The 72089-nt window shown below is 39.2% G+C and overlaps 1 protein-coding gene across 1 annotated transcript; it reads left to right on the forward strand.

The window, feature by feature from the left end:
• Window positions 1–2365: 2365 nt before the first annotated feature.
• LOC126251789 (paired amphipathic helix protein Sin3a-like) lies at window positions 2366–36402 on the forward strand. Its single transcript, XM_049952415.1, has 4 exons — window positions 2366–2750; window positions 3520–3590; window positions 13152–13256; window positions 29025–36402. Exon 4 carries the CDS (start codon window positions 29038–29040, stop codon window positions 32845–32847), a length of 3810 nt encoding a protein of 1269 aa, XP_049808372.1. The 5' UTR covers window positions 2366–2750; window positions 3520–3590; window positions 13152–13256; window positions 29025–29037; the 3' UTR covers window positions 32848–36402.
• Window positions 36403–72089: the final 35687 nt, after the last annotated feature.

A 72089-nucleotide genomic window follows, 5' to 3' on the forward strand; every position in this document is an offset into this window, starting at 1 on the left:
GAAAACGTAAACAAACTAAAATATATGCTTTATTCCTACATTTTTATATTTATATACAATTACATAACTTATTATTTGTTTTTCGCCGTTTGCTCCTAGTTAACGGTAGTTCAGGAATATTTTTCTATGGAGCTCATCTTCCTTAATAATCGTTTGTCATTCATTAGACACATGCGGAATTCCTTGCAACCAACGTTTCTTATAACTATATTGTACTTGCAATAGACCTCGAAGAGAGTTCACAGACATATTATTCCTTTAAAGTATTTCTCACTTTGCATTTTGGGATAGAATGGAAAAAAAAAAACTGATCAATTTTTAGCAGTTCCAAATGACGGGAAGAATGTCTAAATTTCTCAAAATATGATCCACTTTTTGTGGGGCTGAAGATTAATGAAAATTCATGTTCCTCATTCACAGACTTCTTGGGGCAGAAGAATTCATGGAAACATTTCACATCCCTTACAGATGCAGTTATACACAAAAGACATTTAATGACTGATTCCACATTCTTCCGCTCAGGCGAGTCTTGATGAGACATTCCACGTTAAATTTTCCATGGGGCCAATCACTTTTGCAGATATTCTGTACGTCTTTCATGGAATCGAATTACTGCTGTAGTGAATTTGTCACATTCAGCACTCAGTCCATTTTTACCTTTCTCCAATGGAGCTTTCACTTTTACGCATATGAATTTATTTGCCTCACGATCAGTGAGCGTGTTATTAACGGTCAGTTGGAGTCTAAGGACTTCAATCAACTAATTAGTTTCTTTCTCATGCTCTGTTGTGCGTGAATGAAATATGCCTGTTTGTAGATGATATAACTTGTATCTAGGAACAGCAAATCTGGGTGCCGATCGATTGCGCTCGGATGACCTTGGGTCAGCTGCTCGTAGCGCTTCCTGGTGGCAGACGGTGAAAGCTTATATTCGCCTTTTTGGGGCGGCCAAGGGGACGGCTTGATTCATTCCGCGCGAAATTCAAAATTGTATGATATTTACTGAAGTTTTTAATCTCATGTACGTTGCCTCAGTATTGATACCGCAATGTACCGAACTGCCCAGGCCGCTTATGCAATTTATAGGGCCTACAGTTAACGGTAATGAAGGACATTACAAAAAATTTCTCGAAAATAAGTAGCTGAACTTACGTAGTTCTGTAAAGAATTTCGTATCCAAGTGCAGCAGTTGACGAGTAGCTTTCTGCTTTTATGTAACATTTCTCTTCGGCGGATTGAATCTGCCAATAACACAAAGATTTGTAATTATATTTCACAACCGTGGAGATGCAAAAGTATTTATTAATATATTTCACTGGAGTGGAGAATAAGCTGAGAGGCTTTGTGATGTAAGATAATTAGTTTAATGAGTAAATTATTAGAGGACGATCTGAGCAATATCAAAGTTTATTTGCTTTTTGTCTGTGTATGAAACATTTTGAAAATCGGGCGAACTGTTATATATTGCATAGCCTTATTAATAGTGACTTAGGAAATTTTCTTACTAAAGATTCTCAGATGAAAGAATTGCCAGTAACATGAAAACTATGTTGCAGGAATTCATAATTACAGATTATGAAGACTACGTTAATACTGAACAACAGTGTTTGTTATGATAAAAACTGGCTTTACTGTCTGATTTTCATTTGTGTTACCTGATAAAGAAAAGCAAAGAGAACTGTCACTCGTAATGACAATGAGTTAAAAAAAGTAAAGCAAACTGTCAAAGGGTATTTTTACTGTGAGAACTATGACAAAGTAGGGTACAGTACGTTTCTTTGATACAATTTGTAAAATTATAAATATCTCAGAAATGAGATTTTAAACTAAACATACAACAAATGAGATATTATTTACCAGATTGTTCAAATAAATGTATTTTTATGTCACCAGTTTCGATTTTGATGAAATTTGGTAAAATTTGCGTTTATGAGGAGCCTAACTTTTGGTGTGAGAGTAGAAGAGAGTTGTGGCAACATCGTTCTTTCATAATTTCCTGGGTTTAGACATTCAAGATCAAAGGTCAGGGAGAATGTTCTTGAAATGTAAGCTTCACGTGACACTGACTTTTCCTTGGGAAAAACATCACTTTTCAACATCTTGAAAGTCGCGTAGGTAGCGTTTCCAACTTTTGCGTTTGGAACGCCAACTTACGTGTAAGGTTAGCGACGGGGGAATGCGTATTAATGCCTACTGAAAATATGGATTGAAACCGAGCTGTTGAAGCTCCATTTACCAGAGAGATAGCTGCTACTCTTTAAACTTTGGTGAGGTTTGGCAACACAGTCGATATAGATTTGGCATCCTCGGCTCGTCTCGTCTGGCTGTTTGGGTTTGCATCTACAAGTCGATTATTGTTGTGAATGGTGGCTTGTGTAGTTTTGTGAGGTGTGTTAGCTCATATGGGCTAATTTGTGTGCTTTCATATGTCTTTAGTTCTGCTGTTCAGTGTACGCCAATAGCCGATGACTAGAATGTGAGCGAAACGAAAAGTACGGCAATTTTCGTATAAATAAAGGCAAGAAGTTAAAAGCGTATATGATCTCGATGCAGTGAATATTATACGTATTCTGAACTGTCGCAGGCCCGTAAAAGACATTTTAGACGTCAGTCTACTTGAGTATGATGCATTAGCGAAGTAATTGTGCTTCCTACCGAAAAGTGTACAGTGCACTTTAAATTCCAGATTGTAAGCTTGCTGGACAATTTGTGTTTATTATTTTTTCCTGTGTGCTAGTCAGGTATTCAAGGTAAGTACGAAGATCATTCCACTAGCCTCATGATACTGACATATTCATACAGGGGTCATTGTTTTGTGTGTAGCGGGAATATTTGGCTGTATTTTGTAAACTGCTGACGAAATTTTATGATTTGGAATTTTGGTATGAAATTCTGTAGTGTTTGCAGCATAGCTTTTTTTCGACACCTAACGAAGGAAATGAAGTCCACTGCTGCCCAGGGGTTTAAATCATCCACAAGGATTTTCTTTTCTTTATTATTATTATTATTATTTTTTTTGCCATACTTTTGCATGATTGCATCGTAACTGAGAACAACGTAGTAGTATTCATAATATTATCATTTGAAACTTAGCGGTAGGCCTAATCGTAATTGAATAAACTTGTAGTACCTTAGTATCTGGTATATGTGAAGATATCGTCCTTTGAAATGTCAGTTTGAAAAAGGTGTATGTATTATGGCGACTCGTAGACATTCTACGAGATTCAAGTCTCGTGTTTTTTTCTTAGTGTACCTACCATTATTTTTTTTTTTTTTACGAATTTTAAAACACGAACGATGTCATCTTGTTTTACAGTAACGTAAAATACAGAAATCTCCTAAAATTAGTGCGCGCGTATCATAAATGCCATAGGGTAACTCAATTGATGATGCAGCTGTATGGATGATAGAATATTTCTTCTTGTTAACTGATAAGCTCCTTGGTAAGGTTTCATTATTGATTATAATTGCAAAGTTGTTTTACTTGAATGGAAAATCATAATTCTGTTTTTTTTACAGAGTGATTTGCCTCAGTGAACTTTCCAGTTTGAAATAAATTTTCATTTTGTGACATTGGATGTAATTGCCAAGTAAGTTTGAAAGTTGCACTTACTATACTGCATGAATTAAATGAATTAGTGTTTTTGTTGCCTTCTCCTTAAATTATCTTTAAACTGATCGGTAGGGCTATAGAGTGTGTGTTATAAGTGTTCTGCTTGGCTATTGGGTTATTATTTGTCGTTTCTGAGTTTCAGATCAGGTTTATGATTTCTGAAAGCTAGCATGAATTGTTACTGGAAATGTGTTTTGTGTGGTAGTGCTTGGTAATACCAAAGCCAGTTTGTTTCTTGAGTCATTCATTGTCATTGTCACTTGTTTGCTGCCCATTTCACCTTTTCTCAACCTTTAAGAGAATGTTTCATGGGCAGTGGAGGAAGAAAGTTTTGCCAAGCCATGGTCTGCCTATTAAGTGAACAGGCTGCGCATGAAATTTTCTTCGTAGTGGTGTGGACAGCCCTCTTTAAACTGTTTAGAGAGAGAGAGATAGTGCGAGTGCAGGAAGTCAGAATGAAGAAAAACTGTCGTATCTACAAATCCTGAGTTAGAAAATTTTTTTCTTTCTTTCAGTGTGTGAGTGCAAAATACTGTATCTTGGATGGAACTTAATTTTTCAGTTTCCACTACCAAATAATTCTGTTGAAATTGTGACTTTTTGGCGTCAAGGGACCATTACTTTAACCTTCCAGCCAAAGGGCCACCTGGGACCATATGGCATCGTATGAATATTCTTTTTTGGCACATTGAATATGTCATGCTGTTTACATGGAATTTGTTATGTTCATTGCTGCTGCTCGCATTTGTGTTCCATGTTGTTGTCAAGTTGTAAATGTACCACATTTCAAAATAATTTCCTGTCCATTTTTGTCATTTTAAATTAACATAGTAATTGGTTGGCCATTAGCATGAACAGCAGAACCAATTCAGATCAAGGTGAGAATAAAATGAGAAAAAAAAAAAATTAAAAAAGCTTTTGAAATTCATGAATATTTTATAAGTTAAGAAAGTGCTCTAGTTAATTATTTGAAAAAGAAACAATAATGGGGTCGACAGAAGCGTGCGATCCCACGCGTGGCTTTGACCCGTGACGTAAGGGTGTTGTCGTGTGTGACGTCATGACGGCGCGGAGTTTGGTTTGAGTGTGGCTGTCTCCAGTTCTGTTTTATCTTATTTTATTTACTTTTCTGATCTGTTCGTTCTATCTTGTGAGATTTTTTTTTTTAAATTTAAAAACACTTATTACTTATTTTAATTATCTGTTTCCTCCAATTTCTGTTTTAGTTTATTATATTTATCTTTCTGATCTGTTCGTTCTATCCCGTGAGATTTGTTTTTTTAAAAAAAGACAAAAAACAGTTATAAGCTACTGAAGCATCTTTATCTTCTATGGGTTGCAGGGGTTACGACTCCTGGGGAGGTGTGTGGGTATTCATGCATGGCTGTCTTCACTTACACGTTGTAGCTACGCAAGGCGTCTAAATTTGTTTATATTTAGTTTGCCCCCCACCCAAAACACCCCATTTCCCGCGCTTGTCCCGTTAGTGTCATTAGGCTTCTTGTGGAAAGTGTGTGTGTTTGTTTTTGTTTCCGCCATATTTGTGACGTCATGGGTCAAAGTAGACGGGCGGGGTCGGACGCTTCCCACCCAAAACACCCCATTTCCCGCGCTTGTCCCGTTAGTGTCATTAGGCTTCTTGTGGAAAGTGTGTGTGTTTGTTTTTGTTTCCGCCATATTTGTGACGTCATGGGTCAAAGTAGACGGGCGGGGTCGGACGCTTCCGTATTTCCCAATAATGGGACTGCTATGTAGGAACAACCAATCAGAGCATGTATTTGGCTACACCTCCTGTTCTGTGCACAGTGTCATGTCGCTCCGCTACTGGTTATCTGTCAGCTACAGGTGACCAAATTCCAGTCTTTGACATAATTGTTGTGATTTGTTTTGATGTACTTTGTTTTCATTGCGGCATGTTTGTATTTCATTGTGATACATTTTTTTTATGGAATTTGTGAAGGTAACTGTGATATTGCTTTGGAATTTGGTATGACTGTTCGAATCGTACAAAGCGAAGTCAGTATTGCATGTAAACCAGATCATTCAAAGCAAACCCATTACTGCATGTTAAATGGGGAATATAGGAATGTACTTTGCAGGGAGTGGTACGGCTGCTGCTACTTGAGCCAGATTGTGCTTGTGTGTAATGGTGAACTGACATCATATCTCCCTGTCACTCTGATCCAAGCAAGTATATGTTGGACAGATCACCCATAACGGAATTTCTACTAGTTTACGTCTAAGTCAGTGGAAGGAAAATGTTCAAGAAGTGGAAAGTTTGTTGGTATTGTTGCTTAAGCTTGCCATTCAAATTGATAAACCCAAAAAGTTTACTATAAATAAGTGGGGAGGGGGAGGGAAGTGACATGAAGGAACACATTAAAAATCATCTCAAGGCACTTGCATTGTAGTGATAATGGATATTGAAAATGCCAGCTGTAAAGATTTGATAAGCTGACTCCATTAATAGAAGTTTTAGGTGTGTATAAAATTGCTGTTGTCTCAAGTGAGATAATTTGTGTGAAACACCATATTGGAAAAATGATGGTTCAAAATACTCTTTTGAAGGAAACTTCATCTAATTAGTTTCTTTCTGATTCTTAAGTAGACTCTGACTTAAAAAAAGCACCAAAACATAAAATTCTCTGTTAAACAGTAAACGAAGTAGCCTTAATTGAAATTTGTGAGCTCAATGAATTGCAAAGCCCTACAGGCCATTTGGTACCACATTGCACCTCAGTTCGACTGCCTAAACAGTGTTCCATGGTGTGCATGCAGTGATGGCATTTGTTTATCAATTTCTAATGCTTTTAAGTTAAAAATTGTTGTTTTTCTAAGATTTTGAGGTAACTTTAGATACTTAATAAAATGTATTGTAGACAGAGTAATACAAAATAATGATGGTAACTCAAGTGTGGCAAATTGAATACAAAAATTATTATATTTGTAAATTTGCACTTGTGTAATAATCAGTAGGTCACAAAACACTGTCCAGAAAGTTTGCAGACACAAGAACAAATTATTTCTTTAGAGGGAATGATCAGTAGAACAGCCTTAAGGTTTTATGCAGAAAGAGTTTGAATTATTGTGAATTTCAAAGATTGAGCAATATTTTTGTTAGTGAACCTTAATTATAGTGAATCTTATTGATAAGGATCTTCTGATAAAATACAGCACTAACTGTAATTTTTATTTATATGTAATCAGTTTGTTTAAAATTGTTACCATACTTAACACAAGTGCTGCATTGATTATGATAACAATCAGAAATGTGTATGTTCAAACAAGATACTGTGTACATAAGAACTAACAGTTTGGACTTTAGTAATAACCCACTCAATTACCGACAATTACTGTATGTTCCACAGTGCCGTCTTGTCTTGACTACTGAATAGGATATATTTTTTTTTAGGGAAGTGGGGTAGATAATTTCATGAACTGCTTGAAAACTCCTAAAATAGGTATTATATTGCAGAAATTGAATGAGACTGTTCTGAAAATTTACAACGAGAAGTACAATTGTAAAATCTGAATCATTGTGTTAGAATGGAATGTTTCGAACAAATAATTAACATTGAATTATAAATTAATTGAAGTACATATGGAAGAGTTCCAGCAGCTTTGTTGGTGAATGAAGTTAACTGTAGGTTGAGTTTATGAAGCTAGAGATCTTTAGAAAGATGCATTGTAAAAGATGAAAAAGAAGCTTAGAAATGGATATTAAATAATAAGATATGTGCATGCAGTTCACTAAGAACTTACTTTCTTTCTTTCTTTCTTTCTTTCTCTCTCTCTCTCTCTCTTTTTTTTAAAGGGTGATGCTTAGGTCTTGCAGTGCACTGTTAATCTGTGATCACTGCATGTTCAATCCAAACCACTAGCCTTTAGAATAGGTAAACTACAATGTTGGTGCATTTGTGATAGTGTTTTGAAGATTGTCAGATAAGCATAACAAGATTCGTTACATACCATCAAGGGGCACGCCTTATCTTTCTCTTTTTATTAACAGCAAAGTGCTATACTCTCAAGGGAAAGCACATGACCATGTAGCAATGGTACACAGCTCGTTTTAGTATCACCTTGCTCTTTGATCCTATGTGGCTTTACAGTGTAGGTGATGCTGGAGTTAATTTATTTTCGTGTGTAGTTCAAACTGTAGTTTGTGTATAATAGGGGAAAGGGGCCTCATTTCACCTAGGTTCACCTTTCAGCAGTTTGAATTTCTCATCACTGGAAGCACTGTTGAATTACCAGCAGGTAAACAGTAAAATTTCCACGACAGGGTCTTTCCAATATTATCCATAAGAGGATTGCCATTTAGTAAATACTTTCTTTGGTGTGAATAAAGGAAAAGCTAAGTTCTGTTTTCAATAGTGCATTTTTGTTACTTAATGTTAATTAATTTAAATGATATTTACTCATCCATTTAATTAAAATATCGCATATTTAAATATACTTTTCTAAATGAACTAGTCTTAATGTATGCATTCAGGATGGACCTCAGCCCATATGTATGATTTATTTTGTCAGTAATACATTACTGTATGAAATACTAGTTGCAGATTAGTTTAAATTGCTTTCTTGTAGACTGGAGTAATACGGTGCAAACTTGCAAAAATAAAAAGTGTGTTAGACTAGAAGTGAGTAAGGCAAAAAATTGCAAACGCCATGAAAGCACTAGTGCATGGTAGGTCTCATAGAACTGCAGCAGATTTCTATGCTGTGTGCTTTGCTTGACATATTAATAAACAACGTCCTGAAATTGAACGATAGTCTAGCAGTGTTACAGGTCGGAAACAAGTCAGTTTCGCTTAGACAGCGGTAGGCTATTTTCGTGTAACCAATAAGAGGCTAGAAAAGAGGCAATGAATTTCTAGTGCCGAAATACAAAAAAATTCTATTCTTTGCTATTATAACAAATAGTTTGACTGTTTTTACCAAAAATTGTGATTATGAAGTTCTGGTTAGGTTAGCTTCAATTGCAGCAGCTGGATATTTGTGACATCAAGATTATAAATTTCATTGATGTGTGTCATGATTTCTATGGGTGTGGTAGGCTGGAACCCAAGAACATAGTTTAAAACTTGGTTGTCACAAATATTTGACTTTTCTTTTCCAGACATGTCACGAATTATGATGTGGTTTGGACTGTGACAGTTTGGTTGTGAGTTAACAAAGCTAATGAATGTGAAACCTAAAAAACTGCTGACAAACTGAGCTGTAGCTTAACCCAAGGTTTAGATTAGGTCAGAATACAACAGTTTTATTCGCAAAAACTAAATTATTAACCTTTGTTGTCTCATTATTGTTTCTTTTTCACATAATTAACTAGAGCGCTTTCTTAACTTATAAAATATTCAAGAATTTCAAAAGCTTTCTTAAATTTTTTTATCCATTTATCTTCATTTTGATCTGAATTGCTTCTGCTGTTTATGCTAATGACCCAACTTCACCACAACCTTGTAATTCATGACATGTTTGGAAGAGACAACAAGGTTGTGGTTAGTTTGGGACTTAATAGCACAATTAAATTGGTAATGTTGATTACCAAAATATTTGCCTGTTTCTGTTAATCAAATGAATTTATCCATTGGTTACAGTAGGCATCCATAGTGATCGAATATATTTAAAGCATTATCAAATTTTAAAAATGTGTGACTTCATGGATATGAAATATAGCTTGTCTAATGAGTTACTAAAAATTTCTTTCATTGTGCGACCTGGTACTAAGTTATTTCCAGCAAAGGTTCCATACCCTGTTGCTGCCAATTTGTCTGTCATAATCTTCATCCTGCTTTTTTTCTGAGTGTCTTATGCAAAATGCCCATGCAAATGTTGAGATGCATTATATTGCCATGTGTTTAAGTGTCTCAGCACCTGCAATTTTAAATGTATTTGTTCGTTTCTGTGATATGTGCTTTCACCTGAGCCCTTACCAGCTCGTTTTGCTTGTAATGATAATGCTATGAATGTAATCTAACAATACAGTGTCCGTGCTGCTTTGTAATTTCGTGTATCTCATAAATCCTGTGCACAGGCTTGTGGGCATCAACAAGAATCAGCAGTTCTACTCTGGTACGTAGTGAATACGTAAAGATACTCAGTTTGATTACAACCAAGCAATAGTGCCTGACTTCTTGGAAATCATTGTTGGAACCTGCACTGGGGATTCTGACAATAAGCTTAACCAATAACAATACACATGGGGATATAGGTGAAAATTGTTCTTTAAACCACCATTTGAAGACACTGTACATCATTTCTGAATGGTAATCTTCAGAATTCTTGGCCCTTGACACCTTAAAAATCAGCTTCTGCTGATCTTACATGAAGCACTATAAACCTGTTACCCTTACCCATTGCTCATTGTTCAGGACTAATCTCATGTGTGTTTATGATTGATGAAAGTTTCTTCTACTTAATAAATTTGAGACATGCCAACTTGTCTGATTCCCTGGATTGTTCTCAAAACACTGTTCTTGGAGCTAATCACTTCATTCCATTAACAATTTCCTTCCGTCATTGGTTTCTGATATGTTAACCCCCATGCCTTTCAGTATCCTGAACATTGTCCATTTGGAATTTGCATGTAGCAAACATGCTGAACACAGTAAAAGACTAGGATAGGGCGAGTGGTATACCTCGATATTTGTACAGGAATATTATAAGCACTTGATGTGAAGTTTGATGGTAATAAAATAAGTTGTGTCGGCTGTTACTTGTATGCAGACAACGCAACAGCAGCAGGCAGATGTGTATTAAAGTAATACATGCAGATGAAAGGGTGAAACATTGCTGTAAACAAGGATTGTAAATTTAATTGCTACTTGTCCAAGTCACAGCTATTTAAACTGTGCCAGTACCTGTAAACGAAGGGCGGTGTCACAATCCATGATCTATTTATAAAAAACAGTGAAATATTTCTCTGCTCTTTTTGCTATGCATTTGGTCTGTGCTAGCACACTGACTGAGGGAATCATTGTTTTTTAATTAAGTCATGGGAGATGGTAGTTTGATCATTTTTTATTAATATATTGAATGTGCGACTCTATTGTTAATAAACATTGATCCACCTGCCTTCTCTCGTAATTTAATAATAATAATAATAATAATAATAATAATAATAATAAACAACAACAAAAACAACATTCACCCACTCAGTCAGTTTGCTTGTGCAGATCCATTGCATAGTTATTTCACCACACCATTATATACGTTTTCATCTCTTTGCGATTAACGTATGAAACGATGGAAACTTCTGGTAGGAATACCTCCAATGTAAGAAAAGACAGATTGCTACTTACCGTAAAGAAGAAATGTGCAGTTGCAGACGGGCACAATTAAGATACTTCCGAAAACTATATGTAAGTGTCCTTTAATTTTCCTGTCTGCAACTTGATGTGTCCTCTTTACGGTAAGTAGCAATCTGTCCTTTCCTACATTGTAATTTAAGCTATGAGACATGGGCTCAAAAAACAGCAAACAGGGCAGTGGTTTCAGTTTAGGTACTAAAAATACATTGCCTCTATTCTTGCTTCCTATTAGTTATGTCTAAAAATCACCCTGTTGGCTTCATGAACTGACGCATAGTGACCCTATGAGCAGTAGATAAGCATACCTGCAACTGCCACTGGCCCTGATCTGTATTGTAGCCACTGAATACTGTGTGCCACAAAACATTTTTTGCAAAATCACTTAGCTTACCCACCTTTTTTTAAAAGGTTGTGTTGCTTGCCTTTTGACTTGGAAATATCTGTGCTGCAGGCTTGCATAAACGCCTTCGCTTTGCTGGATATTCTCTGAACAGTTCTCAAACCAATACCACAAGCTCCAGTTGTCTGTTCATGGCATTTGGCAGTGGTGTGATATCTGGCTTGTTCTGTAGTGGATTCAGTGGAAGACTGTCTTTTTCAAGTTTTGATACACGTGGAACGCATTTCTCTTATTTATTTGTGCAACACATGGCATGATTGCTTGCCGCCAATCATTCGGCACAGAATACTATGATGGAAATAAACAATAAGCTTCACAAACATAGCACAACCCCCAGAGAAGACGACTGATTTGCCGATTGGCTGTGAGTCACGTAGTACAGCTCCACCAGGTTCTGTGCATCAGACCTTAACCCGCCTTCACAGCTGCTCTCAACTCAAGGATGTAAATAAAATAGCTAGAATTGACCGGATCAAGGGTTTCTTGATAGTGTCAACTACTCACTGTCTGAAAGCACTAGTTTATAATGAGCAAAAGAAACAAATGTTGCAGAATTATTTGAGTATTATGAAGAAGCTATTCATTCTGACGATTTCATAGAAGACTGGATATATAACCTGATGTTGATTCTTTGTATGCTGAAGTGAAAAGTACAGGTGAATGTGAATCTTGCACAAGGGGAATAAATGTACCTCTTTTTAGTTGCAGATCTCCAAGCCTGCAACAGAATTACTGTAAGCAAGCACAAGGGGAAGACAGCTGAGTAAGGAGGTATTTGGCCTCATTCGAAGGGAGGGGGTAGGGGGAGAATCATTAATACTAGCTATAAAAAAAGCTGAAATGAATTGCAGACATTAGTAAAAAAAAGTGAAAAGAGAGTTTAAAGAAAATTAAATATGAGAAATAAAAAAAAATAAATGCAAGGCGGCAACAAAACTGTAGTAATTGAATCTTCTGATTATCTGGTTGTGAAAGTATGGACTTAAAGTGATATAAGGACTAAAAATAAAGTATTTTGCAACAGTAGAGTTTGCAGGTATGAACAACAAAGTTCTATTTGTAGAGCAGGAGGAAGAAAGACAAATATTTTAAAGGAAGACTCATACAGTTAGTTCAGTTACTTCATCGTGTGATTTTCCTGCATTTATTTCTTTAGAAATATGTTATGGTTCCAATACTTTAAATAAACTTTAATTTAAAACTAAAAAGAGCTTCATTATTTGAGTGATCAGAGGTTCCTCATACCCTGTTTAAATATGCATGGTAGGAGTACAATTCAACAGAAATAGGCTTCAACAGAAATGTGAAATTTAACCTTTCATTCATTTCTAGGAAAAAATTCGCAAGACATCCCATGTACTATAGGAACTAAGAAAAAAATGTAGTGTAACATATGTTGAAATGTTACCCCTTCTTCCCTGTACATTACCTTTAAAATCACATTTTAATTTGAAGTGTCACATTTTTGCAAAAGTGTACAGAAGTGTTGTATACGTAAAATGCAAATGATAATAGGTATACAGATCATTGCAATTGTTGTACAAATTACCTGTGTATATTCTGTCCTGGGTTCTCCATTATTGCAACAAAATGTATTTATTGTTTTTCCTGTGTTCGGCTAATTCGTGTAATGATACATTTACATGAAAAGAGTTATCATTTGTTTTCCCACAATGTTTGTTTCTAGTTAATAAATAGTCGCCTTTTGTATGTAACTGTGAGGCTTGCTTGTGTGTAAAAATAAGTATGTAGTGTGTACAAACAATTCACGAAAAGTGATTTGCTGGGCCGAATAAAAATAAACAAATTAAATATGTTGTTTCAGGTTACAGTAATGCTGTTGTGAAAGATAGCTGTGCAGCATCTATTATGTTTAACACTGCCACAAATTTTTATTGAGAAACCAAAGGCAGATCAACAAATCCGTCAAGTAAGTCACATAATGTTGCATAATGAACATTCTTTAAATTAATAATTTGTTTCTAAAACAAGTTCCCATGTATGAAATTTGAAAAATTCAGAGTAAATGTTGTAGGTCTGATACTGTATTTCAGTATGTGTAGAGTTCAAACCACAAAAAAGTGTGTAGTAGGATGTATGAAGTAAACCTCTTGTTGTCTTTCTAATTACCAGATGACAGTGGATGAACTTTACATTTATCTTCATACTAACAGAGTTGTGTGTAAACAAGTACAGAACACTCCTGGATTCCACCTTGCAAAACTGGCCTACATAATCATGTATATTGGTTTTTATGATATATCAAGTATCTGCCTTTGAGTATCTGCCAGTGGAGATTTTTAACTGTTTCTGTGTCACATTTTCACGACTGAAAGAAGTCTGCAACCATTTGAGAGGTTTTCATTGAATATGGTTAAATTCTCTTGTTTATCAATCCATTATGAATCCCTGGTCCTGAGCAACATTGCAGTATAGACTACCAGCAGGTATACCATTGAATCAGTCTGCCAATTGCTTTGCTTACTGTTCGACCTATGAAATCCTTATCTCAGTGGAATATTATTTATAGGTATTTGTATGAAATGACTTAACTGCAAGACTTGATAGTCTTGGTACTTGTTTTATAATTTCCTTAGATGTGGCTGAGTATTATGTGCAACATTTCTTTGTAGACGACTACATCTTCTACTAAATGTCCGATATTGCAACTGCCTATATGTTGGTGTGGGTAATACAAAGACTAGTGCTCTCATTCTGTAAGTCACTCATGGTTTATCAGTGACTCTCCAGCCAAAATAACTTGTTGTCTTCTGCCTGTCAGGAAGTCCTCAACTCCGTTGTAAATCTTTCTAGAGAACATAATATAAAGCAGACCTCATCGAGCACTGAATCAAAAACTACTGGAACAAGAGGATCTTTATTATACAATTAAGAAGAGGAAGGTGCTCTGGCTCTTAAAGTTATGGTGTATGTGCCCTTATGTACCTAACCAACTACTGCTACTCACTTTTTTCCATGTACAAGCAATTTCAGTTAAGTTGTGGGTGTCATTCCCCATCTAGTCTCCACACATGACTTTGTAACTGCTAATACTGGTGCTGCACAAGGTAATGTAGCTTGTCCGTGAGGATGTGGAACTGTCAGTCATAAAACAATGAGTTGGTTTTCCTTCTTTTTATCCTTATGTCCCCATTATAATTTAAATTATGCACCGTTTTTCCGTCTTGCAAACTGTTAATATAGCTAATCTGCTAACCATTCATTTCTGTTTTTGTTTGCCTCTACATTTGTTCATATTTTAATTGTAACTTTGTTTGGGGTCCTATTTGCTTTTCACTGATAGTTTTTTTGTCGGAATAGCTTAGGATAGGTAAGATTTTGAGTGTATTTCTTATCTCAAGGCACTTAACTACAACAAAGCTGGTGTGCCTTGCTTTCTCCACAGGTGTACATCAGGGCACGTTCCCTCCATCTTAAAATGAGGTCATATGTTTTAAAGTTGGTTTTGCCAAGAATGCTTAAATTATGATCCACTATACTCTTTCTTAAAGTACAAGCAACACGTTGGAGAGTTGGGCAGCCAACTCGTGAAATGAAAATTGCGAGCTTCTTACACTGAATTTGCATGAAATGCTTGGGTGACAGTGCTGCATGGAGTAGCAAATGTCTAGTGTCGATGATGATGATGATGATGATGATGATAGCTGAAGGTGACAAAGCAGATTACTTATGCTATAAACATCACAGATATATAAATATTTGCCATCATTTGTCTCAGTTGCCAAAATGGCAATTACAAAAGTTAATGTCATTATTTGAGACAGACCAAGCCAGCATGTGTGTGTGTGTGTGTAATTGGACAAAGACCTACAAATGCCAAATGAAACAAGAAAGATTTGGAGAACACCACTCATTAAGTCACCACAGAAGACAGCAGATGCTATTTAAAAACACAGACTTCTCTGCCATTGGAGAAATATTGAGTGAAAGATCATATAAGATAGCTCCAAAGCTATGCAATTGAAAGCATTTGTCAGTAAAACAAACACACACACACACACACACACACACACTGGAATTGGCAGTCGTGTGTGTGTGTGTGTGTGTGTGTGTGTGGTGTGTGTGTGTGGGAGGGGGGGGGGTTGCACGTGGGCTTGTGGTTCTCTTATGGATGAAGGCTATGGCCGAAAGCTATATGTTAGTGTCTTTTAATTCTGCCTGCCTGCAACTTGATATGTCATCTTTATGGTAAGTAGCAATCTGTTGTAATACTAAAATAAAGGGACAAAAAGTTGGCAGTGGGGGGAGGGGGAGAAATTTCATTGTTCAAATGACTTTTGTACGAGGTGTGTCCCTGTGTATATGTGTGGAAGAGGCCCATTTTAAAGGCTCACAACAGCCCTGTGCTGATGATTCAGATAACCGTAGGAAAGGTGACTTCTGTGGGGAGATAGCCAAGGAGAGAGAGGATATGTTTATCAGTGACAGGCATAGTTCCAGTCGTCTCTCCCATAACACCACCTTAGTGGCAGTTTCAGCAGTAGTGCAAGTGGTGCCAAATAAGAAAATACTATATTCCTAGCCCACTGTTAACACAATGAGGCACTTGACTGTCTGTCAGCTCTCCTGACTATTTTTTCTTTGTTGATACTTCAACTCACACAATATACCATGGTGCTTAATTGTCACCTGTTTCAGGCGTTAGTTGAGTGCATCGTGGTTAGAATTGAGTTATACCTGTTTGCAGAGCACTCACTGAAGCACTGCTAGGCAGTCAGCATCTCCCATTGTTCTTGTGATATGTGTACCTGCCCTCCCAGATACAGCTCACTATGAAGTGGTTAATGATCTGCACTCAAGTGATCACATCCTGATGCATCACTGTGACCTTAGCCTCCTGTCTAGATACTACTTGATATGTCTGAACTTCATTAGGTTCACCTCAGCTTTGCTTGAAACAACTCAGTACAGCATTACATTTCATTCAGCAGGGCAATGTGTTTCTTCCAGCATGTGGTGTGATAGTTTTCTTGTGGTGTAAAGGAAGTTCAAAGGTCCTCTGGCTATTGCAATGTACACTGAAAAGGACACAGACAGGTGATTTGTTGTCACAGACCTTTAAAACTGAATGTAATTGATTCTTTCTCCAGGAGAAAGTTGAGAATTCTCAGTGTTTGTTATGAAACGGTGTTACTATGCTATGCACAGAGAATGTAAAGTTTCAGTTGGCGGTGAAAGAGCAAACAGTTACAATGATTAATAGAATGATTTGTAAGGGATTAATTGAATTGTATATCAAATTTGCAGACATGATGAATGTGATGTAATTGGTGGTACAAATAGCACATTTTCTGAAGCCACATTGATTTCCTTCAGTGTATTATGGGATTGAATCAAAAATATGGAGAAATAATGTATTACTGTGAACACATTAGTTAATTTAGGAGGCAATGCATCCATGGAATGATTTTTGATTCAAGACTCACTGTGATGGCTTTCTAACAAAAAATGGAAATCTGGAATCAATATTAGAAGATCCTGAATGGATTGTGCAGACCTTGCATTTTTAATGGACTTGACTGCATACTTGAGCACCTGTGGTAAAACTTTGAAAAGTGAGAAGCAACTTATTTATGATTTGATGGCAACAGTGCTTGCATTTAAAAAGAAAATCACACCGTGGAAGGGACTACTACCGACAAGAGCACCATCCATTTCCCTAAACACTCTGGTGAATTTTGAAAAAAAATTGTTGCAATTTTGAAAGAATTACAGAACAGTTTCCTAAATGTTTTGAGGACATTGCCAAACTCACAACTGTATTTGAGCAGTGTTCAAAACCATTTGCTGTTTTGGTTGCAAGTCCCTTGTGTATGTGCAGATAGAACCAATTAATCTGCAGTGTGAGTCCCATTTAAAATATAAATTCCACTGCATTAAAACATTTCAGTAGTGCTATAAATTCTTCTGTCACTGTAATGAGCTGCAAAAGTGGTATCAATGTTTCGATGAACAAATGTGTGTGAAAGGTTTTTTTTTGTGATAATGAAACTAAATAAATCATGATTTTTGTGGCAACTTGAATGGTGAGACTGTATACTTCTGTCCATGTGCTAACAGTTTGTGCCAGATATAGATTTTATTATGTCTTCAGTGAACCAAAAATAAATAATTGTGAATGTTTGTCTTGTTTGTAACTTTTTTTGTTAAAAAAATGGAGCCATTGCAATGTCAGTACAGTAGTTCTAGATAACTGTATTTGATTCCAGCTACATGTGAAGCAAACATTTATTCCTCCTAACCATTTACTATAGATACTGTTCATTTTTGCCTTCCTTTTCTATATCTGAGTTTAAATGTTGTAAGAATTTTACAGGGAAGAGTATTGTTGATGTAATGGAACTACAAATCCTGCTTTATTATTTTTATTTTTGTTGGTTTATTTTCTTGTGCCAGAAGTTAGTAACAATATAATATTGGAAATATTTTATGGAGGTGGGCTGTACAGCTTTAATAAATGTGAAGTACTGCATTAAGCAATACACTGCTGTAATGGTATATTTTTTTGCAGACAATTCCGGTCTAGGATCAGATCATCACCGGGCCCAAAAAACCATTTCAGCTATGCATTAATGTAATGGGAATAACACTTATTACAGTTACATAAATGCATAGCTAAGATGCTATTCTGACTCAGTGATGGTCTGATCTTGGACCGAAATCAATTGTCTGTAATCAAATATACTATTACAACTGTGTACTGAAAAATGCAGTTTGTAAGAGTATAATATTGCTCTTCATGTTGAGTTTTACAGAGCTTAAGAGTTTGGATTTTACTAATATAGCAAGCCATTGACTGTTCCTTGCGCGACTGCTTGTGGTATAATACTGTGGGTTCGCAGTTTTCCAATCTGTGGTAGTAGGAGAAGTGTGCAGTCAGATAAGAGAGCCACATGAATGTGGAGAGCTCCACACATACAGAGTTCTTCCTGTCTGTGCATTAAGACTTTGATATGAAGCAGAGTCAAAAGTCTTCAGAGCACCTACAAAGACTTATTGTCATCTGTTGGAGTAAGGAGCACTGGCCTGTAATCAGAGCCAAGTGTTCTATTTTGGTGTGGTTGGATGTCAGTTGACTGCAAAGAACCTCGCAGCCCTTTGAATATAAACATGAAAGCTATATATATGAAAAGAGAGCAAACAAAGATAATTGTGAGCATTTCCATGTTCAGTCATGTACCAGTTCCACCAAAGTTCGGGAAATCATTAAGTGGGTTTCCCATACCTGGGGAAGGACACTAATACCTTCTGTGAAGTCTCCAGATAGTCCTTTGAAAGAATCTGGAGACATTGAAAATCCAGTGGCATAATGTTGTTTTAGCAATCTACTGTTACACTCCTTAAACAAGCCATGTTTCCAATTAGGCATCACAGCAGTGTTCACACGAGCTGCCTAGGAAAAAATTAGCCAGGTGTGAGAAGGACTCACACACTGGGGCGTTCATACAAATCTCATTATTTATATAAACAGATTCCGAGAACCAGGAATCTTGATGTTTCTTGCGCGTTATCAACATTGTCGCTGGCAAGATATCAGTCCCAGGGATCACAAGACTCCCAGGAATGTTTTAGTTTCAAGAGCCAGATAGTAAATGCCAAAAATGATATTTTTTCTTGTCATATAATTACAAATTCACAGTTTGCAGATTCTTTTCCTTTGTATGTAGTGTGAAACCTTGCTTGCCAGATTTAACGATTTTAGGTCAAAGCATGTCAGATCAACACAGAAAAGTACAATTTTCAACCTAATCTTGTTCGATTTTAATAAAATTTGGTGTGTTCATTGCACATGACGAGCATGAAAAATACCAAATAACAGAATTTTAGCACAAGTAAGACAGGAATAGCAACCAGTTGAAGTTATCAAAATGTGTAAAAAATTTGGCAAACGTTGCTGGAACAGTGAGCCAGTTAACTTTGGAAAGGTCTTGAAACAAGCTTTTTCAATGATGTGCAAGTTTTTCATATTCAAATAATGTACGCAATTGAAGTCAGTGATCTTGTACTTTGACCTTGAATATCTCAAAACACGTCACCTATGAAATTGACAAAAAATATATATTTTCTTCTTCATGTTATGTAACAAGGTAGAATATCAAGTTGGAATGACATTGCTATTTAGGAGGTATAAATTATTATGTACAACAACGTGTTCCATTAATGCAAAATAAATTGTATTGAGGATCTAGAAATATGAGACAGAGCACTGAAAAACGTGTTTATTGTTGAAAAGGTGGTGTTACAGCACTGCACAGTAAAGTAACAGGGTAGGCGAGTCACTATCAAACTATCCAATATTGGATGGCAGATGTGGCTACTAAATGTACACTGATAGTTGCAGCAAAAGGTGGTGTACATTGAAATTGTACAACTCTACCTTGAAGATTATGTATTGCTGTAATCAATTTGGGGAAGATGGCACAGCAGAAACAAGAAAATCTACTTAAAGTGCAGATGTGGATGGTTGATATGATGGGTGGCATGACGACACACTACAAAAAATGTAGAAAAATATTAACTCTGGGACAAGGGCTTGTATCTGACCCAACTACATTGACGCAAGTGGAAACCATAAACCTGCATACCTCCGAGACTTGTCAAACACATCTGTAGCCCCAAAAATGGCTTTAGAAGCATTAAATTATAGTTTGGTGTCTCATGGCGAGTCTCCAGTGGAAAAGAAGAGGCTGAGAGAGAAAACATATACACAGAAAAGGTTTGAGTAAGTTTCTGAAGTGTTCCAAAGTAATTACGTTCCTAGTGTGAAAAAAATGTAGATTACAAAAGAAATGTTGAACCTGGAAAGGTATTGCAATAAAAAGAGAAATTCAGTACCAGCACCGCAAGCAGTGAGAAGATCCAAATCCTGATACTACTGCTGAAAAGTTGGAACATTCAGAGGATTAAAAATGAATTTAGAGCCTCTAACTAGTTAGTGAGAAAAGCAAAACAATTAGCCACAGAATGTGGTATCTTAGCAGCTTCCAATCCACGACCTAAACATGTCTTAAGTGAACAAATTGTGAATGTTGTCATAGAATTCTGTTTTTCTGTGTAGGAGGATTTTGTTTCTGTTAATGAAAATGGTTACCAGGATTCAGAAACAAAAACGATTAGTGTTGGGAAACTTGCATGAACTGTATCAGGCATTCAAAAATGAACACCAAGGACTGAAAATAGGGTTATCGAAATTCTGCCAGTTGTTACCCAAGAACTGAGTTTTGGCTGGTGCAACTTGGTACCCACAGTGTGTGTGTTTGCAGTGTACACCAAAACATGGTCGTGTTCAAAGGTTCCCGATTAAAAGAGTTGAGGCGTGATGCAGACTGTCAACTTAGTGCCTACAAACCCTGTCTTGAACTTGGATCATTTGTAATCCTGCACAGCCATAATGCTATATGTCCATGTGTGAAAAATGCCTAGCTACACATTCTATCATAACTCACCTGCAAGAGTTGTTTGATGAAAGTGGATTTGATGAAATAACATACAAACTGTTGACATGTAAGATAGAACAACTCTCCAGACATGTGTATCATCTGTGGAAGACTTCTTGGGAAACCTTGCAGACAAATTAAAAAAGCTTCTGTTGCATTCCTTCATAATCACCCAACAGTCTGAATTTCTATATCTGAAAGAGACACTTCTTAATAATAAATGCATTGTAATATGGGTAATTATCTGCAAACTCATATTTGTCCTGCAGGATGAGGTGCAGGGATTTCATTGGAACAATGCACAGGCCATCATTCATCCATTTGTTGTTTGTTGTAAACACCCAGTAAACCGTGCAGTTGATAACATTTCTTTTGTTATAATATCAGAATGCATTAAACATGACACAGTGAGTGTTCATCTTTTTCAGTGTCACTTGGTTAGCTTCATGAGATCCCATTCTCATTGAACACTCTAGTACAGGTACTACTTCTCAGATAGTACTGCAGCCTAGTATAAGAATCACAAAAATGTTGCCAATATAACTTTTCAGCCAACTGATTTTAATGTCTGCAGAATGGCATTTCTTTGTCACATCACATGGCAAAGGACCATGTGATGGTATTGCTGTTATCAAGAGACTTGCTGACCATGCCAGTCTGCAGCGCATCTGCAACTCTTAGATAATGACAGGCAGAGAGTTGTTTGAATGGTGTTCCAAGAACACTGTAGTGTGTCACTCTCATTATACAACTAACAGTGAGTACGATGAAGAATTTTTCCTTCAAGAGCAGCTTGCGCAACAAATTCACGCAGTTATAGGTACCCACAAGTTACATTGTGTTACTCCTGCTGGCCCTTACAATATCCAAATGAAAATTTTCTCGACTTTACCAGTCATCAGAAATGAATCTGTTCTAACTAGGACCCAATGAGACTTGTACCTTGATGGTATCACAGGGTTTTTGCGTGCATGTACCAAGGTCGCTGGAGGCCGGGATGTGTTTTGATTGTTAATGAAGATGTCAGTTTGGTTTCAGATAGCTTCCTACATCCTCATGGGCCTTCACCTTCTTATGTATACTGTGAGAAACCTGACATATTAACTGTGTGCAAGAAGGGCATTCTTACAAAGGTTGAGGTGAGAACAGCAACAGGACAGACACATTTCCTTTCACCATAAGGTGCACAAACTGTTGTTATTGCTTCCCAGTATTGAGGCATAGTAAATCTAGATGATACATTTGTTTCTGTAAATCTGAACCTGTTTAATGTGCCTTCCAAACATTTGTTTGGCTGGGATGGCTCTATCATGTTTGGCATCATTGAAGGTCAGATGTCATAGTGTGTGACCTTGCACATTGTAAATGCTTGTTATTGGTCTGTTGACGGTACTAACTTTTTTGAGCTGTGTTGTAACACCATCTTTTTAACAATAAACATGGTTTTCAGTGCTCTGTGTTGTATTGTTGGACTCTGAATACAATTTATTTTGCATGAATGCAACACATTGCTGTATTTATATTAAATTTCAGCCTCGGGTTGCATAAGCAAAGAAACTTTACCTAAGTTTTGGCTATAATAATGTAGCCTTCTTCAGAAATGCCACAATCAAAAATGAAATTAAAAAATGCCAGATATTGGCCTAATCAAACTTATTTATTTATTTATTCCATGTGATCTGATGGTCCACAGTGTGTTGCAGATGTCAGAAAATATCAGTTAACATTGTTAACATATATTGATATATTATCCTCATGTATTATATTACAAAGATTGGTTAAGTTTACTTCACTCCAATTGCTCAATGTTTTCAGTTTAACACAAATAGCAAGATTACTGTTCTAAGTATTCATTTATAGAGTAAAAACAGTGACACAACAAATATGAGTTCATGGCTTTGCTAAATTTTATGTTGTCTTCGATGGACTTAATACTAGTGGGAAGATTGTTGAACAGTTGGAGGCCCATGTGGAAAGCTCTCTTTTTACACAGATGAGTATTTGTACGTAAAACATGCAAAATTTTGAGTTTTTCCTGGTGTTGTGTTTATGTATTTCATTATTTTTTAAGACTCTGGAGTCAGTTGGCACCATGTGGTTTCCGAAAAATTTTAGAGTCTCGAAAATGTGTAGGCAAGGCAGCGTAAGGATTCCCAACTTTCTGAAGATGGGTTTGCAGGAGTCTCTGGTTTTGCTCCCACTAATAATCCTCATTGCTCCCTTCTGGATTTTGAATGTGTTCAGGGCAGTTGGAGAATTTCCCCAGAATATCACACCATATTTTAGGTGGGCTTGTATGTAAGCGTAGTACGCACTGGTTAATGTTTTCAGGCTAGCACATGATTTCAGTACACTCAATGCATAACAGCCAGTACTAATTCTGGCATTTACTTTTCCTGTATGTGTATTCCATTTCAGGTTATCTTGAACCCACAGACCAAGGAATTTGAAAACAGTGCCAGTATCTATTGGCTGGTTATTTACAGTGACAAGTGACTGAGAGGAATTTGCATTTTGTGTTGTGTGAAAGTTCGTGGAAGCTGTCTTTTTGGTGTTGATAGTTAATCTGTTTATTTTAGCCCAGTTGCTAAGTTGTTCATTGGCCAAGTTCACAGGTTTTTGCACAGCCTCTGTATTCTCCCCTTTGAGGAGTACAGTTGTGTCATCAGCAAATTTTATTGTTTTGTGTGCATCTACATTCAGGCTCAAGTCATTAAGACACAGGAGGAAATGTAAAGGTCCCAATATTGAGCTCTGTGGTGCACCTTGCTTTACAGTTTTACTACTTGATAAGATTTCAGTTATTGAGTTGGTTTGTCTATTAGTGTATTTCATTCTGACACTCTGCATCCGATTGGTTAGGAATGAAGCAGTCCAATTGTTTGCAATTCCTCTGATACCATAGTGTTCTATTTTTTTCCAGCAATATTTTGTGGTCAACAGTGTCAAAAGCCTTTGAAAGATCCAGAAATATGCCTGTTATGGGTTGTTTTTTATCTAACAGATCGAATAGCGTATTTATGCAATCATATACTGCAGTTTCAGTAGTTTTGTTGCTTCTGAACCCATGTTAGTACTACAATACATAATAAGACTGCGTCACTTCTACTAATGTTTCGCCATTAGGTCGCCAGCGGGCCAGGCAGTTGGGCCGCGGGCGCTGAGTTGTAACGCATTGATACGTAATTGTCATATTCAAAAAATGTACACAATTAACATCAGTGACTTTGACCTTTAATATCTCCAAACATGATGTTAATTATGTATATTCTTTGAATATGACATAATTATATATTAATGAGTTACGACCTAGTGCCTGCGGCCCATCTGTCTGGCCTGTTGGTGTGACCTACAGGCAAAACATTAGTAGAAGTGACGCAGTCTTATGGCTATGTACTGTAGTACTAACATTTTAAGTTTGATTAAGTCAGTATCTGGCATGTTTTAATTTCATTTTATATTGTGACGTTTCTGAAGGAGGCTACATTATTATAGCCAAAACCTTGAAAGTTTCTTTGCTTATGCAACTGGAGGCTGAAATTTAATATAATTACATTTTACAGTCGCTGAGTTTGCTAAAAATATTCAAACATTGCTGCATATATTAATATCTCATAATCCCATTGTCGTCCCAAACTTGAGTTTTTACTTCATTGTGTAGGGTAACATGAAGCAAATATATTTTTTTCGTCAATTTTGAAGGTGACATGTTTGGAGATATTAAAGGTCAAAGTCACTGATGTTAATTGTGTACATTTCATCCTTTGAATATGACATAACAACATATCAATGAAAAACATTTTTCAAGACCTTTCCAAAATTTCCTGGTTCAGTGACCTGTCTTCATTAGAACAGAAGTTTTCTCAGCTACATTTAAAAATTTTTCTGCACGTTTTTAGAACTTTGAGTAGCCATTACTCTTGCCATACTTGCGCTAAAATTCTATAATTTGATATTTTTCGTTCTCTTGTTATGGGCAATGATTACACCAAATTTTATGAAAATCAAAGGGGGTTACCTTGCCACCTGTGTTGATTTGACATGGAATGACATAGGTTTTGATAAGTGAGTTTCTGAGTATCAAAAATATGTGAAAGACATGGCTGTATCCTTTGATAGCATTGACTTAGAAGTTCATGTTTTTACATTGCCAAGGGTCCATGGTCCTTAATATGTGACATAAATTTCAACTTCGTACATATATTTGTTCCTGAGAAAAAGGATTTTGAACAGTCAGACAGAAAGATGATTAACAAAGCAAGCCTATAAGGGTACTGTTTTTGCAGGTAGAGGTACAGAACCTTAAGCAAGGAGTGCATGATGAACGACTAGCTGGTTCATGAAATCAGGGTCATGTTCAAAGTTGCTATTAATATTGTCTTGTGTATCGTGTACAGTAAGAGATTTCTTAAAGATTTCCTTCTTGCGGACAATTTTTCTGTCTTCTATTTCACTTCCAGCCTAATCTATTTAAAGTGGTGATTGACAGGCTTAAGAAATGAGCTCAACACTTTGGTGTCAGATAGTCTTAAGAGAATACAGTTTTTTTTTTAATTGTGTGCTATTGGTAGGAAGAGTGGCTATTAAAAGAGCCTGTTTAGCTATAGTGTGGCTCCTTCTGGCCAATGAGATCAGTTGAAGTGGTCATAATGCATGTCTGAAGTGGATACTCTTGTCGACAACTGGATTGTTTCTGCATTGGGAAGATACACTAGTGAGTACTGCTTGTGATGTACAGTTGTCAGTATTTCACCTATTGATACAATGCACTCTGGCTGTCTGTGAGAGGGTGGTTCATGTGTTTGGATGACTTGCTCTCTGTCTGATATCTGTAAGTTTTTGCTTAATATCTCATTGTAGGACTTGAAAACTTAATCTTCTTGTGGTGCACATGTATTCTCTCTCTCTCGCCCCCACACCCACACTCCCCCTCCCCTCTATGTCTGCATCCTCCTCCTCCATAGTTGTCTGTCTGAGGTGGGGTGCTTTGGCCTCATTGACCTCCTGAAAAATTGGAAAATTGGAGACACATCCCTCGCCTGCTCTGGCCCTGGGGTCCCATGCCATTGTGGCCCTTGCTTGGCAGTTCGCAGTCTGGCCTGGCACCTACCCTTCACCCCTTTTTATTCTCCCAGTTCTTTTACATTTGCCATTTTTAATGTTATCTTTCATAAACTTTTACCATCTTGTCTGTGTTGCTCGTTTCACTGGGGTAACAGATGGTGAGATGGTCCAGATGGGATGCAGAGGATGCGTCTGCCACCCACATACTGTCCTCCAGTGACGTGCAACTGCATTCTGAACAGAGCTGCTCGGCCACCTTACCCCTCTCACTGCCCTCCCACTTTTCCTTGAGTTTCTTTCTGTCTTTTATATCTTGCTTACAATTGGACTTCCCAGGATTTGCCTTTTGTATCCTCCTTCTGTGGGTTATTTGTGGTTCAATAGAAGGTGAAGCGACTGATGAATTCGCAGTTCTTTCACTTTAACTCCAGTTACCAACCAGCCAATCTCTCTCTTCATAACATTTTTTGTGGTGTAGCCACCATTTTTACGATTATTAATAATATAATCCCTATGTAATTTATCTAGAGTGATACAAAATTTTAAGTAAATACTGGGTCAAGCACAAAAAAATCTGATTCAAAGATAATCACACGAAAGCAGTATAAAAGTTGAGGATGACAACACAGACAAAAAATTGTACAGGTTTCTTGTCACATCTGTGTGTTTATTCTATGTTAGTAGATTTAAGAACAAAATGATAGAAAATTTGAAGAAAATGAAATGTTCTGTATGCAATGGCTTTAACAAAAATAACGATGTTATGTTCCTTGAACTCTTCAATTGCATTGGGAGTTGGCTGAACTTGGTATACTCCTAGCCCATTCAGCAGTCTGTGCTTTTGAAATACACATACAGATGAAATTCATCTGTTTTATAGCAGTAAAATCTGCTTCTTGCATAACAGCCATTGTGAACTGCATTGTGCGTAGCTTCAGTGATGCGAACTGATGATGATGATGATGATGATGATGATGATGATGATGATGATGTCCCATACTCAGAGGAGCATAGGGGGACGATGTGGGAGACCCGCACCACCAACTAGGCAAGGTCCGAGCAGAGATGGTTTGCCATCGGCTTCCTCCAACCATAATGGGGAATGATGATGATGATGATGATGATGATGATGGGGAATTGAACCCGGGACCCCGTGCGCGGGAAGCGAGAATGCTACTGCAAGACCACGAACTGCTCTCCTTTTAATAGAGAGACTTGAAGTAGACGAGAGCTTGATTTTGACAAAAAAAGCTTCAGAAGCAAGTAATGTCATAAGTAGACCATGCTGAAAGACCTGAGTCAAAACAAGGCCCCCGGAGTAGACAACATTACATTAGAACTACTGACAGCCTTGGGAGAGCCAGTCCTGACAAAATCCTACCATCTGGTGAGCAAGATGTATGAGATAGGTGAAATACCCTTAGACTTCAAGAAGAATATAATAATCCCAATCCCCTAAGAAAGCAGGTGTTGACAGATACGAAAATTACCGAACTATCAGTTTAATAAGTCACAGCTGCAAACTACTTACGCGAATTCTTTACAGATGAATGGAAAAACTGATAGAAGCTGACCTCGGGGAATATCAGTTTGGGTTCCGTAGAAATGTTGGAACACGTGAGGGAATACTGACCCTACGACTTATCTTAAAGAAAGATTAAGGAAAGGCCAACCTACGTTTCTAGCATTTGTAGACTTAGAGAAAGCTTGGTTGGAATACTCTCTTTCAAATTCTGAACGTGGCAGGGGTAAAGTACAGGGAGCGAAAGGCTATTTACAATTTGTACAGAAAGCAGATGGCAGTTATAAGAGAGGGGTATGAAAGGGAAGCAGTGGTTGGGAAGGGAGTGAGACAGGGTTGTAGCCTATCCCCGATGTTATTCAATCTGTATATTGAGCAAGCAATAAAGGAAACAAAAGAAAAATTCAGAGTAGGTATTAAAATCCATGGAGAAGAAATAAAAACTTTGAGGTTCGCCGATGACATTGTAATTCTGTCAGAGAGAGCAAAGGACTTGGAAGAGCAGTTGAACGGAATGGATAGTGTCTTGAAAGGAGGGTATAAGATGAACATCAACAAAAGCAAAACGAGGATAATGGAATGTAGTCGAATTGTCGGGTGATGCTGAGGGAATTAGATTAGGAAATGAGACACTAAAAGTAGTAAAGGAGTTTCGCTATTTGGGGAGCAAAATAACTGATGACGGTCATAGTAGAGAGGATATAAAATGTAGACTGGCAATGGCAAGGAAAGCGTTTCTGAAGAAGAAAAATTTGTTAACATCGAGTATAGATTTAAATGTCAGGAAGTCATTTCTGAAAGTATTTGTATGGAGTGTAGCCATGTGTGGAAGTGAAACGTGGACGATAAATAGCTTAGACAAGAAGAGAATAGAAGCTTTCGAAATGTGGTGCTACAGAAGAATGCTGAAGATCAGATGGGTAGATCACATAAGTAATGAGGAGGTATTGAATAGAATTGGGGAGAAGAGGAGTTTGTGGCACAACTTGACTAAAAGAAGGGATCGGTTGGTAGGACATGTTCTGAGACATCGAGGGATCACAAATTTAGCATTGGAGGGCAGCATGGAGGGTAAAAATTGTAGAGGGAGACCAAGAGATGAATACACTAAGCAGATTCAGAAGGATGTAGGCTGCAGTAGGTACACGGAGATGAAGAAGCTTGCACAGGATAGAGTAGCATGGAGAGCTGCATCAAACCAGTCTTAGGACTGAACACCACCACCACAACAACAACAACAACAGACCATGCTTGTTTTCTGGTATGTGCTTTGACAACTTTGGGGACAAGGGAAGAAATTAACTACAAACATGCACACAGAATAAATTTTGTATGAAAAACACAGTTGTAAGAACCTTAGGAAAGATCGGAAGTCAGGTAAACGTAATATTAAGATATTAACACATAATTTATTGAGTGTTGCAGAATTGTTACTGCCAATTCTTATCTGTATAGGTGACATCTTAATATTCATAACTCTTTGCTGATAGTAGAGGCATAGTAAATGTTACCAGTTACAGTGGTAAAAAATTATTTCAAATATTATGGTTTTAACCTTGTGTGATTTAAGTACTCCTTATTGGAAGAAAAAGACATTCCAGCATACATAACTGAAACATGTAAGAATGTAACATAATTACCCTTTTAATTTCAGGCTGGCGAACACAATGCCTACCAGCGTGCAGCTGACTGTTCCATCATACAGTAACAGTGTAATAGCAAATGGAGGAGGTTCCCCACCTCCTCCACCACAGCAGCCTTCAAGACCAAAGTCCTCTCAGCCACAGGCGCCGCAGGCGCAGGCGCAGCAGCCACAGTATCAGCGCCTAAAAGTTGAGGATGCTTTGTCTTATCTTGATCAGGTTAAATATAAGTTTGGAAGTCAGCCTCAGGTTTATAATGAATTCCTTGACATAATGAAGGAATTTAAATCCCAGAGCATCGATACTCCGGGAGTTATACAAAGAGTCTCTAATCTCTTCAAAGGGCATCCTGAACTGATTGTTGGATTTAATACCTTTTTGCCACCTGGATACAAAATTGAAGTTCAACCAAACAACCAGGGCTATACGTTCCAGGTGTCTGTATCAATGCCAAGTTCAGTAATTGGTGTTCCAGCTACTGCTGTGGTTCCATCTGGTAGGCCTTCTTCCCCAACCAATACTCCAGTGCCACCCCCAAGTTTCTCTACTGTTCCTGCACCTGCAGTGGCAGCCACCAGTTCTGTTGCTCCCAAGACACCACCACAGCAGCAGTTACAGCAGTCACCTGCACACAGTATTTCTCCATTGCCAGATGCGCAGTCTGCTCAGAGTCAGCCAGTAGAATTTGGACATGCTATCAACTATGTCAACAAAATAAAAAAGAGATTCATCAGTCAGCCAGAGAAGTATAAAAGATTCTTGGAGATTTTACACACTTACCAGAAAGAACAGAAGAATGTAAAAGATGGACAGGGTCATCCTACAAGACATCTTACAGAAGCAGAAGTGTATGCACAGGTTGCTAGGCTTTTTCAGAATCAAGAAGATCTTTTAGCTGAATTTGGCCAGTTCTTACCTGATGCGACAAGCCATCACTCGACTGTATGTGATAGACTTGCCTCTGCCCAAACCAGTAATGCTGGTAGCAACAACAAAGTGAACACAGGTGAAACTGTCACACCATTGAAGAAGAACAGTGGTTCTGGGAAACCTGCCCATGACAGTTCAGTCACGCGAGATTCACACGAGACACCTGTCGTTACAGAGCACAGGAGTAGTACCGCAAGCATTAGTCATGTCAAGTCAACACCCATGCTGTCACCACGTGCAGGAAGTCCACCTCCCAAGAGACACAAGACAGCATGTTTGAGAGATGTGTCAATTGCAGAAGCTGCAAAATATGGAAACCTTACAGATTATGCCTTTTTTGATAAAGTGAGGAAAGCTTTAAAAAACCAAGAAGTATATGAAAATTTTTTAAGGTGTCTTATATTGTTTAATGAAGAGATCGTTTCTCGTTCAGAATTGGTGCAGCTGGTAACGCCTTTCTTGGGGAAATTTCCAGAACTGTTCCGTTGGTTCAAAGATTTTGTAGGAGTCACAAAAAATTCAGCAGCAGGTAATGGCTCTGGCAGCAGTTCAGCTACTGTTGAATCTATTCCAAGTAATGTTGTCCGACAAGACAGACCTGCAGGTGACCTGGCAATGGAAATAGACTACACAGCATGCAAAAGATTGGGTGCGAGCTACTGTGCTCTTCCAAAAAATTATATACAACCAAAATGCTCAGGTCGAACTGCTTTGTGCAAGGAAGTTTTAAATGATACTTGGGTGTCTTTTCCAAACTGGTCAGAAGATTCAACATTTGTTACCTCTAGAAAAACACAGTTTGAGAAATATATATATCGATGTGAAGATGAAAGGTTTGAACTTGATGTGGTTATAGAAACAAATGCTGCCACTATACGGGTGCTACAAGGAGTGAACAAGAAACTGTCACGAATGTCACCTGAGGAAGCAGCTAAGTTCCATTTGGATGACTGCCTTGGTGGATTTTCACCCACAATTCATCAGAGGGCCATCAGACGAATTTATGGAGACAAAGCAGATGATGTGATAGATGGTCTGAAGAAAAATCCTACAGTGGCAGTGCCAGTTGTTCTTCGTAGGCTTAAAGCAAAGGAAGAAGAATGGAGAGAAGCACAGAAAGGCTTTAACAAAATATGGAGAGAACAGAATGAAAAGTACTACCTAAAATCTCTTGATCATCAAGGGATTAATTTCAAACAAAATGATTTGAAAGTGCTGCGCTCCAAAAGCTTATTTAATGAAATAGAAACCATCTATGAAGAAAGACATGACCAAGCTGATGAAGGTACTGGGGAAGTAGCAACAGGCCCTCATCTTATATTGCAGTATAAAGACAAAAGTATGCTAGATGATGCTGCTAATCTGTTGATTCATCATGTCAAAAGGCAAACTGGCATCCAATCAGAAGACAAACAGCGTGTGAAGCAACTTCTGCGTCAGCTTCTACCTGATATGTTCTTCCATCCTCGCCAAGAGCCCAGTGATGATGAGCAGGAAGATGATGATGATGATGACCGATGTAAGCCAAATGGTGACAAACCATCAAGCAGAAAGAAAAATAAAATGAAAGGTTTCCTTCATGCACCAACAGGACCATCTGATGAAGCATACACTCTCTTTTTTGCCAATGGCAACTGGTATCTTTTTTTGAGACTTCATCACATACTGTGTGAACGTCTCACTAAAATATATGATCAGGCAGTCATTTTGGCAGCAGAGGAAGCCAAGGAGCGACAAGATCGGAAAGAGTCAACAGCTGTAACATTGCGTCTCAAACCTAAAAGTGAAATTGATGTTGAGGATTATTATCCAACTTTTCTGGACATGGTAAAGAATGTGTTGGATGGCAACATGGACAGTAATGCGTATGAGGACACTTTGAGAGAGATGTTTGGCATCCATGCGTACATAGCTTTTACATTAGATAAAGTTGTAACTTATGCAGTTAGACAGCTGCAGCATATTGTATCTGATTCCACTTGTCAGAAATGTATTGAACTTCTTCGAAATGAAGCCAAACGTGATGGGGCTGGTGGACCCTGCCATACAGCTGCTCAGAGGGCAGCAGCAGAACAAATGTATCAAAGACGTGCAGAAAGATTGATGGGTGATGAGGTGTGCTACAAAGTGCTTATTTATAGACGTGACTGCCGAATGACAATTGAGCTTCTTGACAATGATACAGAAGAACCAGATCCACCTGCAGAAGTAGAAAAATGGTCAGCATATATTGAGCGATTTACCAATCCTGGTGGCACTGCAGACCAGATACTGGATGCCACATCGAGAGTGAGATCAAGAAAACCTGTGTTCCTGGCTAGGAATGTACGCTTGTGGAGACAGCATTCAGGTAGCTTGGCTGAGAAAAATAGGGATAAGGTTCATGAAAAATCAAGTCCGGATGGAGAAGTAGAAACCACTAAAAGTGATAGGGGAAATGCCAAAGATGGAAAGGGTAAAATAAAACCAAATAGTTCAGATGATGAAAAGAGCCCATCTGCTGGAGGCTCAAGAGAGAAAGTCCATTATGCAGATAACAGTGGGGAAATTGTTGGTGGTGATGGTATGCAATGTCGGTTTAATATTAATCAGTACAGGATGGTGTTTGTTGTAAATAAAGAAAATTATTTATACAAACGACAGGCTTTGCGCAAGGCTCGTACCTCCCATCAAGCTGTTTCACTTCATTTGAGTGAGAAGTTTCAGAAATGGCTTAACAATTGGGTTGAAAAAAATGTGACAGATCAGCAACATGCAGCTTGTAAGGACTGGTTACTGGGTCGTGGTGAAGATGTAGTGTCTAACCAAACTCGCGTTCTGTCTAATAATAATTTGAACATGACACCTTATCACCCTTATAATCGGTATCGTGTGGAATATTTGGAAACATCGGATAAGAAGTGAATACACAAATGTTCTGTTGTTTACATGTAAGAAAGAGGGCACAAGATACACTCAGTCCATTTATTTAATGGAAGTATCTAATTTCATATTATTGTACAAAGTTCCCTTGAGTGCAGCAAATGCAGCTATACAACTTCGAAACCTTATACAGGTGACAGAAAGCTTTTTGAGAACAGTTCTTCCTAAACTCTTGTCAGTTTTCATAACATTTACAGTAACATACTTTATGGTCCGATTTAATATGTGGCACTGTATAATTTCAAACAATGCCATTAGGTTTTTCCTTTAAAGGACACTCTGGGTTCTTCATTCTACAAACATTCAGTTTTTAATCAGAAAACCCCTGATTTTATAGTAGTAAATAATGAGCAAGTACTGCTGTTGGTGCCAGTGATTTATTATACATGTCAGAGACACTGTTTAGGTCGTAATTACTGAAATGTGTATTGCTTTACACATGCTGTTTATTTGAAAGTGAATGGACAGTGAAGCTAGCAATAAATATTCTCGAAAACCCACATGTAGTAGCATTTGTCCATGTACATGTAAAATGCTGTTTTCTAGGGGTACTTTGAATATATATGTGTGAATATATATGTGTTTTTTACTTCAGTTGTTATGTTATTGGACTTTGCTTTCAAATTAGTCAGTAAATATGCTAAGCAATGTCCTCAAGCAAAGTGTAAGAATAGTTTGCTTTCACATTGAATCATGGTCATGCATGTTTCTTGAAAGTAGTTAAAAAATTGTTGAGGACAGTGTTAATGCCTGCCTGTTGTATTCCCATTTTTTGTCTATCTCTCATTGATCATTTCTCAGACTGTGTACTTGTAACTTTTCATTTTATCCTTCAGAGCCTAATACTGGAATAATTTTTATAGGCTATACTGGAATCATTTGTCACATAAATTCATTCATTATCATATTGCTGCAGTTTTGTTCGACATTCTTAAATCCTCTTAGGGAGGTCGATGTAGCAGATTGAAACATATTTTCCATCATACAATCAGCATGTTTTAACTGTAGTGGACCATATATGGAAGGGAACAATTAAATACACTCGTGGAGGAACACTTGGGTAAACAGTGCACCTCACTACAAAATAATGATGCGATTGGATAATGGTGATACTCGTATATCCACACAATTCTTCATTAAATAGTTTTATCAAATGCTAGAAGGCTTTTGAGTTAATACCTTGTAAATAAAATTGTATAAAGTTGTAGAAAACTAACATTGTATTATTTCAAATAAAATGTTTACACTTGATGAAATGAAGTTTGTCTCACATTGCAGTTTGGTTCTTGCAAGTTGAAAAGGGGAAAGTTATTAGTTTACTGTTAAGACTTTGAAAATTAGTATTGACTAAGACAGTGTTTTATATTGCTTTACACTATTTATTTTACCTGTCCGGTGTTAGCATACAGGGCATTTGCAGTTTTTGGGGTAGGAAGAAATCCTTCTTAGACATAGAGAAATTCTTCATTGAATGACATAACTGAAGTCTTGATTTGTAAATGATTAAGTTGTTCTGTCCACATTTATATGTTGTGTATATGTAGCTACAGATGAACACGTATCATTGTACATATCATATCGCGCGTGTGCGTGTGCGTGTGCGTGTGTGTGTGTGTGTGTGTGTGACTACTGTACATGTCAGAAGTAGAATATACAACAGCAATCACTTAGTATAAGACTATAATGGATATGTGTTAGTTTCTTAGTAATGTTTGCACTTATTTTACTTCTTTTGTGTTCTTGTGCAAGTAAATAACAGTAGACTGTATTACTGAATTTTGTGGATGTATTTAGTGTCATTGTTTGTTCTTACTCCTGCTGGTTAAATGTTTTAGGGCATTTTGTTTACTGCTTCCATTATTTGAGTACCTGAAAAATGAATCTAAAAAGAAGTATCAATGTAATGTAGTTGAAATGGCGTGTGTCTTTTATCTGTTTTGTAACTGTACAGTTTCTTTCAGATTTTATGATCACAGATATAATGTGTATCTAAGAAAGCACTTCAGTAGTTTACTGACAGAAACAAGACTGTTAATGGGTTTTGACAACTACTTTGTAGCAGGTCTTATTTTTTGTGATGTCATGTAGTTTGTTGTGATTTTGAAGACATTGTGGTGAATGCAATTAAATGTGACGCATAGTTACATAAAGCCAAATCTTTATGTCAGTATTTTTCCATTGTAATTTGTGTAAGTATGACAATTTGTGGCCATAAGTTAAATTAGTTGCATCCTTTTGTAATCTGGTCATAAATATTTTGAATTTTGTCCATTTTTGCATTACTGTCACCTATTAAAGGTACAAGTAGCATATGTGTAGGAACAGCTGTGGCTTATTTTATTTAAAGTTGAACATAGAGATCTTTTGTTTACACATAGTCTTCACATATTAGATGTAGTTTATTAGAACCAAACAAATTATAGATTCAGTTCTTATTACATTGTTCAAGGCTTTGATCAGTTGTAGCATGTTTGCTTAAATCTTGCCATTGCAATGTATACTTTCAGATATATTAGAAATTCTGTGGTACTGTCTCCTCTGTTTTTTCTTTGAAATGTTGTTGGCTCTCTGTCTGATGTACAAATTAAATTTAGTGCAGAGTAATATATTCCCCTTGAACAAGAGTTGCTGTAGTAAGATGATGTTTCAAAATATGAATTTAGGGAACTCTCTAAACAAAACTTGTTGCTGCTGATGATTTTTAAGTGCATTCTGTTTAGCCTTATCTGTAAATGTGATGTAGGTGTTTTATTAAAAATGTGTAGTATTTTAAGGTACTGAGAGGTTTGCAAATTTATAATTACTGTGCTGTTCACTCAAAATGTTTTGATTCTGCATAGTTTCCAGGCATGTAAGTTTTCATAAATGCTAATATGTTGTTAGAATGTAACTGGACAGAGAGAAAATCCACTCATCAAGCTGTGGCAGGAGAATACACGTATAAATGTATTTAATTTAAACTTTCATATGTAAGTTCCCTTGCTGGCACTTGCTGAGTTGGTTTTTATCTATCCAATTACATTATATTTATAAAAATTTGTTATTTTTTCTAATGTGTTGTTATTGTAAACATAATACACAGTTACTTCAAAAGATATTTTTTTTATGGTTGAATAAAGATTGTGTAAATTATGATGCATACTTTGAGAGAAAAAACATACAGAACTCTCTTAACATTATTTTGGTTTCTGTTTAACAGTTTTTTTGCTCTGTTTCTAAGTCTTACATTCAAGCTTATTTTTAACATGTTACTAGCTTCTGCAGTAGGTTTAAAACTTAAAATTGTAAATGTGTGTTATAAAGGATCTGCTCATAGATGCAAAAAAAAAATTTCTCTTTTCTGATTCTTTAAAATGCCTGTATATAGGTGAAACTATTCGTATAAATTCTTATCCTTACTCTTACAATTTATGCTCTTTGTGCGAATTTTTACTGTCTACATACTTGTATTTTTTTATTGTAACAGTTAGTTAGTGTAGGTTGAATAATACCCAAATTATATTGCAAATTATGTACCAAATATATATCTGAAATTAACATGTACTGGTTTTACAAATCTTTATTTTATCGTTGACCTTTACACTACCATTTGGTTTCCTTCCTCCCCATGTTCTCCAGAGGCATATGTTATAGTATTCTGTCTAATTTAAGACGTGGTGATTTTGGCAATCATGATTTGTGTTTACCATTTTCTCCCCAAATCACAAAGTTTCCTTCCGATTAGTATGTTCTCCAAAGGCATATGTTGTACTGTTCTCTCTCTCTCTCTCTCTCTCTCTCTCTGTGTGTGTGTGTGTGTGTGTGTGTGTGTGTGTGTGTGTGTGTGGGATGAGAAGGAAAGACTGATTGTTGGGGATGGCATTGGGTACCCCGTACAAAATTAAGGTGATGAGCAAGACACATATTGTTTGTCAGTTAATAAGAGTGAAAAGCTAAGTTGGTTATATGTGGTAGAGATGGGCTGGGGAAAAGTATACAGCACAGAAAAGAAAAGATATAGAAAACTAAAAGAGAACAAAGAAAGAAACAGTTACCAAGAAGCAGTGCTTGAGACCAAGGATATAAACGTAAAGTAAGGCTAGGTCGGTACCAGTTCCTGCCTGCAGAGTTCTGAGACTAGTTTCAAGGGCAAGACCCAGATGGCATGTGTGGTGAAACAAGCACCGAGGTTACAACTGTCATGTTTTACAACATGCTCTGCAACACTATATTGTGTGTTACCAGGTTGCACACCTCTCTACGCCCATTCATTCTAATTGATAAATTTTTGTGGTAGTCATGTCAATGAAGAAGGCAGAACGGTGTTTACATAACAGCTGGTGCACAATGTATTGTTTCACAGATGGCTCTACCTTTAATAGTATAGGTTTTGCCAGTTAGAGGGCTGGTATTGGTGGTGGTGGTGGTGGTAGTAGGGGACAAAGGGCAAGTCTCAGTGGGGATGGTTGCAGGGGTATGAGCTATGCAGTACAAAATGGTGCAGGAGCAGCTATAGAATCTGACCAGGATATTATGGAGGCTAGTATAACAACAAAGATTATGGAGATTGCGAAGAAGGAAGAGGAGGTGGTAGTGGCAACGAAAAGCGGTTCTAAGTTTGGTTGGCAAAATGTTGAGAGAATTTTCACTTACTGTTGTTTGGTGACTTCTCCATCCAATTACATTATCAAAAATGGATTATGTTTTGTTAATACATCATTAGCTCTTTAGGAATGTAACTGCAGGTAAAAACTTCTCTTTAATTTTACCAAATTGAACAAGTGAACTGTTTTCTTATGAGTGACCATAAATTTATTTTTTAACTGTTTTGTTTCAAGGAATGTTATTCAAATCAAGCTTGTATTATATTCCAAAACCCTGGAGCAAGCAGAAGTTACTGATGGTTTAAAATTGATTGTATGCTCTGTTTGCTTTCCAACAAAAACTTTGCCTTCTCCCTTTAACGTCGCTTCATCCGCTTGCCCTAATACCATTTTGGGTATCACTAGAGTGATCTTGTGCCATGAAGTGAAGAAGGCTTAGCTGAATTAATTGTACTTCATTTTTTTATGTTGTCAAAGTTCTAATGATGTCTCCCAGGCTGCTGCTGCTTCTTGTGCAAGCTTAAGTTGTCATTTGACTACCAATAAACAGTCTTGGCCATGATGTCATTTTCCACCAAATGGTTTAATTGTAGATTCTGATACTTTCACAACTGATAACAATGTTTACATATGTTATTGACGACAGCGGTTTATGGAGCAATCCTATAAAACACATCCGCTTGGATACATCCCTGACAACCAAGTGTGTAGTCTGCATTTCTGCGTCAAAGACCTTTTAAAACTTCCAGGTTCAGGCTGGAGTTGCTATTCTGGTTTTTGTTTACATGTGTTTCACACAGGTGAGCTTATTGTAACTATTGCTTATTATTTATGGGAATATGATTTTTATGTTGTGCTGACAATGGTATACTTAATTTGATTTGGACGTGTTTTCCAGTCTGATTGTCAAAGAGGTGTTTGCAGTTTTTTGTTTTTACTATGAATGGGTTTACATCTTTTTTATGTTCCACACCAGGATTTACATATAACAAAAGTAGTTTTGGGGTGAGCAGTTTTGAGAATAAACAGTGGTTTTGAATTCAAAATTGTGAAGCTATTTTCATATTTCAAATTTGGCTGTTTTCTATTCGGGATAGATCCAACAAAACTAGGAACATTTCAGTGTGCTCCTAAGTTTTCGGATGAAACACAAAGTTCCAACAGATAATTTAATTAAATTGTAACATTATAGCACTATTTGTAATTTTCGTCCTTTGGTTTTTTATTGAAACTAACATGGTTATTTCTATGATGATGTCAGTGGTTTGTTTACATGTAATATTCATTTTGTCTGTTTCAAAAATTTGTTTTCTTGATAATTGAGTGATTGCAAGTTTGGTTGTAAGCCTACAATGAAAATAATTTTCAACATACTATAAAATCTGTATTATTTTTCTTGTCTACAGAACGTATTGGGTGTCTACAGATGTTATCTGTCGAAATATCGTGTGAACAGTTTGAACAAATTGGAAAGATGAACTAGAAAGTTTTACTGAATCTACTGATAGCATATACATAATGTTATAACCCCTCTCTCCCCAGTCATTCTAGTGTTTGCAAAATAATTCTATAATGTATGTAGAGTGAAATGTTTCCCATTAGGGAAAGAAATTTCACTTGTTTCCTCACATGGTGGCTACTTAATTTACTCTTATCTTGTAATGATAGGCTATAAAAATGAAGCACCTTAAATTTTTTTTTCCTGGGTTTTCCATTGCAGTAATAGTTATGAGAAATATTTGAAAAGTAATGGTTGTTTTGTCATAAAAAATGCTGTGTGTCAGATTTAGTTCTCTACAAATCGCCTTCACTGTTTCTAGTGATCGCCATTTGCTTCTAAGCAGCTTTTTGTGAAGTTTCTTCAACGCCCACCCCTGCATAGAAGTTCTTCCAGTGGGAATGGAGCCAATTGACAATGATGATCTTGATTTAGTCATCTTCGAGCTCTGAACCATTGTTTCAAGTCCAAGAAGCTACAGTCTGGACTGTAAAATATATGGGTGAAGATTGTCTCCCATAGAAATGTTTTACATGTCATTGCAGTAAACAGCCCTGATCTGAACATTACCAGCAAAGAAACATGGATTAGCCATAACTAAGTATTGGTGGAGACAACTTCAAAGGGCAATAAGTTCCTCAAGTTTCTGAAAATTCTGAAGTCTGTTGTCATAGTGACTAATACTAAAAGAAAAATTCAGATCACTTAGTGTAAAATGATGATGTGTTATTAAATAGAAGACATGTTTAGCTACAGGCACTTAAGCTGTCATCATTCGAGGAAGTTGTCAGAGAATTCAATACGGGCAATTATGGTGACCGATAAAAATTTTGGTTATTAATTGGCTATGTATTGAGCGGTAATTCACCAAAATAAATTTGAAAGCTTATTCAGTTTGAACCTCCTGTATCAGCCCAGAGTGAATGGGACGTAAGTACAGGTGGTTGAATGGCAGTGTGTGGAGCCGGTGGTGCTGGCCGGGATGGCTAGAAAAGGTCTGCTGAAAGATGTAACATAGTTTATTTAGTCTTTAACTACAATGTGGAAGTACTGCAATCCCCCTGGATTCCCCCCCTTGCCAGTGCACAGTCCACCAACAGTGCAGGTGATATTGGGAGGTCGTAGCAGCAGGATGGCCATTTGATGTATCTGTCCTACTTTAATGACATTGTTTACTTCAGGCACGTGCCTGAGTTAATACTATGCATCCCTGAATGAGCAGTGCCAATGACATATATGTCCACTGAATTGTTGTAGGCAGCTGCTACTACTGGGTTAGAAACTCACCCTGGTGCGAAAGGATGACGACGGTACTGCCCTGGCTGCGAACCGGTGCCCTCCAAGGCAGAAGTTCGTTGCTGCCATGGAGCGTGAAAAATTTCTTGTCCATTGTGTCCAAGGGTGCCGACTTGAACCTGTGGGCTCGTCTGGTGGAGCTGGCTGCCCATACTGGTGTCAGCTGCTGGCTGGCCATAGCACTACAGACACTGGCATGGGTGCTGCCAGACTGTGAATAATTGTGCTAGAAACACTGAGTGCTCGGAGTTGGATGCCTTTTCTGCAGTGTCGCCACAGTCGTGCAGCTTGACCCAGCCACCTTTCAGTGTACAAACAGGCTCACTTGTGAAATTACATGCCAGCATCTCTGTTTGCCTCACATACGACTGCAATGGAGCTGCCTTTAATTCGGTAATGTTCAAAATTTAGTGACGGCCTGACACTCCCTAGACTTCTTCGGAATTGTAACTGTCCTGACACATGCCATATCAAAGACTATACTTGACCACTTTCATTTTTTTGTTTTGTTTATTACTGATTTCTTACATTTGTGTTCCATTACTTTGCTGGAGTGAAGTAAATATTAGGATTTTGTTACAGATTGTTAGTTAATTGCATGTATCACATTACCATTATTATTCATTCACACTTGTTATCTGGTTCTTATTGTACAATGATGTCTCATTTGGACTTTACACATCCTTATGTGGATAAGTTCTGATCTCTAGTGCACCAATAAACCCCCACCACTGTTTAAAGAAAGAATAGAACTCCAATGTAAAAACAGCTTCCTATATCTGATTATTTTGCAAGTGATTTAATTTGTTAAATATGTGATGTTAAACATGCAAATTTGAAAAAGCTATGAATAGATAATCAACAAATTCCAAATTATCACTACCAACAACTTTTAGGGACAGGTTCCTTATACAGTGTTTCTATTTAGAGCCAGTGTTTACTAGAATTTTTTTCTTGTTTTGGTGTAAGGAAGCTGTCCCTGAAGTTTGTTGGTGTTTCTTTGGGTCACCCTATATGTGGAAAGAACTACTACCAATGTGGTGATACAATTTAAGTGTTGAGAACAGGAGAAATTCCTGTTAAAAATTTGTTGAAAGTTGCTAAGTGCTCTCATTATCAAATACTGGATAAGTATATTCATGGTAATTTCCACTCCATTTTAAGCAAAAGCTAGTTTTCCATGCATCTCAATGCTTATAATGTCAGATCTCAAGAAATGTGTGTCGTGTTGATATAATTTCATTTACGTTCAGTGGTATATATGGATGCTGTCCACAAAATATATTGCACATAGTAGTAAACTAGTAGTAAATCAAAACATGGTTGATGCTGAAGTTTTACTGCATGTTAGTTGGTTTCATGTTCTATAGATCATTTGTACAATTAACTGTAATAATTTGGAACAGAACTTTTATTTCACATTTATTTGTAAATATGGTTAGAAGCTGACCATTTACAAGTTTAGCAGTCTGCCTTTATGGTAAATACAACTTAAATATGGAGTAATGACTATCATTATTTCTTCTAGTATTGTAATTAGATGTAGTCTTAGGCATAAAACCTGGCCATCAGAGACGTTCACTTAATGTGATGACTGCTCCTCAAAATTGAAACTCCATCCATCTGCACTATCTTTCAACACTGTAGGATGTGCAAATTTCTGGAGGAAATATTGTCTTCTGAGGTGTTTGTATCATTGTGGGTTACTTTAAGTAATTGATATACTGCAAGATGCCAAGTCTTTTTACTCATACCTATGTAATAACAAGTTACCTTCTTTTCCAAATTTCCTGGTCACTGTCTTGTTTTCTCATGATGATGTGGGCCAGCTATGCAATGCCCCGTAATTAACCGCTGACTTTGTTTGAGATTGCAGAGGGGCAAGGCCTATAAGAGAGCTAGCTTCTACATTTAACAAACTCACTATGACATTGCAAAACACTGTTTAAGTCATTCTTCTATATTCAAATAAGTTATCAACTCACAACAACTGATAATTAACAAAGCTTTTCAGACAACATTTTGATACATGATGCTTCAGTGCTTCACCAAAACCATAACTTCGTGCTTGAGATGGCATGGCGTAGACTGTATATAACAACATTCATTTTTATTTAGTGCTTGAATGTTGTCAGGTCCCTTGCTTCTTTAGAGTCCACAGCACCCAAAAGCATGACTGCAAAGTGCAAGTGACTCCTCCCCGGCCATTCCAAATTACACACCTGTTACCACTTTCTGCACTGTGTCCACATTTTTCTCTCTCATATCTGCACATAAAAATTCCAACAAACCCGGGTACAGTAGGTGCTCTTTACTCTAGTACTAATTAAAGTTATGTTTTTCACATGCACATCTTTCATCGGTCTAGTAAGAAGACAGTGAGATGTGTTGCTGTGCTTTATAGCAACACATACCACTACAGATTCTTGCACTAAGACGAAAGATGCTGTTTGGAATAACTTACACAATTACAGTCAGCAATCCAAAATTAATTTCACTTTTATGTGTAGGTCTCATGTAAGCTAACTCAACGCCTTCCATTCAATGTCAAATTGATACCTACAATTTTCATCAATTTTCTTACATTTGATTTCTAAACGTAAAGATTTGTGTCTTTGTATTTGAGAAAGATAGAAGATAAATAGCATCTCCTACAATTAAACTTAATTGTATGTATATATACGCTGCTGTCCAAACTTAAAGCAACAAATGGAAATTTTGTGAAGTTGCTTTTATTTTGCCACACAACACTAAACAGGTGATAGTAAAGCAGAAATAATGTAAAGGATACAGAACGTAAATAACTGCAACACACATAATGGTAGACAAATATGTTCTTCGTTCTATCTGACTTATGGATTTAGACATATGGATATCAGTTGCATCAAATGAGTTGTTATGATCTACGCTTGCTGTTGCATGGCAGCGGACTTATACACACATCAAAAATAGTTTTGCATCACCTCAGTTCCAAGAGTTCCGGAACCTGTACAGAAAATTGCAATAGAGATCAACAAATGCATCATTTCCGTCCTTTATATTGCTCATGAAAACCTCACATTGCATGTTGTACCACCATACGACGAGACCTTAAGAGATGGTGGGCCAGATTGCAGTACAAACTGGTACCTCTAATATCCAGCAGCACATCCTCTTGCATTGATACATGCTTGTATTCTCCGTGACATACTACCCACAAGTTCATCATGGCACTGTTGGTCCAGATTGTCCGACTTCTCAATCGCGATTCGGCGTAGAGAGTGGTTAGCGGGTCACGTCGTCCAGAAACAGCCCTTTTCAATCTATCCCAGGCATGTTCGTTAGGGTTCATGTCTGGAGAACATGCTGACCACTCTAGTCGTGCGATGTCGTTAACCGGAAGGAAGTCATTCACAAGATGTGCACGATGGGGGCGCGAAATGTCGTCCATGAAGACGAATGCCTCGCCAATATGCTGCCGACTATCAGTCGGAGGATGGCATTCATGTATCGTATAGCCGTTACGGCGCCTTCCATGACCACCAGCGGCGTACGTCAGCCCACATAATGCCACCCCAAAACGACCGGGAACCTCCATCTTGCTGCACTCGTTGGGCACTATACACTCTGAAAACTGGGTAATGCATTCAGTATGGGGTGTGACCACCTCTGGCATCAGTACAGGCCTGAAGTGATGGGGCCTGCTGTAAGTGATGTCAACAATCTCATTGTGAGGCAATAATGCCATTCTTCCTGCAGAGCTGCTCATAAGTTTTTGAGAGTGATTGGTGGATGTTAACATCACGCAGCCGGTGCCCCTAGTGCATCCCACTCGTACTCATCATCCCACTCGTACTCATGAGATTCAAATTGGGAGAGCGAGCAGGCGATGTCATGCATGCAAGTTCTTCCATTGCCAAGAAAATACCAACCACCAGTGCTCTATGAGATTGAGCATTATTGTCCATAATTACCATTTGTGTGACATTAGCATTCAGCAATACTAGTTTGCTCATGCAATATTCCTATGTAATGTTGTTACTAGTGATGAATTATGATGCTTTTATGTTAACTTCTTAAGAAGACAAGTAACGGCTGAGCCCTCACAAAAGACATCTCCTTGAGCAAAGGGCAGTGTGAACAGATAATATTTTGCATCAGGTGACAAAAAAAAGTGTGTTGTGCAGTACAAGCTTCTGTCCACAGAAGTGTCCATCCAGCTGTCATTTATTGCCAACAAATGAGACAGCTTTTGGTTAATGTAAAGGCATCGTAACTCGTCACCAGTAATTAAAAAAAGTTTAACGAGGCATCCCATTGATTTTTGTTGCTTTGAATCAGAGAATGCAGTTCTCCTGCATATGTCAATTAATCAAGAGTTCCTGAATGTAGAAAATCAGTCAAGTGAGAAAATTTTTTCTTGAAATGAGAGAATTCCTTTCTGATATGATTTATCTGACAGCACTCACCTCTCACATGATGTTTTTTGTTGTGGTCTTCAGTCCAGAGACTGGTTCGATGCAGCCCTCTGTGCTATTCTTATCCTGTGCAAGCTTCTTCATCTCCAAGTAATTACTGCAACCTACATCCGTCTGAATCTGCTTAGTGTATTCATCTCTTGGTCTCCCTCTACAATTTTTACCCTCCATATTGCCCTCCAATACTAAATTGGTGATGCCTTGATGCCTCAGAATATATTCTACCAACCGATCCCTTCTTCTAGTCAAGTTGTGCCACAAATTCCTCTTCTCCCCAATTCTATTCAGTACCTCCTCATTAGTTACTTGATCTACCCATCTAATCTTCAGCATTCTTCTGTAGCACCACATTTTGAAAGCTTCTATTCTCTTCTTGTTTACAAACACTTTCCTTGCCATTGCCAGTCTACATTTTATATCCTCTCTGCTTCGACCATCATCAGTTATTTTGCTCCCCAAATAGCAAAACTCATCTACTACTTTAAGTGTCTCATTTCCTAATCTAATTCCCTCAGCATCACCTGATTTAATTTGGCTACATTCCATTATCCTCACACAAAACAAATGTTTAAAGCTGTCTCCACTGCTTGAGCTTCTGTTAAATCCAAACTGAACAACATGCCACAAATTTTAAACCTTTTCCTAGTTGCTGCTCTATTTTATAATGCTTGAACAACTTTCATAACATTCAAGTATGCAAAATTCAATATGCACTGCAAGACATATATTAGAACTTAAATTTCAAATATGACACATGATAAATACCCTCATTGAGGGTACTGCATGGTGTTAACTCAGTTTATCAAAGTGATATTTCACACAGAAAATCAAACTATAAAAAGAAACAATTTTATGCTTACCAGTGGAAGAGCAGAAATGTGTCCCAGGTGCAGCCTGGTGTGCCACAATCATCTGACTCGATGGCAGCTGGTGTCAGGCAGCAAATGGTTGGTGCTCTCTGAAAGGCGAGTGAACCCCCGATCATAAACTAATCTGATCTTGACACAACCACAAGCTGTTTTGTGGAAATGTCTCTGGAAGGCTTTGCTGTTACTGGTGTGTGAGAAAATGAAAGAAATTATATTCTATAAGCTTGAATTTTGTGTGTATGTTTGTGTTTGTTTGTGTGTCTATCTACCTGCCAGCACTTTCATTTGGTAAGTCACATAATCTTTGTTTTTAGATATATTTTTCCCATGTGGAATGTTTCCCTCTATTATATTCAAATTATATTCTAAGTTTTATAAGACTGACATTTTTAGTAGTTTAACTGCAGTTTCAAAAAAAGCTGACTTGAACTCGCATCCTTGTGTCTACATTGTGCAATATTTACTACTAGACTATGAGCAGATACAGCTCAGTAATATCTTGAGTAGAAGACAACACTTCTTCCAGACACTTGCACATCACACAGTGTTGCCAGATTGTGCAGATGGCTGCCCTGAGTTCTGAAGTGTGGCTGATTTTATTGGCACCTTTATTGAACAACTCGGACTCTGCAGAGGCTGACTCTTGGCCAGTTTACATGTCTAAAACTGTACATCACTGTTCCTTTTGATCTGCAGTGGATTACTTACAACAAACTTCCCGAGTGAGTACATATACTGTAAAGTGGGGTGTAACACATCGTTTGTAGACTGAGATGTTCCATGTTCATGATCTCCATTGGTCAATGGAAGATGTTCATAGGTTGAGGTAGTTAGTAACTAGGTGGTTTTTGCTGGTTTGTGCAGGTTGGAGTTGTAATGATCCTGTACAGTCGGTGACGAGAGCAATACACTGCCACTTCTACGTGCTTGGTAGAGTTTTTTGCTCTGGGACTGCAAGTGAAGGGCATGGTGTACTTGTGACCTCCATAACATTAAAGAAATCATCACCAAATAGGTGATGGATGTTTCAGTTTTATTGTAAAATTTGTTCAGAGTGTCTTGTGACACACACTTGTGCAAACATCTAGCTGGAATTTTACACCTGTGTAGTTGATCGATTAGAGGAAGTGAGGATTGCGTGTTACAGGAAATACATTAACTTCTCTGGGTGTGATATTCCACTAGACAGAAGAAACAGTCTCTTTCAGCATCGTCAATGCTGGGATTTGTGAAGGGCATGCGAGAGAAGCTGATTCACAGTTCAAGGGCGCTCTGTAGCAGGACCCTTGCAGCATTGATATTTTACAGCGACCGACAGAAAACATAACAGAATTGGAAAATCCAGTAAAATACAAGAGCTGCAGATTGACTACTGAACTGTTTAAAAGGCCCATTCCTCTCACCCCCAGTAGTAAAATAAACCACAAAACATTCCAGAACCAGTTGTCAAAATGCCCTACCTCCTTAAACAGTCGTCTATAAGATGGTTGTGGGTGAGCAACAAATGTTGTTTGTACAGCATGTTTTTGGAAATGAAGACTTATTCCATAATGATAAACTGCCCCAGAACTTATTACATATGACAAAATTGAACGAAAATATGTCAACTTACTGATTTGTCTCTTTCCAAGATTTGCAATGATTCTAAGTGTGACTATAGCTGAACTAAACTGTATTATGAGTTCCAAAATGTGCTTTTTAAGTCTAAACATTCACTAGTAAGGACACCTAAATTTTTGAAGTTTCAATCCTATTTATTATTTCCTCAACATATGTTATATTTTTCATTGGTATAGTATGACTATTTGTACAGAACTGAATATCTTGCATTTTTTTGAAATTGAAAGACTATTCACAGAAAACCACTCTATAATACTTTTTTAGACATTATTTACCATTTGTGCCTGGACTGAGTACAATACTAGTGTCATCTGCAAAAGGATCTAATTCTGCTTCCTGTATACGGAAGGTCTTTTGCAGAGATGAGAATGAATATTAGACCTAAGATGGAGCTCTGTGGAGCCCCATCAGTGAATTCTGCCCATGCAGAAAAATCACCCCTTCTTACGTTGGCTGATTTATTAAGTAAACTTTCTGCATTCTTCTGGCTAGGTATGGCATTATCCAGTAATTGGCTATATCACCATTTCCATAAAACCTCATTTTATCTAGGAAAATATTGTAATTCACACAGTCGAACACCTTGGACAGGCCACAGAATATACCAAATGATGCTATTTTATTATTTAACACTTTGACTGCTGTTTGGCCTCCACCATCCACAGCATAGTCTCACACCTAACGCCATGTACCTGGTAGTGAAACATCACTATTGGTGCAGCAAACAGTCAGTGCGTGTAAAATTAGTTGAGTGTCTGTGTAAATGGCATTTCAGTTGAGCAACTCTTCTGAAGTCCAATGTGTAATTGACTGAAGATATTATTTTGCTCAGACTGACCGACGATATTATTCTAGAGGATACTGTTCTAGAATACGAGGTCTGTTCAAAAAATTTGTTCATCCTGAATTCGTGTCACAGGGATGAACTGTTAATGGATATTACTATTGATACTTTTTGTGATGCCTGCAAGAAAAAGTGAGAAGGAAACGGCCTGAAATGTGACAAGACAATTTTTGGTTCTTCCATCACAATAATGCATGCACACGTTTATCCCTGTTGCTGTGTGACTATTGTACAAAAAATGAAATCACTGTGTTGTCTCATCCACCATACTCCCCGGACCTGGCTCCTGTGGACAACTTTTTTTTCCCCCCTCCCCTCAGTTGATAACCCCGTTGAAAGGATGAAGATTTGCAATGATAGATGAGATAAATGAAAATTCACAGACGGCACTTGGTGTGATGCAACAAGAAGCATATCAAGACAGCTTATGGAAGTGGAAATGGCATTGGCAGCGGTGTATCGGCTGAGGAGGAGAGTACTTCGAAGGATACCATGCACAATAAGTAAAAGCTAAGCATAGAAAAATTTTGTGGACAAAGTCCTGGAATTTTTTGAACAGACCACGTATGTCACCTTCCTTTTGTGCAGTAATTTTCCCAGAGGAGAATGTAAAATTTCTATTTTTGTTATAAATCAGTTGCTCAGAACTGGTTGTTATCTGCCAAATATATGAATAATAATGCTGTACTCTAGATTCCCCAGAGTGCCAAGTACCTCCACTCTTTTTCCTCTTCCCTCTCCATTGTAGATGCACGCATCACCTCAAAAATTTTGAAAAATGTTTTCAGTATTGAAATGAGTTGGCGGTTATTGTAGCTCTCCTATCACCATTTGTATATACGGGCATATAGTGGTTTAACCATGGCATATTTCAATCTCTCTGGAAAAATGCTCTGACTTAAGGAAGCATCAAATATTTCACAAAAGACAGAGAACAAGTTCTAAGTACTTTATTCAAAACACCATTACACCCTGGGGGCATTTGTTTGTTGGAGAATATGTAATTTCCTTAATTTCAGAAGGAAAAATTGGTGAGATTCATACAACTGATCTTCGTGTGAGTTGCTTTTTCAACATAGTGCTCTGAGTTTGCTCTTGAACTGTTTGTCCCAGTATTTTTTACTACCTTTAAGAAATTATTATTAAACATATATGCTGCATGTGACTGATCATTTATAGCCCCTCCATTTACATCAATACTGATGTTATCCTGTTCTGAAGCCTGTTATGCTGAAACTCATTTCACCTCATTCCATATAGATTTAAGTCTGTTGTCAGAGTTACTGGTTTCTGACAATGTGCATGTTCATTGATTTTTAAAAAACTTTTCTTAGCAATTTTGTAATGTGCAACCACTGCAGGATCTTTATTGTTTTTGCCAACAAATACATTTCCCTATCACAAGATGCTTGAATCCCTTTTGTGACCCACAGTTTCTTACATATCTGTGTAACAGCTTTTTGATAGCTATTTCAGAAAACTATTTTCAAATAATGATATGAATTTGTCATATAATAAATTAAATTTTATGTCCACATTTGGTTCAATATAAATTTCATCCCAGCTCGTTTCTTGTGAACTGTTCTTAAAAAACACTGAGGAGAATCTATACTGTAAGGTAGTATCTTATTTATTCTATCTGTACAGCATGATCAGAGAAAACATTTGTGATTGGGTGTAAAGTTATTTTCTTACTTTGAGTCTCTTGAAAGAAAACATTATCAGTTAGACTCCTAGTGCCTTTATCCACCTCTGTTGGAAACTTAGTTACTGAGATCAAATTGTAGGAGCCAAATAAAGTTTCCAGATCATTCTTCCTATCAGAATGCTTTAGAAAATCTACATTGAAACCACTACCGACTATTAACTGCTTGCAGCTGTCTGACAGATAGCATAATAAGCACTACAATATCTACTGTTTCAATGATTTTGAATTCATGTTCTGGCTTAATACACTCCTGGAAATGGAAAAAAGAACACATTGACACCGGTGTGTCAGACCCACCATACTTGCTCCGGACACTGCGAGAGGGCTGTACAAGCAATGATCACACGCACGGCACAGCGGACACACCAGGAACCGCGGTGTTGGCCGTCGAATGGCGCTAGCTGCGCAGCATTTGTGCACCGCCGCCGTCAGTGTCAGCCAGTTTGCCGTGGCATACGGAGCTCCATCGCAGTCTTTAACACTGGTAGCATGCCGCGACTGCGTGGACGTGAACCGTATGTGCAGTTGACGGACTTTGAGCGAGGGCGTATAGTGGGCATGCGGGAGGCCGGGTGGACGTACCGCCGAATTGCTCAACACGTGGGGCGTGAGGTCTCCACAGTACATCGATGTTGTCGCCAGTGGTCGGCGGAAGGCGCACGTGCCCGTCGACCTGGGACCGGACCGCAGCGACGCACGGATGCACGCCAAGACCGTAGGATCCTACGCAGTGCCGTAGGGGACCGCACCGCCACTTCCCAGCAAATTAGGGACACTGTTGCTCCTGGGGTATCGGCGAGGACCATTCGCAACCGTCTCCATGAAGCTGGGCTACGGTCCCGCACACCGTTAGGCCGTCTTCCGCTCACGCCCCAACATCGTGCAGCCCGCCTCCATTGGTGTCGCGACAGGCGTGAATGGAGGGACGAATGGAGACGTGTCGTCTTCAGCGATGAGAGTCGCTTCTGCCTTGGTGCCAATGATGGTCATATGCGTGTTTGGCGCCGTGCAGGTGAGCGCCACAATCAGGACTGCATACGACCGAGGCACACAGGGCCAACACCCGGCATCATGGTGTGGGGAGCGATCTCCTACACTGGCCGTACACCACTGGTGATCGTCGAGGGGACACTGAATAGTGCACGGTACATCCAAACCGTCATCGAACCCATCGTTCTACCATTCCTAGACCGGCAAGGGAACTTGCTGTTCCAACAGGACAATGCACGTCCGCATGTATCCCGTGCCACCCAACGTGCTCTAGAAGGTGTAAGTCAACTACCCTGGCCAGCAAGATCTCCGGATCTGTCCCCCATTGAGCATGTTTGTGACTGGATGAAGCGTCGTCTCACGCGGTCTGCACGTCCAGCACGAACGCTGGTCCAACTGAGGCGCCAGGTGGAAATGGCATGGCAAGCCGTTCCACAGGACTACATCCAGCATCTCTACGATCGTCTCCATGGGAGAATAGCAGCCTGCATTGCTGCGAAAGGTGGATATACACTGTACTAGTGCCGACATTGTGAATGCTCTGCTGCCTGTGTCTATGTGCCTGTGGTTCTGTCAGTGTGATCATGTGATGTATCTGACCCCAGGAATGTGTCAATAAAGTTTCCACTTCCTGGGACAATGAATTCACGGTGTTCTTATTTCAATTTCCAGGAGTGTATATGTGTAACAACTCCTCCTTTTGCTGTATTCCTTCTACATGAGTAAGACACTAATGTGTAATCTTCTGTATTTAACTTCTGTAATTATTCGGCTATGTGTTGCTGAGACAGGTATAGAATGGCTATCTTTTCAGAGTGCACTAAATTTTCCAGTCAAGAAGCTCTTCTACCTTATTAATCAATCCTGTAATATTCTGAAGAAATAATCTAACCTTATTTTTCTGTGCAGTATTAAGCATTTTGTGTTCCATTTTATTATTTTAACATATTTCACAACTTCTTTCTAACCAAAAAAAGGTACCCTCGTGTGAAATGATATGTCTCTCAACAGACTCATGCAACATTAACGTGGTTGTATTAGCCATGTGCATCATTGCACCATCTTGTTGCATGTAGCAGCATTGTTCATCAGCCTCTAATAGTGCTATGAATTGCATGATGAAGTTCTTGTAACATTGAGCTGTTATTGTTTCTGAGAAAAAAAAGACTGGACTTACACTAACCCCTTCTTTTGTGCAAAATTGCACACCAAACTTCAACCTTCTGCAAATTCAGTGGGGTCTCATGGCAAATGTGAGGGTTTTCTAAACTGCAATTTCAGTCTTTCTGGCTGTTTACCGAGCCACTTATGTGAAGCCATGATTCATCAGAGTAGAAAACATAATTCAGCACTCAAACACAGATGCAAATAATATGCAAAAATCATTGACAGTAATGTAGTCTGCTTCCTCTATCTGATTCTTGAAGCTCATGCACAATGTGAATGCAATATAGGTGGAGTTTAAGCTTCTGTTTGACTCTGTGAACACTCTCTTAGAACATTTCAGTTTGCTGACAGTTTTTGTATTGACTTTCTTGGTGAACTTAGCAAGGATGCATGGATATTTTCCAATGAGGCATCACTTAACACCAAAGGTCAACCAGAACTTCCACATTCATTCACACTACCAGTTTTTTGAAACAGGTGCCTCTGAACGGTATTGTTGAATTGTTAACCGTCTTTGTGTCAGGAAGAGCTACCCTGACGTCTTCCTGGCATTATTCGCACACAAGTAACTCAACACTGACAGCAAAAGGGCAGGTAACTGCTTAGATATCATGTGCTGTGCGTCTCCCACAAAGACATCTGTTGCTTACATAAAGATTCCCGCTGGTAAGAAACTCAATTTCCTATCACATATTTTTTTAAAATTTAGAGTTGCATAACTTTTGATGCACCCTGCAATTTCCTTGTACTCTTGGCATATCTGTGTAGGGCTTAAAATGTGGTTTTATATGGTAGACACCACACAGAATTTTAAAATTCCAGTTTATCAAAAATAAAGTAAAGCAACCCCTTATTAGTCATTCCTACAATTTATCAAATATTTAGATCTACATGTGTAAATTGCACTTATGTCAAATGTTTGTAATAAACTGATTTTGACTTTGCCAATATATAGAGAGAACTGACAGTGTTTTGTATTAAATCAAAGATGTGCTTTGTTTGGAATCCATACAGTTTATGTATGTATGTTCCAGATCTTCTCCTAAACCATTGGATTGATTTCAACCAAACTTGGTACACATGTCACTTACTGTCTGGGAAGATCCACAGTGGGAGGATAAGAACCACCTACCTCTCAAAGGGGTGGTGGTGGTGAGAAAGAAGCATAGCTCATGATTTGCAAATAGCCAGACTATGTTCATCCAGTATTTGAGAATCAGAACACTTAGTGACCTGCAACAAACCTTACACATAATTTCAAACCTTAAAGAGTCTTTTTTTCTCACTGCTCCCCCCACCCCTTTCCCCTACCCTCCCCAAAATGATGAAGGGGAAGAAAGTTTATCGTGTACTACATTTTTGCTGTTCATGCTGTGAAACTGCCACATCAGGCATAACCTTTTAATTTATTAATTGTTTACTAATATCTTTATTTGCAACACATTTTGTTGACAGTATTTACATATACCACTGAATGCACCTGAAAAAATACAATAATGCCCCAACTTACGCTACCTCATTTTATGCAAATATGGTGTGATATTCAAGTAAGAGGGAAAATTGTCCTGTTGGTCAGAACACAGTGTGCTCTCAAGCTAAGCTTATTTTTGAGGGACTGAAAGAAGAAACTGGGGTTGCGGACAAAGATGAAATGTTTAAAGCTAGTAATGGGTTGGTTTAACCAATTCAAGAGGCGTAATTGGCAAAGCGTTGCAGAAATTGGAGATGCAGCAGGCATGGATAAAGAGAATGCCTCTTTCTATCCAGAGAAACTTGAAGCAATCTACATCTACATCTACTTACAGACTCTGCAAGCCACAATATGATGGATGTCGGAGGGTACCCTGTACCACTACTAGTCATTTCCTTTCCTGTTCCACTAGCAAATAGAGTGAGGGAAGAACGACTGTCTATAAGCCTCCATACGACCACTAATTTTGTGTATTTCATCTTTGTGGTCCTTGCATGAAATGTATGTTGGCAGCAGTTGAATCGTTCTGCAGTCAGCTTCAAATGTACATTCTCTACATCGTTTCAGTTGTGTTCCTTGAAAAGAATGTCACCTTCCATCTGGGGATTCCCATTTGAGTTCCCAAAGCATCTCCATAACAGTTGCTTGTTGTTCGAACCTACCAGTAACAAATCTAGCAGACCCCTCTGAATTGTATTGATGTCTTCTTTTAATCTGACCTGGTATGGATCCCAAACACTTCAGTAGTATTGAAGAATAGGTTGCACCAGCATCCTATATGCAGTCTCCTTTACAGGTGAACCACACTTTCCTAAAATTCTCCCAGTAGATCAAGTCGACCATTCACCTTGCCTACCACAATCTTTGCATGCTTGTTCCTTTTCATATCACTTTGCAATGTTACTCCCAGCATCATCAGAAAACAACTGCAGATTACTGTCCACCCTGTTGGCCAGATAATTTATATGAAAATAATGGTGGTCCTATCACACTTCCCTAGGGCACTCGTTGGTGATACCCTTGTCTCTGAGAACTCCTACTGCCGAGGACAACATACTGGGTTCTGTTATTTAAGAAGTCTTCAAGCCACTCACATATCTGGGAACGTATTCCATAAGCTTGTGCCTTCATTAAAGAGCTGTAGTGGGACACTGTGTCAAATGCTTCCCAGAAATCTAGAAGAATGGAATCTCCCAGTTGCCCTTAATCCATAGTTCACAGTATATCATGTGAGAACAAGTGATGCTTATGAAAACAGTGCTGATTTGTGGGCATAAGCTTCTCAGCTTCAAGAAAATTTATTGAATTTGAACTGAGAATATGTTCGAGGATTCTACAGCGAACCGATGTTAGGGACATTGATCTGTAACTTCGTGGGTCTGTTGTTTTACCATTCTCATATACAGGAGTCACGTGCAATTTTTTCCAGTTGCTTGGGGCTTTGCACTGGACTAGAGATTCATGATAAATGCAAGCTAAGTATGGGCCAAGTCCACAGGGTAATCTTTGTAAAACAGAACTGGGACTTCATTCAGAAGATGGAATGATAAAAGGTTGCAGTTGAACGAGTCAAACCGTACTGAACGTAGATGAAACAGGTCTGTTGTGGAAGCAGATGCCTAGAAGAAAGCCACCAAAGATCAGTTGACAGTGATGGTTGCCATGAATGCAGCTGGTGATTGTAAATTTCAACCTCCCTTAGTTTATCATTCAGAAAATCTAAGAGCTTTAGAAAATTTATGTTACTCATGGTTTGGAAGTTGAAAGCTAAAACTTGGGTGATAACTTCTCTTTTTGAGGATTAGTTTGGTCATCACTCGTACTTGAAGTCAAACGTTCTTACCAGTTACAAGAAATCCCATTTGAAGTGATGCTGTTGATTTGCAACAGATCAGGTCATCCTCCTGCTACTCTAATTAATTTTGAACCAAGTGTGAAAATTGTATTTTTTGAATAAAACCAGCCTGCTTCAACCAATGGAGCAGGGAGTCATTAAAATATTTAAAGTTTACTACATGAGACAATCATTTGTGCGTTTATACAAAGCTATGAGACACAACAATAGCTCTATGTTAAAGACTTTTGGAAGCAATTCAGTGTTTCCAGGACTGTGAGAAATATCGGACAGCTATGGAATGAAATTTCATAAAAAACTTTAAATGGTGCTTGCAAAAAATGGTGTCCATTTTTTTCACCACTGAAACCCCAGGGGAACTGGCACCAGATAACAGTCAAATTGATAATGTGACTGAAAAAGTGTGGTCTATCTCACAAGACAATTAAATTTAGAGGTGGATGGTGGTGATGTTCAGGAAATGCTAGATTCACACAATCAGGAGCTGACAGTTGATGAGGTTACAGAAGCACATGAGTAAGAAGAAAATACGGAACAACTGCTCAATCAGAAGATCAAATGACAGTTGCAAACTTGACAAAGGGCCTCAGTTCAATTGAAAAATGGTTACAAATTTTCGAAAAAATAGATTCCAGTGAAATGCACATTTCTGCTACAAAATGGGGATTAAAAAATTTATTAGCATGCTACAAGGAAATTTTGTGTGGGGGGGGGAAAAAAAACTCAGCAGATGACATTGTTAGATTTTGTGAAGCCTTCTGCATCACAATAACTTTTGTTCACTTTGTTACAAGGCATGATACTATACTGTGGTATAATTTGTGGTATTGTTGAACATTTTATTAAACCTTTTCTATTAAATTAAATAGTTTTCTTGGGTCTCTGGTCTCAAATGAACATAATTTGTATGTATTTATATACAAAATTGGACCCAGACTTGCAAATTCGACTTGGACAGATATCGGTTGGTCCCACCTATTCCTTACGTCTGGGGTATTACTGTATACTGTTGTACAACACACAGTTTAGAAGATACGACATCATGAACTTTGAGCTGTGTGTAAAGAAAACTTCAGGGTGATATTCACTACAGATGCAATTTAAATGTGTGTACAAATATGTGTGAAATATGTTAAAAAAAAGGGTACATCATGAAGGAATTATCCTAATGTGACTGAAATCAGTAGATGTGATGTATATGTACAGACAAAGAAAGCTTACAGTTTCAGAAAAATTGGATGATTTATTCAAGAGAAAGAGTTTCACAAACTGAGCAACTCAGTAATGCATTGGTTCAGCTCTGGCACTTATTCAAGCAGTTACTGGGCTGCTTGTCATTGATTGATAAAGTTGTTGGATGTCCTCCTGAGGACTACTGTGCCGAATTCTGCCCAACTGACATGTTCTATTATCAAAATCCTTAGCTGGTTGGAGGGCTCTGCTCGTAATGTTCCAAAGGTTCTCATTTGGAGAGAGACGTGGTGACCTTGCTGTCCAAGCTATGGTTTGGCATGCATGAAGACAAGCAGTAGAAACTCTTGTCACGTTTGGGTGGGCATTAATTTGCTGAAATGTAAGCCTAAGGTGGCTTGCCATGAAGCACAAAAAAACATGGTGTAGAATACTGTCAACATACCACTGTGCTGTAAGGATATTGCAGATGTCAACCACAGGGGTCCTGCTATGAAATGAAATGGCACCCCAGACCATCATTCATGGTTGTCAGGCTGTATGGTGAGCAACAGTTAGGTTTGTATCCCACTGCTGTGTGGGGCCCCTCCAGCCAAGTCTTCATGGGTCATCAGAGCTCAGTTCAAAGCAGGACTCATCACTGTAGACAATTTTACTCCAGTCATTGACATTCCAGGATGAAGACATGTCTGGAGATGTCCCAGATAGTGGTGGTATATGAACCTGACTGTTGCCCCCATATGGCCTGAGAAACAGGAATGATGATCTGGGATGACATTTCATTTCATAGCAGGATCCCTTTCATTGTCGTCTATAGCACTCTTACTTCACAACAGTTTGCTGACGATATTCTATAACCCGTTCTGTTGCCCTTCATGGTAAGCCATCCTAGGCTTACATTTCAATAAGATAATACCTGCTTACATAAAGCGAGAGTTTTTACTGATTGTCTTCGTGGCTGCCAAACACTATCTTGACCAACAAGGTCACCGGGTCTCTCCTCAATTGAGAACATTTGGAGCATTATGGGCAGGGCACTCCAACTAGCTTGGAATTTGGATGATCTAATCCATAATTGGACAGAATTTAGCACAATATTCCTCAGGAGGACATCCAACAACTCTGTCAGTCAGTGCCAAGCTGAATAACTGCTTATATAAGGACCAGAGTTGGACCAATGCTCTATTGACTGGCTCAGTTTATGATGCTCTTTTTGTTCAATACATATCCAGTTTTTCTGAAATTGTAATCATTTGTTTGTCTGTAAATGTACACCACATCTACTGATTTCCATCCCATTCGGATAATTTGTTTGTGTGTTTTCTTTTCCTTAGGATGTATGTGTGAAATATGTTAAGTATGTGTGAAATATGTCTGATGTGTGCATACATGCAAAGCCATAGTAATAAACTCCTGCTAAATGCCTGAATCGATTTCAACCAAACTTGGTACACATGTTACTTACTACCTAGAAAGAAATACTGTGGGGGTAAGACCCAGCAACCTCCTATTGAGTAAATATGGCACCTCTCTTTCACAAAGCTTTCTCATAGTTAATTCTCAGGTAGATATGTTTCTGAGAATCAACTATGAGAAAGCTTTGTGATGTATACTCGTATGTTTAATATACACAAGAATGACCAACCTATAGCCCCAAACACCAGGAGCTTCTTATATGCTGATGACCTCACTCTAGCCACCCAGAGCACAGATTTTGAATCAGTGGAGAACAGTCTCATGAATGCCCTTGAAGGTCTATCCAGATACTACAACACAAACCAGCTTAAACCAAACCCTTCAAAGACCCAAGTGTGTGCTTTTCATTTGAGAAACAAGGAAGCCACTCACAAGTTGGAAATAGTATGGTCAGGGTTGAACTGGAACACTACGAGACTCCAAATATTTTCATCGGTATTTGCAGTTTTGGTATATTTCTAATGTGTATCATCATCTTCAACAGAAGCACTGTCATGGTTGCATTGTCAACCATTTCTCAATTGTTGAAAATGGAGGATAAATTATCCACTGCAATCTTTATCTCTATGAAACTTGGATATACAGTAATATGATTGCTGGTAAATGTTTACAGAAGGATAATGCTGTGAGCATTGTGGAATGGAGAACCTAATCTAAAAGACTTATTATTGGAAGTGTTGGCTCAGTGAAGGGTTTTGTCAGGGAAACCCAACTAAAATTCTGGGCTAAATCCATAAAATGTGATTATCATAGTCAAATGACTTGTGGAAACTTTGAAAGGCAGTTTGCCAGTATTGTTTTCCCAAATCTTCCTCTGAAGTCAGTCACTGTGACAGACAGTGCTTTGTATCATAACAGAGAAGTGAACAAAATGCTCACACAGTTTGGTACCAAAGTGAAGATGTTAGAATGCCTGCAAAAGAGGCCTGTTGCCTATAATGAGACCATGAGGAAGCAGGCTCTGTTCACTTTCATTCAAGAAGATAGACCTGCTAAAAGAACTTATGTGTTCAATGAAATGGCAAAAGAGAAAGGCCACATGGCTGTGCACTTACCATCCTATAATTGTGACTGAGTGCAGTAGAACTCACATGGGCAAAATTAAAGTGGTTGTTTAGAGTGCACTACAAGTCCAAAGACAATTGCAAATGAATCCCTTCTGTTGGGGACTGCTGAATGGGAAGGGTAATGCAGGCAAGTCCAGCAACTGGAACGAGGTTGCTGGAGGCATGATGGCATTGTCGAACTCACAGTAGGTGAAATCATTGTTAGTACTGCTGAACCAGACAGCAGTCATGATAACGAATCATGCACAGATGAGGAATATAATTAGACTGATTCTGAGTGACTGGTGTGGACATACAATTCACCATTACATATGTGAATGAATGTTCAAAATTTTAATCATTGACTTTTTATTGCCACAACATAAGTTCTATTACTGGTTCTTTTTAATTTCAAATTGTCTGTGAGAAATAAAGTAAAATTAGTAGTTACAGGCACCACTATTCAACTCCATAAGTCGACATTTTGATTTCACTAATCCTGTAAGCTTTTATGATAACCCTGTCTCAATTTTTAATTTCTTAGATGCACAGTATGCAGCAGTTGACAGCTGTTAATGGCAGTTGCTAATGGTTGACTCTGTCAGCATCACCTGGAGCACAAATTGGACGTGAATTCAAGTGCGTTGCCAGCACTGTGTGACATTAATGTGGCTTGTTCCTACTGCACTTCCCCTTACCTTTTGGCAGCCTATCTTCTGGGAGTCGGTGGGTGGAGCTCAGAATTCATTCTTCAAATTGTGAACAGACTGTAGGCTCCTCCCTGTAGGTGGAAGCTGGCCAACTTGAGATACCTCTAACTGAAAATGGGGAATATTTATATACTTGTTTTGTTACAACATTGCTTTCTTCCACTGTAGTCATAAGATAATACCTGCTTACAATGATAACATTATGGCTACATTCTGGTAAAACAATAAATTCAAAGGGGGTGTGATCTGTCGTTGATAGTTATTCTCAAAACACTAGTTTCTGCCAGTTGGGGTCATTATCCACATGCAACATTCAGCATAATGGCCTATATTTAGTCTTCTTCAGCCGGCAATATTAAACAGCAAGTATCATAGAAAAAACACCATGGAATCAACTAGTTCTTTGACAGTTTGATTAGTGATGATGATATCAGTGTTTTTTTTTTTTTTTTTTTTTTTTTTTTTGACATACAGGCAATTGTAATCCATGGAGAATTTTCATCTGTGGATCTGTGGCAGCCTCATCCCTACAAGCCACCTCATTCCATTTTCCTGATTCTGGCAGCTTAGTGAGTGACTGGAACCTCCATATGGTGACAGGGAATGACTGCACCACATAGGAGAGCAAGCCTGATCAATTTGTGGTGATGGGCATTGTCTTGCAGATCAGCTGTACTCATCTACAGTTGGATGGTGTGCATATAATTGCCCAGTTGTTTGGCATCTTACCACATAATGGTCATAAAGCACTTTTCTTCTTTATTTATGGTAGTGTACAACACACCCTGGGGTATCCACAATGGAAACATATGACTGTATTGTCCTCAATGTACCCTCTCCTGGCTGAGTTCAATATTCCATAGTGTTACTTCCAGTCATCTGGGTTTGACTTCAACACACAACATAAACCCCCAGATCTTCCCTTTTACTATTTGCCATAGTAGCGATGTGAGGTCCTGTTGGTCTTCCATGACTGCCATCAACATGATATTCAGAATCCTGTTGGCCATCATTCATCACACCATACCTAATGCATTGTCTCAATGAGCAGATGCCATTTGATGAAGTCCAGTGTTGTGGTGGTATCCAACAAAAGAGGTTCCTGGTAGAATTCAATGCCATTTCAGCAGTTGTGTAAGTTTGTCGGCTTCCATTATAATTAGATATGTTCATTGGGTGTGAAATAGTCAGCGCTGGCATGTTGATAGATACACAAAAAAACACAAACATACACACAAAATTCAAGCTTTCGCAACCAACGGTTGCTTCGTCAGAAAAGAGGGAAGGAGAGGGAAAGACGAAAGGATGTGGGTTTTAAGGGAGAGCGTAAGGAGTCATTCCAATCCCGGGAGTGGAAAGACTTACCTTAGGGGGGAAAAAGGACAGGTATACACTCGCGCGCGCGCGCGCACACACACACACACACACACACACACACACACACACACACACACACACACACACACACACACACACATATATCCATCCGCACATACACAGACACAAGCAGACAGTTGTGTTACCCTTGCAAACCACTGGGCTCTGCTCCTCTGTTCCTCTTTGGTTAGTTTGACTTACTGCTAGTTGTCACCAAATGTTTATTTGAATTTTTGCCTGAAAGTTATCCCAGCTTTGAGCTTTTCCTCATTGTTCTCAAACCACTGCAGAGCTGTACCATCCAAGGAAAAGTAGACGTTCACAAGGACAATCATGTCATCCCACTTGTTGCAGTGTATGGTCAAATCCCTTTTGCAGTTTCATTAGATTTTAAGAAAGATCATTTTTTGTGCCCACAGCTGGACAATTTTATGTATTCTCTACTGGTTTCAATACTGACATCCCTCTTCACAGAAACTACTGCAAGCTACAAAACAAGATAACACAAGTATGTGATTTCCTACAATCTTACAACATGAAAGTAGGTGCAAAAACTTTTGAAGCATCAGATACTTATATGATGTACATCAATTGATCAAAAATTGATCTTAACATCAAATAACCAGGACAAGCTCAGTCAAAGCATGATCTATACAAGAAGACACTATTTCATAAATATATGGTACTTAGGTCATAATGCAGCCCAAAGAAAAAATTGTAATTTTAAAAGAAAAAGACATTACATATTCATCAAAGAACATCAGTCTATAGTTACGTGTTGATGGTTTATCTACTATGTTGTTTCTTTGATTACAGATGAGGTACATAAACATTGAAGTTAAGATGAAAGGGTACATTACCCAAAAATGTAAACCACCATGTTTGCATACAAAACTAAATAAGCCCTAAATATAGGTATTTTTTATTCCCAAACTGGATGGATCTAAAGTAATCAAATAATCCATAGACATTATGTGTTTACTATGTTACACAGTGCTATGCAGAAATTGTGATCATAACAAGTTTTATGTATAGTAGCTACGAAAGTATTAGCAAGCATAATATTCATAAAATTTATGTGCATCATCCGCAGCTGTCACTGGAACACATAAAAAGTTATTTCCTTTTAAATTTTATCTTCAATCGCTTTTATCCCCCTCACCCCTCCAATTTCCTTCCCTTGTCTTCTGTATCTCATCATTATCACTTTGCAACTTGGTAATTCAACAAGTTATTTACTAAATAACTTATGCTGTCCATACAGTATTTGTAACTACTCACAAACGTGGACCTTGGGCAATCCATGACACTATTACTAGGTGTGGCTCTTATTTCACAACAGCGAATACAAAAATCAAGTAAGGGATAGTGTAGTAGATACTACTGTTGTTGGTGCACTCTGACGTTATTAGTCTAACATGATGTAGTCATATATGTATATAAGACAAAACTTCCCCAATTATTTGTTAATCAAGAAAGAGAGACATTTACTTTCATGTATGTACTTCATGAATTACCCGTGGTCTAGGGGTAGCGTCTTTGATTCATAATCAAAACGTCTTCGGTCCTGGGTTCGATCCCCGCCACTGCCTAAATTTTGATAAATAATCAGCACTGGCGGCCAAAGACTTCCGGCATAAGAAGTCAGCCTCATTCTGCCAACGGCCTTGTCAAAGAGGGCGGAGGAGCGGATAGAGGTTCAGGGCACTCTCTTGTCCTAGGGGTGGGAAATTGCCCCTAAAGGCGGAAGAATCAGCAATGATCAACGACATGAGGATGCAGAAGGCAATGGAAACCACTGCATTAAAGACACGTAATGTGTATCCACAGGACATGTGGCCTGTAATTGAAGAAGTGTCATGATGATCTCTCCATTGGCAAAAGATTCCGGAATAGTCCCCCATTCGGATCTCTGGGAGGGGACTGCCAAGGGGGAGGTTACCATGAGAAAAAGATTGAATAATCAACGAAAGGATAACGTTCTATGAGTCGGGGCATGGAATGTGAGAAGCTAGAACGTGGTAGGGAAACTAGAAAATCTGAAAAGGGAAATGCAAAGGCTCAATCTAGTTATAATAGGGGTCAGTGAAGTGAAGTGGAAGGAAGACGGATTTCTGGTCAGATGAGTATCGGGTAATATAAACAGCAGCAGAAAATGGTATAACAGGTGTAGGATTCGTTATGAATAGGAAGGTAGGGCAGAGGGTGTGTTACTGTGAACAGTCCAGTGACCGGGTTGTTCTAATCAGAATCGACAGCAGACCAACACCGACAACGATAGTTCAGGTATACATGCTGACGTCGCAAGCTGAAGATGAACAGATAGAGAAAGTGTATGAGGATATTGAAAGGGTAATGCAGTATGTAAAGGGGGACGAAAATCTAATAGTCATGGGCGACTGGAATGCAGTTGTAGGGGAAGGAGTAGAAGAAAAGGTTACAGGAGAATATGGGCTTGGGACAAGGAATGAAAGAGGAGAAAGACTAATTGAGTTCTGTAACAAGTTTCAGCTAGTAATAGCGAATACCCTGTTCAAGAATCACAAGAAGAGGAGGTATACTTGGAAAAGGCCGGGAGATACGGGAAGATTTCAATTAGATTACATCATGGTCAGACAGAGATTCCGAAATCAGATAGTGGATTGTAAGTCGTACCTTGGAGCAGATATAGACTCAGATCACAACATAGTAGTGATGAAGAGTAGGCTAAAGTTCAAGACATTAGTCAGGAAGAATCAATACGCAAAGAAGTGGGATACGGAAGTACTAAGGAATGACGAGATACGTTTGAAGTTCTCTAACACTATAGATACAGCAATAAGGAATAGCGCAGTAGGCAGTACAGTTGAAGAGGAACGGACATCTCTAAAAAGGGCCATCACAGAAGTTGGGAAGGAAAACATAGGTACAAAGAAGGTAACTGCGAAGAAACCATGGGTAACAGAAGAAATACTTCAGTTGATTGATGAAAGGAGGAAGTACAAACATGTTCTGGGAAAATCAGGAATACAGAAATACAAGTCACTGAGGAATGAAATAAATAGGAAGTGCAGGGAAGCTAAGATGAAATGGCTGCAGGAAAAATGTGAAGACATCGAAAAAGATATGATTGTCGGAAGGACAGACTCAGTATACAGGAAAGTCAAAACAACCTTTGGTGACATTAAAAGCAAAGGTGGTAACATTAAGAGTGCAACGGGAATTCCACTGTTAAATGCAGAGGATAGAGCAGATAGGTGGAAAGAATACATTGAAAGCCTCTATGAGGGTGAAGATTTGTCTGATGTGATAGAAGAAGAAACAGGAGTCGATTTAGAAGGGATAGGGGATCCAGTATTAGAACTGGAATTTAAAAGAGGTTTGGAGGACATACGGTCATATAAGGCAGAAGGGATAGATAACATTTCATCAGAATTTCTAAAATCGTTGGGGGAAGTGGCAACAAAACGACTATTCACGTTGGAGTGTAGAATATATGAGTCTGGCGACATACCATCTGACTTTCGGAAGAGCATTATCCACACAATTCCGAAGACGGCAAGAGCTGGCAAGTGCGAGAATTATCGCACAATCAGCTTAACAGCTCATGCATCAAAGCTGCTTACAAGAATAATATACAGAAGAATGGAAAAGAAAATTGAGAATGCGCTAGGTGACGATCAGTTTGGCTTTAGGAAAAGTAAAGGGATGAGAGAGAGAATTCTGACGTTACGGCTAATAATGGAAGCAAGGCTAAAGAAAAATCAAGACACTTTCATAGGATTTGTCGACCTGGAAAAAGCGTTCGACAATATAAAATGGTGCAAGCTGTTCGAGATTCTGAAAAAAGTAGGGGTAAGCTATATGGAGAGACGGGTCATATACAATATGTACAACAACCAAGAGGGAATAATAAGAGTGGACGATCAAGAACAAAGTGCTCGTATTAAGAAGGGTGTAAGACAAGCCTGTAGCCTTTCGCCCCTACTCTTCAATCTGTACATCGAGGAAGCAATGATGGAAATAAAAGAAAGGTTCAGGAGTGGAATTAAAATACAAGGTGAAAGGATATCAATGATACGATTCGCTGATGACATTGCTATCCTGAGTGAAAGTGAAGAAGAATTAAATGATCTGCTGAACTGAATGAACAGTCTAATGAGTACACAGTATGGTTTGAGAGTAAATCGGAGAAAGACGAAGGTAATGAGAGGTAGTAGAAATGAGAACAGCAAGAAACTTAACATCTGGATTGATGGTCACGAAGTCAATGAAGTTAAGGAATTCTGCTACCTAGGCAGTAAAATAACCAATGACGGACGGAGCAAGGAGGCCATCAAAAGCAGACTCGCTATGGCAAAAAAGGCATTTCTGGCCAAGAGAAGTCTACTAATATCAAATACCGGCCTTAATTTGAGGAAGAAGTTTCTGAGGATGTACGTCTGGAGTACAGCATTGTATGGTAGTGAAATATGGACTGTGGGAAAACCGGAACAGAAGAGAATCAAAGCATTTGAGATGTGGTGCTATAGACGAATGTTGAAAATTAGGTGGACTGATAAGGTAAGGAATGAGGAGGTTCTATGCAGAATCGGAGAGGAAAGGAGTATGTGGAAAACACTGATAAGGAGAAGGGACAGGATGATAGGACATCTGCTACGACATGAGGGAATGACTTCCATGGTACTAGAGGGAGCTGTAGAGGGCAAAAACTGTAGAGGAAGACAGAGATTGGAATACGTCAAGCAAATAATTGAGAACGTAGGTTGCAAGTGCTACTCTGAGATGAAGAGGTTAGCACAGGAAAGGAATTCATGGCGGGCCACAACAAACCAGTCAGTAGACTGTGAACTGACAGTCATCAGATGTATATAAGGCAAGACTTACCAATTATTTTTCTAAACAAAGAGGAAATACATTTGCTTTAACAGATTATAAAGTATAGGGGCATAGGTTTTCTGCACAATACAGTACTACATTAAAATACATTATGCTTTGCACTACTGTAAAGTGAATTTCAGAACATTATTAACAAGTTGGTTAATTCTAAAAACTGATGTACAAGAAATCAATGTAATGTTTTACATAAATTGTACAACTGTCTATACTAGATAACATATTGTCCAATATAAATGTGATGACTATGTTAAGTTAGACTAATAATCTCAGAAAGCACCAACAGCAATAATATGCCCTAGACTGTCCTTCGAATTTTTTTTAGCTGTTGTGATGAAAGAGCCACACCTAGTTATGGTTTTATGGATTGCAAATAAAGGGGAAGGGCGGAGGGGGGAGGGGGGGGGGAAGAAAAATGTTTGAAGGTAAAATTTAAAATGAAATAATTTTTTTTTTTGTTCCAGTGGCACTTACGGATGACCTACATGAATTTATGAGTATTACACGTGATAATACTTTCACTGCTGTAATGCATAAAACTTGTTACAATCACAAGTTTTCCACAATACTGAGTAACATAATAAATACTTGATGTGTATGGAGTATTTGATTACTGTAGATTCATTCAGTTTGGGAGTGAAAAATACCTGTCTTGTGGCTTATTTAGTTTTGTGTGCAAATGTTGCATACATGTTTGGGTAATGTACCTTTGTCACTACTACTAATAGATGACATCTTAACTTCAGGGTTTCTCTACTTCATCTGTGATCAAAGAAACAATACAGTAGATATGCCAATAACATGTAACTATAGCTTGATGTTCATTTTCAACTTTTCACAGCATAATGAATAGTCCACTAAATTTTGGGCATACAGCCACGCAAATATAATACTTGTATTCTTCCACCGATATTTCGGCTGCATATCATCCAGCTACCCTCACAGTACGTCACAAGACTGATGATAACTTTTTTGTTCCTTTATCAAATTTCAATGCCCCATCTGGGCAGGCTGGCAGCAGCATAGGCGCCGATCTTCAGCTGAGAGACAGTACATAACAGAGAGAGACATTTAAAACAACATAAATGAGAAAATATGCAGAAACAGGCATACAAAAAAAGGGGAAACACAATGGAAGATAGCACACTAAATGAGGGGGGGGGGACACTATAAAAATGGAGGTCAAATCTGAAAAGTCTATACAAAAAACCACACACTGTGATGATTAAAAGAACACAAGGCAAAGTATGGCCGGAGCATAAAAGTTGCGATGGATGGTGTAGCGCTGGCCAGGGTGACCGAGCGGTTCTAGGCGTTACAGTCTGGAACCGCGCGACCGCTATGGTCGCAGATTCGAATCCTGCTTCGAGCATGGATGTGTGTGATGTCCTTAGGTTAGTTAGGTTTAAGTAGTTCTAAGTTGTAGGGGACTGATGACCATAGTGCTCTGAGCCATTTGAACCATTTTTTGATGGTGTAACACGTAGCAATTATGGATGGCAACACTATGTACAAATTCAGCACACGATTAAAATCACAGCACTTCATGTCACTGTAGAACAGCACCGAACACAGCACTGGTGTAGCACACTGGTGACGAGGAACAAACTGAGAGGATCTGCCAGGGGTACCGAGGCGAGGGAGAAGGGAAGGAAAAGGGGATATGGGCGGTGCTAGAGGGGGAGGGGAGAGAAGGGGAGGTGGGCTGGGGAAGCACCGGAGGGGGACAGGGAGGGAAGGACATGAGAGGAGAAACAGCCGAGGAGGGAGTGCAGAGACTCAGGGGGACAAGGAGGAAAAACCACTCTGAGGGAAGGAGGGGAGAAGAAAATGGGGGCCCTGGGGAGAGGGGGAACAGGGCCAGGCTACAGTTGCAAGGAAGGGTAGATGTCATGGCAAAGTTCATCATTCGGGAGGGGAGGTGTTGGAAATTGCCATGATGGAGGGTGTGGAGGTGGAGAGAGGGAGGGATGCAATGATAGAGGTGTGGAAATGGGTGAGGGTGGAGAGGAAGGAGGACACCAGGGGTGGAGTTATCAAGCCTGTGGACAGTGCAAAGGATGCAGATATGTTGGAGGAAAAGGAGGAGGTGGGGGAAGGGGATGAGGTCATACAGGAGTTGTGTGGGGGACAGAAGGCAGGTACAGAAGGTAAAGCAGAGCACTTGGCATTCAAGGATTTGGAGGGCCTTATAAAAGCAGTGGTGGTGGTCAGAGATCCAGGCAATGCTGGCATAACAGAGGATAGGACACATGAGGGATTTGTAAGTGTGGAGGATGGTGGAGGGATTCAATCCCCATTTCTCATGTCCGGCCGGACAGAAGTTTCATGAGGCAGAGGTGGGAATGGACTTTCTGCTGGATGGTCGGGAGATGAGGGGTCCAGGTGAGGTGACGGTTGAGGGTGAGGCCAAGGTACCTAAGGGTGGGGGTGAGCTGGATGGGATGACCATAAATGGTTAGATAGAAATCATGGAGACGGGAGGAGGGGGTGGTGCAGCCTATGATGATTGCCTGGATCTTGGAGGGGCTGATACGGAGGAACCACTGGTTGCACTCAGTGGTGAAATGGTCAAGGTGGGTTTGGAGTGTGCATTGGGACCATTGAAGATAGGATGGAGCCTTGGGGGACGCCAGCAGTGGGTTAAAAGATACGGGAGTTGGTATTGTGGAGGGTGACACAGAAAGGGCGGTGTGAGAGGAAGGAAGCTACCAGACAGACAACATTGATAGGCAGTGTGTAGGTTCAGGGTTTAAAGAGGAGACTGGGTTGCCATACACTGTTGTAAGCATTTTGGAGGTTGAGGGAAACAAAAATGGCAGAGCAACGGGAGTTAAGTTGGAGGAAGAGAAGGTGGACGAGGTTAAAGAGTTGGCCTTCAGTGGAGATGGAGGGTTAGAAGCCACAATGAGTAACGGGGAGGAGGTGGTGTCAATTAAAGTGGTGATTGGCGATGGACAAGGATGGATTCGAAGACCTTACTGAAGATGGAGGTGAGGTAGATGGGACAATAGGAAGAGGTGATGGAAGGGGGTTTATTGGGTTTAAGGAATTAGAGGACGTGGGAAGTCTTCTACAGGTTGGGGTAGAAGTCAGTGGAGAGGATGATGATATAGAAATCCGCAAAGACAGTCAGGAAGGAGAAGGGGCAATCTCTGAGGTGGCGGTAGGTGACACAGTCATGACGAGGGGCCATGTTGCACTTTAAGCAGAGGATAAATTGAATGTCCTGTACTGTGATTGGAGTGTTTTTGTTGGAGGGAGGTAACTGTTGAAAGTACTGGAGACTGGGAGCAACTGGAGCAACCAAGATATCAGTGTGTTTCATGATAATGAGGAAAAGGGAATAATCAAAGTGGGGCTCCTCAGGGATGGAGAAGACCTGAGAAAGGTGGGAAGCAAAGTGGTTAGCCTTACTGAGGTTGTCAGGAAGGGGGCAGTTGTTATGGAGAAGGGGATAATGGGGTGTGGAATGGGAACCAGCAGTACTTGGATGAGTTTATAGGGAAGGTGGCGTTGAGTCATGTACAGGTCTGGCACCAGTCCTGGTGTTTCTTTCCTGTAATGAGCTTCTGAATGTGTCACTTTATTTGCCGGTGGCATTGGAGTGTATCCTTGTCATGAGTTCGCAGGAAGGAATGATATAGGCGGCGGGATTTGCAAAGGAGGAGGACAGCCCATGGATGGAGAGTGGGACAGTGGGGGTGGATTGTTTTAGTAGGAACATGGACCTCCACAGCATCAGTAATGACTTTCTGAAGGAAGGATGGGGTGCGGATGATGTTGTCAGGATGGTGATAGGTAAGAGGATGGCTTTCGGCCTCGATGGCAATGGATTCCTAGTTGGCATCCTAGTTGGCGCGATGATAGTCGCAGAGAGCTGGGGTGGGTGGTGAGCAGATGTTATGGTGAGAAGGAGAGGGAGGTGGTCGCTACCTGTGAGGTCAATGATGTGTGGCGAGCAGAGGTTATAGTGAGAAGGAGAGGGAGGTGGTCGCTACCTGTGGGGTCAAGGATGTTGACAGTGATACGCCCAAGGAGGTTGGCAGTGGCAATGACAACATTGAGGGTGGTGTTGCTTTCAAGGCAGGTGTGCTGGGGAAGAGGAACAAGGTCACCTTGGATTGTGGGGAGGAATTGATGTGACTGCCAAAGGGAGGCAGAGGAGCAACTATGGATGTTGATGTCGGCGGCAATCACATAGGTGGAGAAGGTGTCGTAAATGTGGGAGATGAAGTCATAGGGAATAGGAGCAGTGGAACATATATAAATGGTGGCACAGGTGACGGAGAGGGAGGGTAAGAAGATGCTGAGGATGTGTTCAAGGGGTCATCCAGGAGGGGTTGTGGTCGGACAGGGATGTGCCTAAGTTGGCCGATGGCAACTCCACCCTGTGATCAGGGACCGGGAGCATCAGTTTGGTGGAGGATAGAGGGAGAAGTGCGGATGGTATGGTGGGGCTGGAGAAAGGTTTTATTCAGGAGGAAGGTGTTGACCCAGTGGTGGTAGACTTTGTTCATGAGGAGGTATTTGTTGGTGCAGAACGAGCGAATGTTCTGAAGAGGTTGCAGCACTCATGCTGCACCATGACGGGAAGAGAGGGGGGGGGGTAAAGGGAGAGGGGAGGAGAGGCTTAAACTAGGGTGTTGAGGCAGGTGAAAGTGAAGTGGACTTGGTTGTGGGAATACGTGGCGGAGGTGTTGAGGTGACAGTTGGAGGCGGTGAGGAAGATCTGTTGGAGGGTATGCGGGCATTGGAAAGGGTGAAAGTTTTGGAGGACTATGGTTAAGAAATGGATGATGTCTTCAGTCATGAGGGGCGGATGGAGGGAATTGTTGGGGTGGACAGGGATGGGGCAGTAAGCTTGGGCGTGGCAGTAGGGAGTTTCGACTTACACTTCTGGGAGTGAGTGGGATTGGGGCTATTGTAGTTGTTACAGGAAGGAGGAGTGGCGAGGTTGGGGCAGTTTTTGGGAAAATGGAGGCCTTGCAATGGTGATAGGTGGGGGGTTACAGTTAGGGGTCAAGTGATCATTACACATGAGGCAGCACTGACAGCGGTAGGATTGGGGAGGGGATTTGGAGGATTCAGCAGGGTGGCGGCAGTGAAAAATCAGGGCACCCTTGGTGAGGAGGTGGTTAATGGAGGGGGAGGACTCCGAAAAGACCTGCATGAGTTAAGTGGGACTGGAGACATTGTGGATACGGCAGGCAGAGTGGATTTCAAGGTCAGGTGAGAGTTTGATTCAGCCAGCATATCATCCTACGTGATCACCGTGCTGAGCTTGGTGATCACGGCTGTGTAGCTTGGGAGGCATTGGGGAGGCTGGCGCTGGCAAGGAGAGGAAGAGGAGAGAAAGGGTGTCAGGGATGTGCAGGGAACAAACATGATGCGTGGGAGATTACGGAGGAGGTCCGTATAAAAGGAGGGGGAGGGCGACTTGGTGAGGACTGAGTCCACACAGGGAATTAGTTGGGAGATGGGAGACCCCTGGAGATACTTTCATATGTCCATGGTGAGGATACAGACGTCAGGGAATTTGGGGTCCTGGGTTGACATGACAAAGGTGTGGAGGGGTGGTATCCTTGGAGATGGTGGGAAGGGGAATGGGCAGTGACTCTTTGTTGGAAGTGGTGGGAGCAGATTCGGCATAGACCCGCTTCTGGGGTTTTTGGAGAGGGTAGCCTGAGAGGAGGGGAAAGGGATGGGGAGGAGTAAGAGGTGTTGGGCGGAGTTCCGGTAGTCATGGTGGAGGTGCTGGGAGGTGTGGTCAGTTCTGTGGTGGCAATTGTGGCCCGGCATGATGTGATGCAGGTGGGGGAGGCAGACGATGAAGTGACAGAGGGAGGGGGGGGGGGGAAGGTGACCACCTGAGGGGTTGCAGCAGAGGCGGCAGCGGAGGCATATATGAGGGCGGGGACAGAATTGGGAGCTGTTGCAGGTGTGGAGGGTGGGGGAAGGGTGTAGAAATGGGGGTAAAACAGCAGGGGAGGAGATGGGAGAGTAGGTGAGTGGGGGAGGGGAGGTGAGCTGTAAGGGGGAGGCCAGGGGCAGCACTCCAGGAAGTGACAGAGGAAGTGGGGGAAGTGTAGATGACAGTAGAGGTGGGAAGGCTCATGATGGACGGATGGCGATGGACAGACAGACAGCGACAGATGGCAGCAGACAGACAGACGGTGACGGACGGACAG

This window comes from Schistocerca nitens, chromosome 4 (genome assembly GCF_023898315.1).
Source record: "Schistocerca nitens isolate TAMUIC-IGC-003100 chromosome 4, iqSchNite1.1, whole genome shotgun sequence".
Lineage (NCBI taxonomy): Eukaryota > Metazoa > Arthropoda > Insecta > Orthoptera > Acrididae > Schistocerca > Schistocerca nitens.

Coding starts and splice junctions, on each gene's coding strand:
- LOC126251789 (XM_049952415.1), top strand. CDS start 29,038: ATGCCTACCAGCGTGCAGCTGACTGTTCCATCATACAGTAACAGTGTA.